Source organism: Nuphar pumila, chromosome 3 (genome assembly GCF_984573655.1).
Source record: "Nuphar pumila chromosome 3, dmNupPumi1.hap1.1, whole genome shotgun sequence".
Lineage (NCBI taxonomy): Eukaryota > Viridiplantae > Streptophyta > Magnoliopsida > Nymphaeales > Nymphaeaceae > Nuphar > Nuphar pumila.
The window spans coordinates 1,583,847-1,655,935 of NC_143251.1; the positions used below are offsets into that span (position 1 = coordinate 1,583,847).

The 72,089-nt window shown below is 38.5% G+C and overlaps 3 protein-coding genes across 4 annotated transcripts; 2 read left to right on the forward strand and 1 right to left on the reverse strand.

Annotated features, from left to right (window-relative positions):
• The first annotated feature begins 763 nt into the window (after nucleotides 1-763).
• On the forward strand, nucleotides 764-37,107 carry JAC1 (J-domain protein required for chloroplast accumulation response 1). 2 transcript variants are annotated; one of them, XM_089998574.1, is made up of 9 exons: nucleotides 764-1,535; nucleotides 2,681-3,477; nucleotides 3,596-3,996; nucleotides 4,162-4,273; nucleotides 11,491-11,564; nucleotides 28,294-28,359; nucleotides 28,443-28,520; nucleotides 35,521-35,697; nucleotides 36,897-37,107. In XM_089998574.1, the coding sequence occupies exons 1-9, from the start codon at nucleotides 1,069-1,071 to the stop codon at nucleotides 36,933-36,935; spliced, it is 2,211 nt and encodes a 736-aa protein (XP_089854700.1). In that variant the 5' UTR covers nucleotides 764-1,068; the 3' UTR covers nucleotides 36,936-37,107. The 2 variants fall into 2 exon arrangements, with proteins under 2 accessions (XP_089854700.1, XP_089854701.1); XM_089998575.1 differs by having other exon boundaries at nucleotides 1,248-1,491.
• LOC149841595 (uncharacterized) lies at nucleotides 6,516-7,646 on the forward strand. The gene is made up of 2 exons (XM_089998576.1): nucleotides 6,516-7,258; nucleotides 7,495-7,646. The coding sequence occupies exons 1-2, from the start codon at nucleotides 6,625-6,627 to the stop codon at nucleotides 7,521-7,523; spliced, it is 663 nt and encodes a 220-aa protein (XP_089854702.1). The 5' UTR covers nucleotides 6,516-6,624; the 3' UTR covers nucleotides 7,524-7,646.
• A 2,427-nt stretch (nucleotides 37,108-39,534) lies between the features above and the next one.
• LOC149841596 (serine/threonine/tyrosine-protein kinase HT1-like) lies at nucleotides 39,535-55,996 on the reverse strand. Its single transcript, XM_089998577.1, has 6 exons — nucleotides 55,644-55,996; nucleotides 55,410-55,542; nucleotides 51,490-51,685; nucleotides 40,612-40,736; nucleotides 40,369-40,527; nucleotides 39,535-40,244 (listed from the first exon to the last, which is right to left on the reverse strand). The coding sequence occupies exons 1-6, from the start codon at nucleotides 55,922-55,924 to the stop codon at nucleotides 39,930-39,932; spliced, it is 1,209 nt and encodes a 402-aa protein (XP_089854703.1). The 5' UTR covers nucleotides 55,925-55,996; the 3' UTR covers nucleotides 39,535-39,929.
• Between the last annotated feature and the right edge of the window lie 16,093 nt (nucleotides 55,997-72,089).

Consider the following 72,089-nt stretch of genomic DNA (forward strand, 5'->3'; position numbering starts at 1 on the left):
GTTTGACCTGATTAGTTAAGAGAGAGAGAGGCCATCCAACTACAATGAGACGACTCTCCTGTCTCTAATGCTTGAGCATCTCATCGATCAGATCTCATATATTTGTTCTTTAAAATTTGTTTAGTAAGAAATATGTTTTACAAAAGGACTTTACGGTATATAGGCATGTTTTTAGAAACTTAGAAAAATCGATAACTCATAATGCATTTAAAACTTTACAGTTCAAAAGTATTGGGGCTGCTGATTTTTAATGCTCTTAAAAACACAAACATTGAAAATCATAATTCAAAACATGTTGCCCATGCTAAAAATTCAATATGTAAAGTCAGATTCCTTGTAAACACATGCGAAACACACACACACGATTCTTTGTGCTATGACCAAGCAAACACAAGGCCATGTAAAGCCAGGGCATACCAGGCAACCCCACGTTATCTCCGTCCTCATGAGGTTGTTGTTGAAATCCGCTAAACTCCAAACCAGGCAGCCCCACGTTATCCCCTACTTCTCTTGTGAGTTGTGGCTGTTGAAACAGACCCATCGTAGGAGTAACCCACTTAATAATTGTTCAACCCTAAGAGTGCTCCTCCTTTTTAGGTCATAAGCATTATCACCCTTTACTGGTGACGAGACAACATCATCGTCCATCGACTTCAACAAAACTCAACACGGCATGTTTTTGAACGAGGTGGGACCGAGTAGTGGGAAAACTAAGGATTGACGGTTGATGATGGTGTTGATACCATATCACCCAGTGATTGGTGATAAGGCTTGTCCCTTGATTCACTCTTCCCCTTTTCTGTCTCCCATTTCTCCATTTCCATCTAAAAATTCCATGCCAATCATGAACCATAATCTCTTTCCCTTCTCTTCTGTGTCTCTTCGGTATGCTTTTCCGATGCCCTAAAAGCTCTCTCTCTCTCTCTCTCTCTCTCTCTCTCTCTCTCTCTCTCTCTTGTTCCCGCCATTTTGGAGTTTGAAAAACTTCCCTCGTCTAAACGGAGCAATTTTTGAGAAGCTCTGGTTCTGATCCTTTGTGTCGTTGAGGTCGGTGTTTCCAAGGAGGGGATGGAGAAGCTCTCGTATCCGGAGCACGTTCATCTGGGCTACAACTCCAAGAAGTTCTATGGGATCAAGAGCATCAGCGCGCTCTCCTCCCCCAAGATGCCGAGCCGGATCTTCGATCCCGGCGGGAACCCCCCGCTGGAGCCCGAATTCGACTTCGCCGATGTGTTCGGAGGCCCGCCGCGGACAGCGGCAGCGAAGGAGTCTCCGAGCCAGAAGCCGGATGAGGATTGCAGGAATCTGAGGGAGAAGCCGGTTTTCGGCGAAGAGAGCCATAGGCAGCGGCGTCTTAGCAAAGATTTCTTCGACGATATATATGGTGGTGACGTTTGGTCTGCTGCTCAAAAGAAGCCGGAGAAGAAGGTGGCTTTCTATTCGATGCCGGCATCTCGAATCCTCAGCCCTACTTGTGCTTCTCCGCCGAAAGTAGTGCCGTTCAGCCCTGTGCCTTCGCTTCCTTCGAGGATGATGTTCGATCTCTGTTTTTTTTCTTATAGAAATGCTTCTTATGCCATATAGTTCTATGTCAAAGAGCCTACACAGAATTGCAACAACATCGGTTGAGTTGGGCTTTGGCCTCTTTCTCTAGCAACCAATTTAGTGGAAACAATATTATGGGAGTCCAGGGACTCATGCTCAAGTTTTAGTCTTGAATACACGGAATTTGGTTCTTATACGACTGACACAGTGCGGTATGTGTTTTGTTTTAGGATTCAAACAAGTGATCGTGTTCCTTAGAGAACTGAAAACCGGAGTCCTAATTGCATCCAGTGATGCTGATCAGAGATTTTGAATATATGATTTTGCTTAGCACAGGCAAATCTTGTTTGGATGATAAACCGATCGTGCCATCTTAACTCAATTACATAAGGTTCTCCCTTTAGGCTCTGTTCGGGAGACGTTGTTGGGAGCGGTGATGAAATCGGCGGATTTCACAACAACGTCCTCATGAGGCTGTTGTTGAAACCCGCTAATTTATAACACCATGGCCCCTCACATCTCCGTCTCCCCTTCCAAAATGGCAACTCCATTCGACGGAGACCATTGGGATTCAATGAATCCCCTGTTGCTGCTCCCAACTACGGCTCCCAATCAGAGTTAGCTGTGCCAACATTTTCTATATTGATGTTTGAGCACGGTTTATGCCATTGTTCTTGACCATTTCTCATCATTCCTTTTTTTTTTCAATGAGGAACCTGCCTAGGAACTGGGTCCATTGGCTTCTCTCCCTAGATAGTAAACCCGGGGTAGCAGCCTACCCACAAAGACATACTCCAGGCAAATCAGGGGCATAATCGCTGCGTGACTATTTCTTTTCAGTCTATACATCAGATAATGGCGTATCAATTGAAGGTTGTTCATTTATCTTGACCAAGCACTAGTGTTAGTAGATCGTGATTATTACAGTCTTTGTTGTTGATGTTGTGAGCACTGAATGATGCATATATCTATTCACACTTGGAAATTTGATTGCCCTCAGACTTGCTCGGAGTAAATCATAAGCAGTTATCGACATCAGTTAACTTTCTGGTTATTCTTACTGCGAGTAAATTCACTTATTTCAGTCGATTCATTTGTTTCAGTTGAATTCATTTGTTTTGATTTCTACTCTCAGCCAATTTCCTGATCTAGGCAAGGGATCAGATTCCCCAACATGCATAACTCCTACGTGCCCCAGCCCCAACAAATACAGAGACAAACTCCCCAATGCAAATGGGATTCCACCTTCACCGGATCTTTCTGTCTCGAGCCCAAAAGGGCAGGCTCACGTGTGCATTAGCGACACCAAATTTTCACTTCAGTCAGTTCAAGGACAGCAAGACCCTATAAATGATGCCCGGTCATCGTACCGACAAAGTCGGTTATCCCATCAATATTCTCTCACCAGTCCCGAGTCATTGAAGCTCACAGAGGCCTCTCATAGAAAGTCAGAAGGTGACATTAGAACAGATCCAACATACCCAAGTCATGCATCTAAGAACCCACAAAGGAGTAACCAATTTCACTTCTCCATTCACAAGTGGGCAGGAAAAGGAGCAACACTTTTGATGCCCCTGAAACGACGAGATGGATCAAAAGAGCAGAATACCAAAGAAGTAAAAACTAATGGGCTACAGAAAAAAGTCTTCCAGGAACTTTGTACTCATGATGATGAAAAACCATCTGTGGCTTCTTGTTCTAATCAGGGAGTTTTTGGAATTGAGGTTACAACTCCTCATGATCTAGATCCAAATAGAAAAGAGAATCGACAACAACAAGAGAAGAAACTTTCTCATGGCGATCCTTGTAATGCATCTGAATTGAAATTACTTAAAAGTGTCGAAAATATTTATCATCCTCATCTCAAAGAAGCATCTGAATTTCAAGTGAAGCGCCTTCCCTGTTTGGTCGAAAATGATTCAGAAGAATCAGGTAATTGAGTTACATGTAGTGTAGCCTCCGTTTGAACCTAGAGTATCAGTTAGAAGACACCAACAGAAGTTAATATGCAATTTCTAAATGAAAGCCTTGTGCTGAAATGATATGGCAGGGAAGGACGAGACTATTGATCAGAAAAAGGGTATGGTGCAAAAGAATATTCAATCGATAAGTATCTATGATGGCCAGAACGGGAAGGAAGCCACGGTAGATTCTACGTTTGAAGACACACAAGCAGCAAGACCAACTGTGGATACCATTGAACCAAATTCGGAAGCGAGGTTGCTTGGAAATAGATTCAAGGGGAAAGTTAGAGAATTTATCAAAATATTTAATCAGGAGGCATCCCACAAGTTCACCCATAAAGTTGACGGTAGGAGTGAGAAGTTTGGTACCCAAGGTATGCGATCCACTAATGCTGAAACACAACCGAGTAACTCTTGTGCAGAGAGAAGGCCAGAGAAGATCACAAGAGATAGTGGTGATGTGGCATCAACAGATGCTCCACTCAAGGTATGTATTAAATAACATTTTGCAAGATTTTAGTAAGCTCACTACTATGCTTTTTGCTTCAGTTATATATGTCGAAAACTATGTCCAAACAAAAAAATCTAGCTTCAAGTCTTATACCTCTTGACTTTTTTTTCCTTTCTTTTTTCTTGTTCACTTTTCTCTCAGGTTCGTCATATTTTGGAACAAGAAGAGGACCCTAACTTCGATATGCAGTTCAATATGCATGTGATTCATTGTCAGAGCCCAAAAAGAAATGTCTTCTCAGGGATATTTGCTGGTAAAAATCCAGAAGTCTTCATAGCTAATGAGAAAAGAATTTTCTTAACAGAAGCCATCTTAATAATGAGTCTTTTTTCAAACTTGCGATGGTTTCCATATTCACTAATAAAATGCCCTTAAGGTTGCCTGAACATTTTTACAACCTTTTTTCTTTCTTTTTTCTGTCTTCAGAAACAGTACATACAAGGTTAGCTTCCTTTTTGTTAGCCCTCATGCCTCCTCCATCATTCTCTTTATCTAGTCTTGTAATATCGTGTAATCTAGATTTGTAGGTTTTGGATTTTCCTTCTTAGCTTGATGTACAAAACATATTCATCCTATCTTTCCGAATTATTCTTTATGTGTTCATCTCTTCTTTTTTTAACTTTTGAAAAAGTTTCAAAACTACAGCTACCCTTTCAGCTACTTCTAACAATCTAACAGTGCACCTAACATTTGCACGCTGATAAAAGGATGCTGATTTATGACTTGGTTAATTAAAAGCACCCCTCAGGCTAACTTCATCAATTCATTTCATTGCTAGATATTTAAGGAATGTCTAATTTACCCTTAAATCACATTTTTGCTTCAATAAAAATCAACCTTCTCACTTCTAATTTCAAATCTCTCTCTCTCTCTGTCTGAGATAGAAGTGAATCTTCTTTTGTTGAAACATTGAGAGGAGAGAGAATAAACGAAGCAACTCTCCTCAATGGTAACATAGTGGCAAGTTCTTAAGCATGATTGCCTTCCATTTCCTTCCCTACAATCTCTGCCACCATTCCATCATTCCCATCTAGATCCCTATGTCTAAGCCTGCTCCTTCTTTCTATTAGAATATGGGCTGGATATGGATCCATTTAATAAAGGATCCATATCCATTCCCAGGCTTTGTATTTTAATGTAATGAGTTACTAATACAAGGGCATTTTTGTCCACGTATGAATTATTGTAACCCTATTAAGCTAATGATGTATTAGCGCAGACTGGTGAAGGAAACAGGCTGCCGATTCTCAACAACAATATCAGAGCTCTCTCTCTCTCTCTCCCTCTCTCTCTCTCGTCTTTGATTTCTGCAGGTATTCTATTATGGTATCAGAGCAGTGGCAGTTCTGGGCATAAAGAATCTCTTCAGCGCAAGCTTTAATTGAACCAAAAAGGCACGATCCTTCAGCTTCTTCAGTCAGCCGAGTCTTTCCCATTCAACATCGGCCCTATCTCTCCTTCCAGTTAGCCGAGTCTTTCCCATTCAGAGGCTGAAATCATTCAGCCGAGTCTCCTTCATCTTCTTCAGCCACACCCAACAGTAGATCCTTCATCTTATCCAGCGTAACGTGAAAAGCATGATCCTTCAGCCGAGTCCTGACATTCATCTAATCCAGCGTAACGTGAAAAGCACGATTCTTCAGATCGAGTTCCCTTCACCACTTCAGCAGATCACCTTCTTCAGGTCGAGTTCCTTGTGCCGAGTCCCCTTCATCCTCTGCAGCAGATCACCTTCTTCAGGTCGAGTTCCCTGTGCCGAGTCCTATCTTTCTAGTTTCTAGTTTGACAGAAAAAGATTACCTATCTTTCTAGCTTCTGCTGTGAAAATCTATTGGTCGAAGTTTGTTTTTCAGTTTTCCATTTGTTTTACACCATTATCCTCTAATATTTCTTCTTTTTATTCTTTAGTTGTGAAAATTTATTCTTTAGTTTCATGTTGATTCATCATATTTAACATCTTGTATTCTGATTTCAGTAAAATCGAGTTCCCTGGTTTTCCAACCATGAATCTGTTTTCGATATCCTCATTCCTTTTCTGTCAAACTTTCCATACCCTAGAGCTCTCATTTCCCTTGTCGTGTCATTGTGCCGTTTTTTGTCAACTGTAATAAAACAGCTCAGTTTCAGTCACTAGTATTATTTCTCAAAAAAAAAAAAGGTTGTCAACAAGCCTACAAATGGATACTTCAGCCAATTCGGGTCTTTCTTCCAATTTCTTGGGGCAGCTAGTTTCGGAAAAGCTAACTATAAACAACTATCTGACTTGGAAAAGGCAAATTGCTCCTTTTATTCGAAGTCAAGACCTTTCAGGTCACTTGGATGGCTCCATTCCAATGCCCCCAGAATCCATCATAACTGAAGCCAAAGAGGATGGAGGATTACCGAATATTGTTCGCAATCCTGCCTTTGTTTCTTGGATGAAGCGCGATCAGGCACTTGTCGCATACATCACTTCCATGTTATCACAAGAAGTACTGATTTCCATTTTTGATGATTGCACATCCAAAGTTTTGTGGGAGGCTTTAGCTCAAACCTACTCTCAGATATCGGAGGCCAAAGTGTTGTTTCTCAAACGCGAATTTCAAATGCTAAAAAAAGGGGGCAATGAGCATCATTGAATTCTTAAATCAAGTCAAAAGCATCAGAGATCAGTTAGCCATGGTTGGATATCCAGTGTCAGATAAAGAAAAAGTGCAGCAGACACTGAATGCTCTGGGACCAGAATATCATGTTCTTGTAACGTCTTTATTGTGTCTACCTACGCTACTCAGTTTTGAAGAATTACGTGCTAAACTCTTTCAGTATGAGATGACTCTGAAAAGCATGTCTGATGCTTCAGCAGGACAATCATCTACGCATGAAGTTCTTGCCACAGGGATAATAGTTGATCGTTCACGAGGAGGACGTGGCAGAAGCAGGGGAACTCCAATCCAGGGTGGACGTGGGTTACTACCTACACCAAATCCTAATGTCAGTATTTCAAAGAATGTTCTCACATGCTACCAGTGTAACAAACGTGGTCACATCAAAGCCAACTGCTGGTTCAATCCACAAAATCAGAACAGAACACAAAATAATAGAAATGCTGCTACATCAGGAACTGCAGGTACATTTCGAGTCAGTGATGATGCCAAGGATCTTCTCTTATCTGCGATGGCCAACTTGAATCTAAAACAGAGTGATGATGGAATATGGTATGTTGACTCTGGGGCAGCCGCTCATGTCACTGGCAATGCAGGTAAGTTCTCTACCTTGACTCCTTATCTTGGTAAATCTAATATTGTAACTGGAGATGGGACTCACCACCCTATTTCAAACATTGGCAATGTCCTCATTCCTTTGTCTGAGTCATCTATTTCTTTATCTGATGTTGTTCATGCGCCTAATATAAAGAAAAATATTATCTCTGTTTCTAAGCTTGTTGACTCTACCAATTCATCTGTGGAATTTACTCCTACTTCTGTCTTTGTCAAGGATCTTCAAACGAAGGAGATGTTCGCTAAAGGAGAGCGACGTGGAAACATGTATGTCTTCAATGAAGATTCAACCTCCAGTGTCCTGAAACCCAAGTCTGATCATGTCTCCAAAAGCGTCTTAAGTATATCCAAATGTAATAAGCCGGATCTCTGGCATTCTCGTCTTGGTCATTGTAGTCAAGTCTTTATTGAAAAGTTAGTGTCCAATGGTTTTCTTTAAGAGTATGTTTCATCTTCATTGAAGGATAAAATGTGTCCCAGTTGTCAGGTCTGCAAAAGTCATGTACTTCCTTTTCATCAAATAAATAAAAGAGCTTCCATGCCCTTTGAAATAATATGTTCTGATGTTTGGGGCCCAGCCCCCAATCCTTCCTCTTCTGAAAGCAAATATTATGTATCTTTTATTGACAGTTTCTCTCGTTTTACCTGGATATTCTTTATGAAACACAAATCAAAGGTTTTTTCCATCTTCCGTCATTTTCATGCCTATGTTAAAACTCAATTCTCCCAAAACATTCAAATTCTCCAATGTGATGGAGGTGGTGAGTATTCCTCCAAAGAATTTTTAGATTTTCTCCAAGATAATGGGATACATCGTAGAGTTTCTTGCCCGTACACTCCACAACAAAATGGAATTGTTGAACGTAAACATAGACATATTGTGGAAAGTGCAATGAGTATGATGCATGATTGTAACTTGCCCATTAGTCTTTGGACAGAAGCTTTTCACACTGCCACTCATGTGATAAATCGTCTTCCTATGTCTATCCTTGAAAATCAGTCTCCCTATTACGTTCTCTTTGGTGCACATCCTGATTATGATGAGTTACGAGTTTTTGGATGCACATGTTATGTACACATTGATAAATCCATGAGAACTAAATTTCAGAACAAAGCCTTCATATGTCAATTTGTTGGTTATGCAGATGAACATAAGGGCTACAGGTGTTATGACCCTGCCAATAAGAAGGTTAGGATTTCCAGAAATGTTGTTTTTGATGAAAATAGTTTTCTGAAAAGTAAAGCAAATCACAATCGAGAACACGGTGACGCAACTGGTAATTGGTATGATCCATGGCTTAGTGCTGAACTTATTTCACATACTGCCGAAGATACTATTTTGATCCCTGAAGACATACATGGTGAGACAGTTTCAGATGATGCATCACAAACAGCATGTCTGAGATACAAAGGTAATGTGTATACCAGGAGACCCAAAGAGCAAACAAATGTACCTGCTGAAGAACACGTTGCTTTGCCTGATAACAAAGAAGCACCAAGAAGATCAGGTAGGATAAGACATCCTATTGAAAAATGGGTTAGTTATGACAACTTTTCTATGGACTTTCAAATTTTTCTATCCAAGATTGAGAAACATGATGAACCACTTGGTTTTCATCAAGTTGTCCAATCCAACAAATGGATTGAAGCGATGAATGAGGAGATCGAGGCACTTCATGAGTATCAAACATGGGAGATAGTTGGGCGTCCTCCAGATAAGAATGTTGTTGGTTCCAAATGGGTATATAAAATTAAATATAAACCGGATGGTAGCATTGAACGGTACAAGGCACGTCTCGTAGTCAAGGGTTTCACTCAAGAATATTGTCAGGATTACGATGAGACATTCAGCCCAGTGGTGAAAATGGGAACTATTCGCATCATACTTGGCTTGGCCATTAAACATGGCTGGATCCTTAGTCAACTTGATTCTTCATGGAAATTTAAAGGAAGAGGTCTACATGGAGCAACCTCAAGGTTATACAGAGGGAGACCCAAAAGAGTATGTATGCAAGTTAACCAGAGCCTTGTATGGTTTGAAGCAAGCTTCCAGATCATGGTTCGAAAGCTTCTCCTTAGAAATTCAGAAACATGGTTTCTTTCGTTCCCAACTAGATCATTCTCTGTTCATATACAGGAATGATACCACCATGGTTTTCTTACTCATATATGTTGATGACATTGTGATCACTGGTAATGCTCCAGACCACATTCAACGAATTAAAGTTTTATTGAGTATGCAGTTCAAAATGAAAGACCTTGGGGAACTGAGATACTTTCTTGGTGTAGAGGTGGATAGACAAGATAACAAAATGTCATTAACTCAACACAAATACACTCTTGATCTTCTGGCTAAAGCAGGAATGACAGATTGTAAATCTCTACCTACACCCAGTGTTGTCAACCAAAAGCTCAGTATTTGTGATGGTGAGTTATATCCTGATGCAGTCAAGTATCGCAGTTTAGTGGGTATGTTGCAATATCTTACCTTTACTAGACCAGACATTGTATATTTTGTTAATCAAGTATCTCAGTTCATGCATGAACCAAAGACTGGTCACATGGATGTTGTCAAACGCATCATTCGCTATCTAAAAGGAACAATAGGCGATGGACTTACGTATATTCAATCTTCATGGAAGTCCCCAAAACATAACATATTGTCCTATACAGATGCAGACTGGGCAGGGGATCCAGATGAGAGGAGGTCTGTTTCAGGATACTGTGTTTTCATTGGAAGAAATCTTGTCTCATGGAGTAGCAGAAAACAGAAAGTTGTGGCAAGGTCTAGCACAGAGGCAGAGTATAGATCTATGGCAGCCACCACTGCAGAAGTGACCTGGATTAGGCATCTACTTACAGAAATGGGGGAGGATATTTCAAATTTGACACTTATGTGTGATAATAAAAGTGCTATACAAATTGCATTCAATCCCATTCATCACAGTCAAACTAAGCATATTGAGATTGATCAATATTTCATCAGGCAAAAGATAGCAGACAAAGAGATTGAAGCAGTTTATGTGCCTTCAGAAGACCAAATTGCTGATATGTTTACCAAAGGTCTTACAAGTCAACATTTCTGGTATCTGAAGAACAAGTTGCACATGGTTCACTCCCATGCACAACTTGAGGGAGGGTATTAGAATATGGGCTGGATATGGATCCATTTAATAAAGGATCCATATCCATTCCCAGGCTTTGTATTTTAATGTAATGAGTTACTAATACAAGGGCATTTTTTGTCCACGTGTGAATTATTGTAACCCTAGTGAAGGAAACAGGCTGCTGATTCTCAACAACAATATCAGAGCTCTCTCTCTCTCTCTCCCTCTCTCTCTCTCGTCTTTGATTTCTGCAGGTATTCTATTACTTTCAAGATGCCCATATTTTCTTACGTCCTTAATGCATCAAAATGTAATAGAAAATACACAAGTCCAAAGAGAGAGAGAGAGAGAGAGAGAGCTCTTTTAATAGTTTGTTAATTAAGGATAGAATATTTTGAAGTCCAGAAACAAGTAATCGATCATTATGGAAGAAATCACTCCAAAACTTCAGCATTAGTAATTCGTCATTATAGATTAATGATGTATGAGTGAACTTCAGTATATAGGCATTCTACTTGCATTTTTATTCCCTGAATGACTTTAATTAGCTATTACTTGCTACAGGTGTTTTATATTTAAACCATAAAACTTCCAGCAACTCTAGTCTTAGACTGGAGCCTCACTGATATGCTCAATTTATTGAATTGCGTCATTCATAATCGTAATACATAATTCTGAACTATCAATCAAATCTATGCAATATCCAAATTATAGGTAAGTGGAAGTACATGGTCATCTTGGTGTTTAACCACTTGCTGTTTGTTTAGGCAATGACTAATTATCTTCTACAAAGATTAGATCAACATGCATTTGTAGACCTACTCTTGTAGAATGCTACAAATTACCAATTCACCATTTTAATTATGATTTTTAAGCAAATACTGGTGTTTTCATGTGCATCATGTTGAATGATTTAGAAAGCTTGACCTTTGTGATTATGGTAGCGTCAGCATGAGTTTCATAGCAATCACGGGAAGTACAAAGCCTGTTATTTTTGTGATGGAGGGAATAGGATTTGGGAACAAAATCTTTGTGCTAATGCTGTCCGAATATATAGCTATTTGTGTATTTGTTGAAAATTGATATGCTTCTTTTCTTGGAATCAGCTCAAGAACGTTCTGAAGTGGTGCATGACCTTAAAGACCGGTCACCTGGTGATACTCTTCAAGGAAATTGTTCAGTATGTGCATAGTCTCTTACACCTATATCTGTTATTAAATCACGTCATTCATTCATACATCCATTTTTCCTTTTTTTTTTTCAGTCCATGTGTGTTTGTGTGTGTGTGTGTATATATATATATATATATATATATATATATATATATATATAGGGTAAATATTGGCTACTAATAAAGGTATGGAACTAATGAATAGAAATCACTATTTTCTTAAAAAAAAATCAAGTTTTTGTAAATCAAATGTCACAGATGTTATCTACATGGTTTTTTTAGTAAGAAACTTGTTTTGAATCATGTGATTATGATAAGTAATTAGGTTTTTAAAGGGGTCCAAAAATCAATGGCCCACAATGTGCTAAATTTTCATAACTCAAAATATCACATTTTTACATTAAAAAAACATGATCCAAGACTTGATCCTTAGCAAACAAATCATGTTGAACACGTCTATATGGTTAGATTGAGTTATGTACCTTCATTAGTAGACAATATTTACCCATATATATAAATATATATATATATAAGAGATATTTGTGTCACAAAATGGTATGGATTCCAATGCACTCTATTCATAATGAACATTAAAAATACAAAAGATAAATTACATTGGTGAATGAATAACTCTATTCATGGATGCTAAAAATACAAAAAGAAAAATTACATTTAAACCTCACTACAAATACACTCAACACGCAAGCCTAATACTATTCATCACTCTCTTTGTCATGGGCATAGAATTTTTTACAAACCCGTGACGCCCCAGACGGCCCAGTCTGGCCAACCTAACAGTTAAAGGTCGCACATCAACACTTTCTCATGTGTTAAATCATTTCATTGGCCCTGTGGACTATCTTGTGCGTAGCTGCCTAGCAGAAGCTGATCAAGTGCATCTTCAAATGTGTATTCTATGTAGTTCAATTTTGTCCATGTCACTTAGTGCATAGCCATCCCATATCAGCTATCACTTCTGAAAATGGTACAAACTTGCCTTAGCTTTGCGTGCCATAGAGCGTATTGCGACTCCATGCTCACAATACAATGAAACATTACCATTGAAGGAACAAGGCCTTGTGCCCCCCAGTCCGAAGACCAATTGATGATTGAACACCATAGCGAAGAGCACCACCAAGACTCATTCACCGGCGCCTAGACATTCACTTGCCTAGCCCTAAGTCACCATACTCAGTTGGAATCACCTAAGGTGATCCTTGGGAGGGGGGGTCGTGCGTCCAAACACTATGCGTGGGAAACTCCTTCTAGTCGAGAGGTCCTTAATTAAATCTCCAAAGGCAACATCTTTTGATCTGCTGGCACTGCTTAACCAAACAACGCTTCGCGTCTGTGTCGTCATAAAGTGATGCACTAACGATGATATTGTTGCCTATCGTGTGTTGTGCTATCACTATACATCACCGATCAAGCCAATGCATACCACGCGTTCCTATACTCAATGTATTTTTCACTCAGTAGAGCTCCGCACTGCACCTGCCTCATTTCAAAGGCTCGGTCTGGGACATTTTCCCCCACCCAAACCATTGTTGTCCTCGACAATGTTGGTGCAGATAAGAACATGGTCTTAACTGATGTGCCAATTTCCCTTTACACTTGTCTTTGGTCTACTTCTTTTCTTCACCCTACTTAACTTGTTTCGGTTTTCATCCTCCATCGCCACAACCTTTAACACGCCAAGTCCCAATCTTTAACACGCCTCCGATCACTTAGACATCGGTCTTCCGCTCTATCAACATCGAGCATCCTTTGCTCGTGGGACCCCAGTGTAGTCTCGTACACAAGCGGGTCATCCTCGCCCACACGACAAACTTGTCGTCTTCATACTCATGGTTGGGGTGCCTTCTGACCCCAGCAAGAGCAATTTCAAGCCCTTCGTGGTCATCACAGAGAAAGACGACCACCAACGTGTGTCGCAAGGATATCAACTCTCTTAAGGCACCAACTTTCGGTTTTCCAACGGTCCAAACTAGTCCTCAAGTGGGGAACGCCTACTTGCGTCTTCTCGGGCACTTGTCCACACAAGGGGCAACACAACCCAACGCTGCAACTCTCATCCGAAACTAGCACGTTGCAACTCTCATCCGAAGCTAGCACGTTGCAACTCTCATCCGAAGCCAGCAATACATTTTCGTAAGAACCAAACCGACGAGCCACGAACAACAACTTTTTTCGTACACACAATCCACAGAGGAACTGTTAACTCAAGGGACCAAAACAATGAGTATTTTGCTCAAGATGGTTACTCCGCTAACCCACAATCTTGGGAGAGAATATAGAAGTTTAGTTGAGTCTCACATACCCAAAGGTGCAAATCCATCCAACCGAATTCAACGTGCATTTTCTGCATGCACAAGGCAAACATCATGCTTCACCTGTGAGCCTAACGCACAACTGGTAGGAATCTTTAGTTTATCCATATTTTCTTAGTCAACTGAATAACCTTACACTTCTGTTTACCATCGACAAGATGACCCATACCACCCTGCCAACATCTTGCTTATGTTCTTGGTCAACAACATTTCAGCTGCCAAATTTGTGTAACCAGGATAAACCATCATAGTCCCCTTCAGTGTCGCACTCAATGAACAACAAGGTCTCCGTGAATCTTTCTGTTTTGATGACAATTTGTCATGGGCATAGAATTTTTTGTAAAGTCGCGACGCGCCAGACAACCTAGTCTGGCCAGCCTAATGGCCAAAGGCCACCCACCAACACTTTCTCATGTGTTGAATCATTTCATTGGCCCTGCGCATCACCTCGTGCACAGCTGCCTAGCAGAAGTTGATCAGAAGCATCTTCAAATGCGTATTCTATCTAGTCCATGTCATTCAGTGCATAGTTGTCCCATACCATCTATCACTTCTAAAAAAGGCACAAAATTGCCTTAACCTTGCATGCTATGGAGCGTATTGTGACTTCATGCACATGGTACATCAAAACCTCACCACTGAAGAAACAAGACTTTACGGCCCCTAGTCTGAAGACCAGTTGATGATTGAACACCATAGCAAAGAGAACCACCCAAACTCATTCACCGGCGCCTAGTCCTTCACTCGCCTAGCCTCGAGTCACCATACTCGGTTGGAATCACCTAAGGTGATCCCTGAGAGAATTAGCCATAACTCACACGCACTTCAATGCATCCAAACGGTACACATGAAAAACTCTTGCAAGCCGAGAGGTCCTTAACCAAATCTCCAAAGGCAACATCCTCTGATCCGCTGGCACTACTTAACCAAACAACGCTTCATGCCTTTGCTGCTCCCAACGGCTAGAATTCTAGCCTAGCTAGTTTGACTTGACCCCGACATATATATTATTACAATATATATAATATATTATTATAATATATATTATTATATATATTAAACAATACATATATATATGTATACATATACATATATATATATACTTATATAACAAACTAATACATTAATATTAACACCCCCCCTCAAACTTACAATGACTCGTTGTAAGTTTGCAAATACAAGCTAAGAACCTATTACATTTGATTTCAACAAGTACTTCTATTCTTAAAGGGTGTTCTTGATCTTCAAACATATGCTCTAAGCCAGTTTCTAGGATTTCCAATGTCATCAAAGCTTGTGAATCTGAAAATAGAGCTTACCAAATATCCCAACTATACACATGTATGTATCATAAAAAGATTTCAAAAAAATTATTAATTATATATTATGGGGAGATGATGGCCAAACATACAAAAAGTGCAATATATAGAAAACATTTACTGAGACAATTTACCATTTTTCAAAAATTATTTGAAAACTCATTAATTTTAAGAAATTATAGTTCTTAATAAGATAACACAAGCGCATAATATCAAAATGAGAGATGCATGCATAAAATATCTAAAGGATAGGTTTATAAATCATTAATCACTTTAAACATTCATGGAAACATGCATTATTTAAAGTCAATACTCATATATTTATCACATTAATGAATAAAAGATATGATCATTAAAGAAATAACTCACAAAATAGTTTAAATCATAAAACATTTTTACACAGCGGAAGTCAAGAAATAATAAAGATTTGAGAAATGCCAAATACATAGTTTAATTTCATTTTAGAAGTAATATACCTAAAATGGATCACTTATGAAGCACACAAACAATTTGTAAGGTAAAATAATATATCCTTTATATGCTTAGAAAGCAATATAAGCGGAAATACAAAAGTGATTGTAACGAGGATAACATAAATCCATAAGGAGAATCCAAGCATCAATAATGCTATATTGAGTGCTAAAAAGTATTAATTCACCAAAAGGTAATACAAAGTGTCAACAATCTCAAGAGTAGGGATGGTAGTGGACTGGGGGCAAACGGGGGCCCCCACCCCATCTCACCCTGTTTAGACCGGGGATAGAGGACATGAAATGGGGAGTGGACCAGGATGAAGGTTAAAATCAAAACCCATATGGGATGGAGGCGGGGATGGACTTACTCTTCCTCTGCCTCGCCCTACCGCGTCCTTGATCTCTGTTAAAGAAATTACTATTATACCCTTATACATATTATAAAATGATATGCATATATATATATATATATTCCTAACCCTAACATAAAACCCTTTCTCGAATCTTTCCTCTCTACTTCCTCTCCTTCCCCTAACGAGCCGCGTGAGCTCCCATTTTTCTCCTCTCCTTCCTTTAATGGCAGAAGGCGGCAGCAACAGAAGGACTGGGGAAACGGGACCCCGCCTCGCCTCACCCTGTTTAGATCGAGGATGGAGTACATAAAACGAGGATGAAGGTTAAAATCAAAACCTGAGTAGGGATGGAGGGCAAAATTTTGAGACGGTGCAGGGGTGAAGACCTTTTCCCCCACCACTATCATCTCTGCTAAGAGCATAACAAATGCACATAATAACCACTATGGGCAAACCCAACACTATTATTGAATAGGAACAATAAAGTGCCTCTTACGGGCTTACAAGAATACAATATTCAAAAAACACAGTCCATTTATGAATTAATCACATACACTCATACACATAGGCAACTTAGGGCTCAAGAACATGATAAAAAATATAGGATTTTTTTAATCAAAGATACTTGAGAAAGCAATAATTAAACTTATGGAGAATATGCAAGATAGAATAAATCATGTAAGTAAAGCATATACAATGCAAAAATGCATGAAAATATGATCATTTCTCATCCAATAGCAAATAAATTTAGAAAAATACAAAGAGATTTAAAAATCTCATACATCATAATGAATGGATTTTGCAAATTTTAACACTAATTTGATCATCACAAGCAATCACCTTACTAAATCTCTAATCCTTAAAAATTAAGTGTATCAACATGACACTTAGATGAGAGGCATAAAAAGAAGAAGGCACTCGAGGTAAGAAAGCTTATAATAAAAATACACTAATGTCAAAAAAAATATCAATTTTTACAATCTTTGGAAACACCATGGTTTCAAACAATAGATTGTCATCACAGATAAGCAGGGTTATAAGCATTCATAATAATAACAATGGCCAAACAACAAATGAGTGATACCAGTGTTGTGAAAAGCATTGAGGCGTAGCGAGGCGCTCCACCAAAAACCGAGGCGAGGCGTAAAGCTTAAGCCTCAAATATTTTTTTTGAAAACTTTAAAAAAATTATAAAAAATATCTTAAAATATAAAGAAATAAAGAAATGCTTTATTGATGAAATAACAACCAATAACTATGTATGTATTTTTAAGGTTACTTAGCATTTAAGTAAGAAATATGCTATATAACTTTGAAAATGTGTACATCTATGACACAAATTAAATTTTGATTAATGTGAATATTAGAAGTATATATGTTTATTATAGGCTTAGAGAGGTTGTAGGGGGTGTAGGAGGTTTGTATTTGAAGTCTATTTGTTGCAAGCTTGGAGAGGATGTAAGGGGCCTTGTATTCAAAACGTATTTGAAGTGTATATTTATTGCAAATTTTTGTTGAATGTAAAAAAAAAATTGAAAAGTATTTTTTTATTGTTGTCACGTTGTTATTGGTATGCCCAGTTCTAGTGAGATTCTTCGTTGTTGTTGGTTCACCCTTTAATGACAAGCTATAAATGTCACCATTATTACTCAATAAAGGCCAATTTGTTTGGTGACTTATTAGTGAGAATTCTCATCATTATAGATCTATAGCAGCGAGATATATTGCCGTTATTGACATGCATCTTTGTAGTGAATATAAGCCAATCTAAACTAAATCAATAACCTGCAGACACGAATAAGGGTGTGTTTTGCTTTCGTGTCTCATATAACTATATTGAATCTATCATGAGTCCACACCAAGAAAAGATATAAACAAATATTGACTCTCATATCCTTGCGAAACATAGATTCGCGCATCCGGGGTTGATTTGGAATTATTATAGAAAAGCGTGAAATTTTAAGCCACCATTTTAAATGGCAAAAGATCACCCCAAAGGGGTTTTGCGTAGTGGGATGGGGTCTACGCCGCTAGGCAGGCAGTCTAAGTTCAAATCCCATGACCGTCATTCCTTACACAAGCAGAAGTGTGGCGACTCCCTAGGGCCAAGGGATAAGCCCACAAAGTTTTACGCTGCCGGTACAGTGATCGTAAGACAGAGCCAGTGTGGCTAGGTCTATGATCCTAAGGGCGGTTTCTTCGTGTAATATGAAAAAAATGGCAAAATATCATGATATTTTCATTAAAAAATTGGATATCATAGTTTTTTATTCTCATTTACATTTTTGTCGCTTATTTTTGTGGAAAAATGGATGAATGTATTTTTATTTTTATTTTTATTTTTATTTTTATTCTTAATTTATTTGTTTGAAGATTTTTTATTGATAAAATTGCAAAACATATGAACTCGTAATTGGATATAAGCAATGTACCCCTAATTAATCTCAAATAAGTACTAAAAAAATATGAGATTAACATATAAAAGTAACTAAAAATTGATTACATAACTGGAAAAATTATGAGATTAACCAAAAAAAGTTAAAATATACCAAGAAACTGATTACATAACTGAAATAACTGGAAAATATATGAGATTAACCTACAAAAGTTAAAATATATGAGATCATTCTAAAAAATATGAGATTAACATATAAAAGTAACTAAAAAAATGATTACATAACTGGAAAATATATGAGATTAACCAATAAAAGATAAAATATACTAAGAAACCAATTACATAACTAGAAAATATATGAGATTATTCTAAAAAATATGAGATTAACATATAAAAGTAACTAAAAAACTGATTACATAACTGGAATATTTATGAGATTAACCAACAAAAGTTAAAATATACTAGGAAACTGATTACATAACTTAAATAACTGGAAAATATATGAGATTAACCTACAAAAGTTAAAATATATGAGATTATTCTAAAAAATATGAGATTAACATATAAAAGTAACTAAAAAATGATTACATAACTGGAAAATATATGAGATTAACCAACAAAAGATAAAATATACTAAGAAATTGATTACATAACTTGAAAATATATGAGATTAACCAACAAAAGTTAAAATATATAAGATTATTCTAAAAACTATGAGATTCACATATAAAATTAACTAAAAAACTGATTACATAACTGGAAAATATATGAGATTAACCAACAAAAGTTAAAATATACTAAGAAACTGATTACATAACTAAAATAACTAGAAAATATATGCGATTAACCTACAAAAGTTAAAATATATGAGATTATTCTAAAAAATATGAGATTAACATATAAAAGTAACTAAAAACTGATTACATAACTGGAAAATATATGAGATTAATCAACAAAAGTTAAAATACGCTAAGAAACTGATTACATAACTGAAATAACTGGAAAGTATATGAGATTAACCTACAGAAGTTAAAATATATGAGATTATTCTAAAAAATATGAGATTAACATATAAAAGTAACTAAAAAACTGATTACATAACTGGAAAATATGAGATTAACCAACAAAAGTTAAAATATACTAAGAAACTAATTACATAACTGAAATGACTGAAAAATATACGAGATTAACCAACAAAAATTAAAATATAGTAATATACTTAGAAACTGATAAAATAACTGAAATAACTAGAAAATATATGAGATTAACCTACAAAAGGTAAAATATATGAGATTATTCTAAAAAATATGATATTAACATATAAAAGTAACTAAAAACTGATTACATAACTGGAAAATATATGAGATTAATCAACAAAAGTTAAAATATACTGAGAAACTGATTACATAACTGAAATAACTGGAAAATATATGAGATTAACCTACAGAAGTTAAAATATATGAGATTATTCTAAAAAATATGAGATTAACATATAAAGTAACTAAAAAACTGATTACGTAACTGGAAAATATATGAGATTAACCAACAAAAGTTAAAATATATTAAGAAACTAATTACATAACTGAAATAACTGAAAAATATACGAGATTAACCAACAAAAGTTAAAATATAGTAATATACTAAGAAACTGATTACATAACTGAAATAACTGGAAAATATATGAGATTAACCTGCAAAAATCTTGTTGATCATGTCTCAGAAATCTTTTTGTAAAAAAAAAAAAATATTGCGCTTCAGGCTTGCGCCTTGAGGCACAGAGGGTCGCGCCTCAAGGCAAGGCGTGCCTTTTGCGCCTCAAGGTGCATTTTTTTATAACACTAAGTGATACAATACACTCACAAATTCAGAGATCAAACAACCATCAGTTAGAGTCAAACCACAAGTTGACAATCTAAACTGACATAAAATGAGGTGCACTATACTCACTCTAACAAACATCTCTAATTCAAAATAACGAGGCCAAGAGAAATGATGCATCATATAAAATTTTGTGATGGATAATCCAAATGCCATAAAAAGGCAATACATACTCTCATAATTCAATTTCTAAATAGGGGAGTTCATATCAAATATCTGATTTGAAAAAACAAGTTTTAAATCAAATCCAATAAAGTTAGGCAAAAAACTTAGCATAAAAAATTAGTGTAATCATATTCCCAACAATATGTCAATTAATGCAATTATATGCAATACATGATATCTTATGACAATTTTTACAAACTTGAATAAGCAAATAACGAGTTATGCCCAATATAAGCACTCTACAGGTGATGGGATTATGAGGTTTGAGAATCCTTCAAAGGATCATAAATCCACCAACGAGAAACAAGTGCACTAAACACATGACATACAAAAGGTCAATAAGTCTTATTAAAAAGACATAACACCTATGTCACATGGGTGCGGGTGCGGGTGCGGGTGCGACACAGGTGCGGCGCAATTCCGAAAAAATTTGGACACGGGGACTCGGCTATATATATATATTAAAAAATATATATTATAAATATATATATTTTAAATATTATAATTATATATATAACAATAAATTAACACATAAAGATTGTAAATTTTAAAGCAAAAAAAAAAGAGGGGCTCGGCCGAGCCCCTCCCCTGCGAGCAGAGGGTGCAGGGAGGGGGGCCGAGCCCCTCCCCTGCGAGCCGAGGGTGCAGGGAGGGGGGCCGAGCCCCTCTTCTGCGTGCAGAGGGTGCAGGGAGGGGGGCCGAGCCCCTCCCCTGCGAGCCGAGGGTGCAGGGAGGGGCCGAGCCCCTCCCCTGCGAGCCGAGGGTGCAGGGAGGGGGGCCGAGCCCCTCTTCTGCGTGCAAAGGGTGCAGGGAGGGGGGTCGAGCCCCTCCTCTGCGAGCAGAGGGTGCAGGGAGGGGGCCGAGCCCCTCCTCTGCGAGCAGAGGGTGCAGGGAGGGGGGCCGAGTGTAATAAAATGGTGGTCTTCAACAAATGCACAAATAACTCACAAACAAGTGTCTATTGGAGACACTACAAGCATGACCTTTGAAAGGGTATAAAGGGAAGAACACTTGAAAAATAAATAATACTTTATTCATGAACAAAATGCTTAAGAAGCATGGTTATTTACATTGAAGGGGTTCACCCCTATATATACAAAAAAATGGGAGAGAGGAGAGCTCATTTTGAGCTCTCCAAAAAGCGACGTTGGATTCCAACGTCTCTTAATATAGCTGTTGGACTACAGTCCAACAACATTTATTATTATAGCTGTTGTCCAACAGCATTTATTATAGTTGTTGGACTACAGTCCAACAGCTACTTGCACAGTCAAGTTCCAACAGGAACTTGACTGGATCAAAATATCTAGTTTCTATTGAACTAGATGCTAAAAAAAGAAAATAAAAAAATAGAAAAAGAAAATAATAAAAGAAAATATAATAATATTAAATAATATATATGTATATATATATATATATATTGCAGTTTACATTTTAACACTCCCCTTCAAACTTACGGTACAATGAGCGAAAGTTTGTCTAAGAGGAAGTGAAATCTGGGAGCAACGAGAGGCTTGGTGAAGAAGTCTGCTAATTGATATTCTGATGTAACATATGGCAGATCAATGGTTCCATGTAAGTATTCCTCTCTGACATAGTGACAGTCCATCTCAATGTGTTTAGTGCGCTCATGGAATGTCCGGTTGCTTGCAATGTAGATCGCACTTTTGTTGTCACAACACATCTTTGAAGCTTGCGTTGCTTTAGCTCCCATATCCGCTAGCAATCGTCTGAGCCAAACAACCTCCATAGTGGTGGTTGCCATGACTCTGTATTCAGCTTCGGTGGAGGAAAGAGAGACTTTCTGTTGCTTCTTGCACCTCCACGAAATTAAGGTTTCACCTAGGAACACACAAAAACCAGTAGTTGAGTGTCTATTATTGGGATCACCTCCCCAGTTAGCATCAGTATATGCAATTAAATTTAATGAAGATGAAGCAGACAAGAAGAGTCCTCGTGAAAGAGAGGATTTTAAGTATCTAATAATACGCAAAATCGCTCCCATGTGCACGGAGGTGGGAGCATGCTGAAACTGACTAACTGTATGAACCGCATGAGTTATATCTGGCCTAGTAATAGAAAGATAAGAAAGAGCTCCAACAAGTTGTCTATAAGGAGTAGGATCATCAAGAAGTTCTTCATCATCAATTTTCATTTTAACATTGACAACTTCTGGAGTGTCTACTTTCTTATCATCTGTAATTCCAGACCTGGAAACGATATCAAGAGCAAATTTAGATTGAGATATCAAATACCCCCGAGGGGAATAAGCAACTTCAATGCCTAAAAAATATCTTAATAAACCTAAGTCAGTCATTTCAAAGTGAGTTTTAAGAAGAGATTTGATATTTGCAACTCCCTGTTTGTCGCCTCCGGTGATGATCATATCGTCCACATAGAGAAGAAGAATAATGATGCCTGCATCAGATTTCTTAACAAACAAAGCAGTGTCAGTTAAACAAGGTTGAAAACCAATATCAAGCATAACATGACTAAATCGGTCATACCAGGCTTTTGGAGCCTGTTTAAGACCATAAAGAGCTTTTTCTAGACGAAGAGCTTTACCCTTAGGGATACTAATACCAGGTGGGGCTTCCATGTATACTTCTTCAACGAGATTCCCATTCAGGAAAGCATTTTTGACATCTAATTGAAAGATAGGTCATGTTCTAATGGAGGCCAAGGCTATTAAAGTTCTAACAGTGGTCATACGGGCCACAGGAGCAAATGTTTCTTCATAATCGATGCCATACTCTTGGGCATATCCTTTTGCTACTAAACGGGCCTTATATCTTTCCAGGGTCCCATCACTTTTGGTTTTGACTTTGTATACCCACCTACAACCTATAGGTTTCTTACCCGGAGGAATATCTTGTATCGTCCAAGTATTGGCCTTTTCTAGTGCATCCAATTTTATTTTCATGGCTTCTATCCATTCTATATGATTTTTTGCTTGAGAATAGGATGATGGTTCAACATATGATTGTATTAATGTAATGGCGGCCCTATACGTGGGTGAAAAAGATTCATAAGACACAAATTTTTCTGGAGGTTTAGAGATTCTAGACATTCTTCTAGGTGAGACTTCAGAGTATTTTTGTAATGCACATGGAAGATTTTGCTCTCTACGTCTTGAATATTGTAGACTAACATCCCTATGGATTTGCTCTTCATTATCATTATTTTCAACAACAATAGGACTTTGATCATTGTCAAGGTCACATCCAACATCACATTCATTGGATTTTGAAGTTGGATCAATTAAAAACGAGTATTCAGTGACATCCTTGGATTTTTCAAATTCAAAGAAGCTTTCTTTTTCCAAAAAAGATACATTTCTTGACACATATAATTTGTCATTTTGAAAATCGAAACACCTGTAGCCTTTTTGATTATCAGCATATCCTAAAAAGGCACATGGGATTGCACAAGGAGAGAGTTTATCATTTCTGTTGGTGAAAACAAAACATTTGCATCCAAAGACTCTTAATCTAGAATAATCTGGAGTTAAATTAACAAGCTTTTCTATTGGAGTTGTATTCTTTAATGAGGAAGATGGCATCCTATTAATGAGGTAGGTGGCAGTTAGGACCGCTTCAGCCCAAAAACTTTTTGGAACTTGATTTGCAATTAACAATGTCCTAGTAGTTTTCATAATGTGCCGATGTTTGCGTTCGGCTAGGCCATTCTGTTGTGGAGTGTGTGGACATGATCTTTGATGTGTAATACCATATAAATTGAGATAGTCTTTGAATTCGTTGGACATAAATTCTCCCCCTGAATCAGTGCGAAAAATAGAAATATCATTTTGAAACTTATTTTTAACCATTTTATGAAATATTTGGAAGTTAGCAAAGACATCAGATTTATGTTTAAGAAAATAAATCCAAGTATGTCTAGAAAAGTCATCAACAAAAATGACATAATATGTATAACCACCTTTGGAAATAACTGGTGCGGGGCCCCAAACATCCGAATGTATTAACTCAAGTGGTCGTGAGGAAACAAAAGTTCTACTAAGAAATGGTAACCTTTTCATTTTGCCAAGAATGCAGTCTTTACAAGAAAAATTTTCAGAATTACAAAATTTTTCCAAACTTGGAAAATATTGAATTTTAGACATATGAGGATGGCCAAGCCTTTTGTGCCATGAATCCAATTCTAATTTCTGAATATTATAACAAAATGCATTCTTGGGTAATTCCAAAAAGTCCATGTAATAAAGTCCTCCTTCTCTATGGCCTTCCCCAATCAGCTTCCTTGACTGGCGATCCTGTACCCAACAACCATGAGAAGAGAAGGAGATATTACATCCATAATCAGATATTTGCGAGACAGATCAGAGATTCAAATTAAGTTTAGGGATATATCTAACTTCTGGGATAAAAAATCTTTTGGATTTTTGAAGATTTTCAAAACATTCTATTCCTTTTACTTCGAGAGATGTGCCATCGGCTGTAAAAACCTTTGACACACTTGAGTTATTTTTAAGACATTCGGATAGACTATTGACATTTGGGGTCATATGAAAAGAAGCACCAGAATCTAAAAGCCAAGGAAAGTTACCTGGACCGGAGAAAGATGCAACTGCCGCTCCAGTTGAGGCTTCGGTTGAGGAGGATACCCCTTTGAGAAGAGGTTGAAGGATTTCCATCAGTTGAGCCATAGACACAGGTGCATCTTGATCTTTTGACTCAGATTCAACAGATGCAACTCTTTTTTCTTCTCTTCTTTTTAACTTTGGACATTGAGGCCTATAGTGCCCCGGTTCATGACAATGATGACAAATAACTTTTCTTTTATCAAAGTCGCCGTTTTGCCTTCCAAAATGAGGCGGCTTGTAAGTACGAGTATGATTCCCCGGTCTAGATACAGTTAAAACGGAGTCATCATCAACTTTTGGAGTATTTTTTCTAAGTATTTTCCTCCATAGTGAGCTCTTCTATAGTATCAACAATAGAAGGAATTTTTCCACGATGTAAAAGGGCCGATTTGGTGGATTCAAACTCCGGCCTTAGACCATTCACAAATTGATAGAAATGTTCCATATCGAGTTGCTTTTGGCGAAGCTCGATGTCTTCGGCACAATGCCATTTGGGTTCAAGAAGAGCCAACTCTTCCCAAAGTTCGGACAACTCATTATAATATTCTCGAATAGTTTTATCTTTTTGAGTCATTGTCCGAACTTTATCTTGTAAATTGCATACATGTGCAATATCTTTAAGGGAATACATGTTTTTGAGGTATTCCCAAGCCTTATCGGCATGCTCAAACTTAGCTAGACTAGAGCATTTTTTAATGTCTATGCTATTGATGAGCCATGACATAATTTTTGCATGCCCTATCCTCCATTCTTTCCATTTCTTTTCATAAGTGGCTAACGCCTTACTCTTCTCTTCTTCCGTTAGAGGAACCTCTTTATCACCCTCTTTCTTGGTAAGAGATAGTTTAGGTTCCAAATCGGAACCATCCACTATACCCCATAAACCTTTTCCCCAAATGTGGTGCTTCATAATCGAAGCCCACATTACATAGTTAGTATCATTTAGCTTCATAGGAATGATGGTGATCTTATCATTGTCATCCATCTTTTACAAGGGTAAGAGAGGAATAAATAGGAGGAGAGAGAGAGAAAAATAAAAAGAAAAGAAAAAGAGTAGACAAAGGAATAAGAGAGGATACAAAACCATTTTTTTTTGTAGCACAAGTTCGCCTTTCTTCAGACAAATCTTCTTGAGCCAAGAACAAGGTGATGAAACACCTTTTGTAAATGTGGCACGGAAATCGAGGCGGAAGCACTTCAAGATCTAAGGATTTCGTAGCTCTGATGCCATGTAATAAAATGGTGGTCTTCAACAAATGCACAAATAACTCACAAACAAGTGTCTATTGGAGACACTACAAGCATGACCCTTGAAAGGGTATAAAGGGAAGAACACTTGAAAAATAAATAATACTTTATTCATGAACAAAATGCTTAAGAAGCATGGTTATTTACATTGAAGGGGTTCACCCCTATATATACAAAAAAATGGGAGAGAGGAGAGCTCATTTTGAGCTCTCCAAAAAGAGACGTTGGATTCCAACGTCTCTTAATATAGCTGTTGGACTACAGTCCAACAACATTTATTATTATAGCTGTTGGACTATAGTCCAACAGCATTTATTATAGCTGTTAGACTACAGTCCAACAACTACTTGCACAGTCAAGTTCCAACAGGAACTTGACTGGATCAAAATATCTAGTTTTTATTGAACTAGATGCTAAAAAAAGAAAATAAAAAAATAGAAAAAGAAAATAATAAAAGAAAATATAATAATATCAAATAATATATATGTATATATATATTGCAGTTTACATTTTAACACCGAGCCCCTCCCCTGCGAGCAGAGGGTGCAGGGAGGGGGGCCGAGCCCCTCTTCTGCGTGCAAAGGGTGCAAGGAGGGAGGCTACGAGCATAGGGTGCAGGAGGGTCGACATACCTGACGGAGGGGGAGACGGTGGCTGCCTGTCGCCGGAGTTCGGATCGTCGGCGTGGGTGCAGGAGAAAGCTGCAGGGGCTGAGGGGGAGAGGCAAAATCGAGAGGGTAAGCCCCTCTCCCTGTCGATAAACCCCTTTTAGGGTTCGGCTGCCAAAAAAAAAATTGGATCTGGGTCGGGTTTGGACCCGACCCGGATCCAAAACATAATTTGAAACTTGAAATGGACAATTTTGGACTCGGTCAATGTTGACCGAGTCCAAAATGTGGACGGACTCGGCCCGGACTCATTGACCGAGTCCGACTCGGCGTTGACCGAGTCCGACTCGGCGTTGACCGAGTCCGACTCGGCGTTGACCGAGTCCGGGCCGAGTCCTAAGCCGCACCCGAGTCCGTGCGTGTCGACGCGGGTGCGGCAACCCTTTAGCCGAGTCCGTGTGACATAGCATAACACATATGATAAGAGGTTAGAGCTAAATCATAAGTCTACTATGAGGCAATTGAAGATAATCACATGAAGATTCCCAAAGAGTTATAAAAAAATTTAAGTGCACTAGTGCACAACCACACAAATACAAAACTACTAATGGACAAGATACCAAGATCCAACTAAGGGCTACATACAATCTTCACAAAAGACATAAAAATAATATAGATGTTTCTGATAAAATACTCTCAAAGAGCCATAAAGATTCACACATATATGATCACATCAAACAAGAGATTTTTCTCATAATGTAACATTCTTCAATAAGCATGATGTAGAGTATCAATACTCAACAAATTCCTTCTCCTTTTGCTTTTTCCAGGTTTTTCAATTGGGAGCGTTGATAAATTTGAAAATTTATAAACGAAACATATGCTTGTGATTTGTTGATTTGCGCAATTTTCTGTTGCCCTTATTTTTCCATAATATTTCCTCGGTGTGATTGTTATAGTGGCTAATTTGGATCATTAATTATGTATTCTGTCCCTATAAACTTATTGTCATCATATTATTCTGAATGCGACACATTGTGCTGCTAAACACCAAATTGCAAAAGCTCTGGTTATATTTGACATAGTACTGATGAATATTTTGCAAAATAATAGCAAATGAATCTGCTTGAAGCAGCAGCAGTGACCCAATCTCTGGTATGGGTCCTTGAAATTGCAGTTCATGCTCTTTTCTCATAAAGTAGAGAGCCTTAACTTAAACAGTGCTAACAATAATTCCCAGCAATAGAGCTATCTAAGCTTGGTGATTTTCTCGAGTTAATTGTTGCTCAAAATTGTGTACTGTTCCAGGCAATCCTTCAGATTGCTCCATTGAAAATCCTTTTTTTTTTGCTGAAATTATGCACAGGTAGAGCCATTTTCTAATGACCAGAAGCATCAACCCTTTACTGCTGAACCTCAAGAGGAGCTCCAGGTAAATTCTGCATATAAGTTTCTCTCATAGTTTTCCCGTTTTCCTTCTATATTTCTCTTATCATCCATATGAATATGTGCCAGAGTTTGGATGCTAAAATTAAAAAGTGGGCAGACGGAAAAGAGGGAAATATCAGGTCATTGTTGTCAACATTACAATATGTAAGTTGCATATTTATCTTGCCCTATTGTTTCTCTCTTTACTTCTCAAATTTTCCTTCATCGTTATTAACAATAATATTGTATTGTCATCTTCATCATCATGCTTTTTTGCCTCACGGGATCAGCCTTGCACGTCCTAGTTCTCCAATTAAATAAGAATAGATGTGTAGGGATTTTCATTTGCTGACGTGGACAGGATTTTCTGGACTAATACCAGTTTAACCCAATTAGCAAAGCCTACAAGCCATCCTACATTTCATTCTAGAAGCAATTCCTGGGACACTTTCGGGGTCGTCTTTTGTATAAAAGTTTTCAAACTATTGAATGTGTTGGTGCTTTGATTCTATTTCTTGTACACTCAATTTATAGCAATCTCTCACATAGGTACAAAATGCAGGTGTGGGATACCACATGGGTACAAAGTGTGCAACATGAAAATTTGTAAAAAGATGGGTATGTGGGTATATACACACGGGCACGAACACATGCAAAAATGCACAGTTATGCTACAAATGTTGTATTTACTAACTATGAAGTTATATATTATCAATTATGAGCAAAAAAGTCTAAAGCATGACAAACAATGATCATAAAGATATATTTAACTGTAGTTACCTTTGATGTCAAGCATAGGCTACCATTGATTGGAACATAATGGGTTAAGTTTGAAACCCAGTTGACCCACACCCAGGAGTACCTAATACAACATGGGTACAAGGGCTTGGTAGAAGTGCCCATGTTTCATACACAGCAGCACTTGTATTTCTATGTCACAAGCACGGCTAAAAGGATACCGGACACACTTCCTTTGTGTACTTTTCTGTTAAGAATTGTACTTTTCTATTTAGAATAGTATATAAGAGGACACAACATGGGATGATGGGAATGAATCGCAGTATCCTTGTGACATAGGTCTTCTGTTACCATTTGGCTTCCTTCAAAATTCTGATTAGTCATTCAAAGAATCAATAACTGTTCAAAGCAATGTTGTATCGTACCGTATCGTACGATATGTATCGTTACTATGGAAAATAATGATACGATACACACGTATCACGATACGAGTGTGTATCGTATTTATATCGTATGATACACCTTTGGCACACTTTAAAAAGGTTGAATCATAAGTTTTTCTTTTTGACCTTTTGAGGGCCAACTCACTCATTTGTGTAGAGGTCATTTGATGCCGACACCTAAGGGGGACACGGGTCACGGAAACGTGCTCCCAACCATCAACATACGCATCTAGCGTACACACCTTAAAACTATGCCTAAAACTAAATGAATGCAACCTGTCCTAAACAATTGTATTCTAATGCATGCAATGATAAATCAACACAACAACGAGGTTATGCAAATAACACTTAAGAATAAAAAATTAACTATAGGCTGAATTTTTGAAACGTCGATTCAGGCATCAAATGATTCAAAATTAACCACCAAACACGTGCAAATATAATATTAAAGTAATCTAAGAATGCACGAGAAAATTCATATTCATATAACACATTTAAGTTCATTGAGGCATTTCACCGAACACTTGATGAGCGCCAGACAAAGCACATGAAAACAGAATTTTTAACATAAAATCTACACGAAAATTTATGATATCACAAGTTTCTGTCCTAGCAATACCTTCTAACAGAAAACACGACTTGTATTTAAGAAATAATCACACGCAATCAAACTGAAATCATGTATGACTTGTTTTCCAAAGTAAAGTATTTGAACAAATTACATAAACATCAAAACCCTGTCCTACACACTTACCTTCTAGAAATTGAATTATATTTCAATCGCAAGAAACGAAAAAACATATTTAATACTCCATCAAACAAACCACATTAGGAATTTGTTTCAGCGGACACAACGACTAAACAAGCTTCAATCAACTATAAAAACAACAACAAACACCACAAGGAATAAATACGAATGGGGGTCGGCCAAGGCAGGGGCGTCTTTTTAGCTCTGGCGGCGAGGTGCTGGCCAAGTGGGTGGCTCCTTAGCTCCGACACAACTTTCAGCCGGACCTTTGGTCGCGCGGATGTCCGTCTTCCCACGTAGCAGCTCCACACCAGGGCAGCTCATTCATGAGGTCACCAATGAGAGAGAGAGGGTCACCTCCACCAGTGTCTTCTTCTCACAGGCTGGTTCACAAAGGGGTTTCCAGATTCAGCAAAAACGTCTTTCTTAAACCCTCCTGCGATAGGGGTTTTGATCAACAAGGAAAGGAAGAGACTGTATGTATATGTATATGTATATGTATATATGTATATATATGTATATATATATATATATATAAACCGAAATACCCATTAGGGGCTGACCACCTTTTATTTTTGTCTTTTTTATTTTCTTTATTTTTTTTTCTTTTTTTGGTTTTTCAGATTTTATGGGACAGCTCCAACTAGCTGTCGGAGCTGCCCCTTTCTGTCCCCTTGTATCATAAATAGGCCTTCAAGGCCTTTGTATATTCCACTCTTCTAAGAGCTCTCCTATGCAATAACAAAGATATTTTTGACCCTTATGAGAGTGGTGCGGTTTATTCAATCAAGTGTTTTACTTGATTGAAGTGTGTTCTTGCATGTCCATTAGCGACATATTTTGGATTTACTCTATTTCATTACATGGTATAAGAGCTTTGGTGCTCTTGAAGTATTATTCCAATAGTATCAAGAAAAGGATCATGATAGCATCAAGACGAGGATCATCAGTTTGGTGAAACAACGAATCGTGGATCGTTGCATCGGGAAGCGCACCATCTCTCAAATAAATCTTGTATTGTCTTTCTCTCTCTTTCTCCTTATTGTAAAGAAATGGAGAATGAAATGAAAGTAATTGTCTCCATTCCCGTACGACTTAATGATATAAACTATTTGATGTGGACATCCATAGTGAAACACAAAATATGAGAAAAGGGTCTATGGGGTTTGGTTGATGGTACCGAAAAGGCGCATAAACTCATTCTTACCAAAATTGAGAATGGGAAGGAAGTTGCTCTTCAAGGAGAAAAAATGTCTAAAGTCGTTTTCGATTATGAAAAGAAATAGAAAGAATGGAGGATGAGACATTCCAAGATAATTGTATGGCTCATCAATAGTGTGGACATTCACAAGTGCTCTAGCTTAGCGAAATTTGATTTCGCTAGTGATGCATGAAAATATCTTAAAGACATGTATAGTCTTAAAGATATTACTCACATATGCAATGTTCAAAACAAAGTAAGAACTATGACTTAAGGAGAGATGAGCATTAGAGAATATTACAGTACACTCTCTCTCCTTTGGGATGAATTGGCTCTTCTTGAGCCAAAATGGCATTGCCCCCAAGATGTAGAACTCCGTAAAAACTAAATTAAAATAGAGTATTTCTACCAATTCATTAACGGGCTTAGACCCGAACTTGAAGGAACCAAGTCGGATCTCCTTCATAGAGGAGGTGTACCAGCCATAGTCAAAACTCTTGAGGAGTTAACTATGGAAGAAAATAGATTGAAGAAACCATCTGCCTCAAAAGATGAAGAATTCGTGCTTGTTATATCAAAGTCGTGGGTGGCAAAATCATATGTTATCATTGTTATAAACCGGGACACATCAAGCCTTTTTGTCCCAAAAGAAAGAAAGAAGATCATAGAGATGATAAAATGGTTGCTTCGGTTGAAAGGAATGATGTAGACGACTCCAAATATATCGGCTCGCTATCTTTGGCTCAACTAATGGAGGCACTACAACCAATGTTCAAAAGTCAAACTTTTTCCTTCTCAGGAGGAGCCGAATCTACAAGTGGTGACCCCGGTAAGACTTTTTAGATTCTTGATTTCGGTGCATCTTTTCATATGACTCCAAATGAGTCCATATTATCCGAATGCCATACTAACCCAAATAATTTTCATGTTTCAACCGCCGATGAAACATCTTTAAAAATCAGAAGTTTTGGGTTTTTAAAAAACAACCTATCTTTCACATACCAAATATTAGAGTAGTACCAAAATTAAATTTAAATCTTTTATCTGTTTCTCAAATTACGGGTCATGGATGCAAAGTACTGTTTTCATCTAATGATTGTTTAATACAGGATCTCTAGTTCGGAAAGCCGATTGGGCGAGGCCATAGAAACGGAGATCTCTATGTAATGGACAATCTTGAGTTATCAAAACATACTTTTTGTAATTTTGTGAAAAAGAAAGATCCCAAATTAAGGCTAACCTTTATAGTGTCTCCCAAGGCATTTTCTACCTGAACCACTATATGAGTCAGGATTGGGTCAAGGTTGCCAGACTAGAAAGCCGAAATAGAAAATGATATGGCAAGCAGAAGCAAGAAGCGATGTATTTTAAAATGTATAGGAAGTGGAAAGCGAGAAATAAAAAAAAGCAATATAAGAATTGAATCGCAATCGAAATGGAATGCAAATAAAAACTAAAATAAAAGTGTCTATTCTTAAATGTCATGATTTTTTAGTGTAAGAATTAATTTTTTTAAAAAAATCTAAAAATGTTGGCTGCCAATTTATAAAAAGCACATGAAAGTGAGTGAGAAGTGAGAGGAAACACATAAAAAACATGAAAAGTAGTGTGAGAGAACATATAAGAATAATAGATGAAGTGTGTGGAAAGCATAGGAGAAGCGTAGGGAAATCGAGATTCGCATCAAGTTTCGAAAGCGAAGAGTATCGCGCTTCCAAATCGAGTTTTCTGGAAGTGGACTTCTCACTTATCTAAGAAGCTTCTGGTAACTCTGGTCTGGGCAAAGTAAATATCACATTCATCTCACTGTCAAGTTTCTATATGATCTTGCCGAAAATTGTGTTTAAGTTTGGCAGTAGATTCAGGAAAGGGCAACCCAGAAGCCCCTTGCAAAACATTGTTGGGGCCACATTATAAAACTATGGCCATCAGCCAAAATCTGCCTATGTTATTAGTTGTTACTGAACATGGAGAGACAACCTTGAGAGACAGTCAGGTATGATGATTTTGGATTAAAAAAACATAATTTCCAGGTGAGATCTTTGTTCCTTTTTCAATATGCATAAATATAACAGGCTTAGTTGTCAAAGGCAGCACCTATGTGATCTAGGCACAGCCCCACCGCTTGGGCGACCAGGTCTGGGCAGTGGGGCCCTATATTGCTGCCTAGGCTGTCACTGCCTAGGCTTTTTTTTTAAAGCTTAGTCTTTTTTTTTAAGACATCATTTGTTTTCTTCTTCGAGGAGGAGAAAAAGAAAGAGAAGACAATATATATGTTTCTTATTATGTTTTTTATGTTTTCTTTTGTTTTTTTTATTTTGGGTACCGCCTAGGCCCCACCTTGACCTAGGCCTTTTTAGGGGTTCACCGTCTAGCCTCCGCCTAGTGCCTATGACAACTAAGATAACAGGTTGTGGGACATTGGTAGAAAGTTCAAAGAAAAATTAATTAAAACAAGCTGGGACATTGCCTTCCACCTGATTATTTGGAGGGTGTGGAAGGAATGGAATGAGAGGCTTTTTGATGGAGGCATGTTAAGGGAATCAGTTAGGGAGCATGTTAAGGGAATCATGTCTAACTCAGATTATAGGATAGCAAATCGGTGGCGGCATATGCGTGATTGGGATCCTCCTCAGGGGTCCACACCAAGCTGAGTATATACAGTGTGTTCCAAAATGGAATGGCATATCGGTAACATGTTGCGAGTGAGCGGTGGAAACATCCTTCAAGCAGGTAGCTTTACAAAAACAGGGAATGTAGATAACTGGGAATGAACCTTATGGATGGATGTCCTTCAAAGAACAGAGGTTTCAGGTAAGATTATTATGGAAACAGGTAGGGTGGATGTGGCTCAAATGATCAGACAGGTTTTGGAAGGCAGAAAGCAAAATCATATCGTTCCCACATCACTCATAGACAAATTGCATAGTTTTGGCAGAATACGGGTGGAATACTGTCTTTGTAAATCTCATTTTTTGGGTAAAGTTCTTGCCAGATTAGCTTAGGGGGGTCTTAACCAATGTTGGAAAGACCGCCCCCCAGATTGGAACTCCTTATTATGAGGGTGATTTTGTATACAGATGTAATTTCCTTAAATTAATACACAGGTGGGGGTCTGATTAACCCCATCTTAACTATATATATTTATTTAACAGGTTCTGGGTGTGGAGTTTTCCAGTCTTAATGTTCTCCCTTACATTCTATTATGGATTATATGTTGCTCTATATGGGTTAATTTGTTTGTGATTTGACATCCTTCATGAGCAAAGCCTGTATCTTACGCAATTTTCTTTGAAGAAAGTAACTTGAGAGAGCTAAAAGCCACATGAAGGGTGCCTATTAAGAGTGGTTATGCATTTTAGGGGAGCGAGGAGGATTTCTAATAAAAGAGACAATATGATTCCATGCACATTCGTTTTGCTTCTTTTGTTAATCTTATCACTTGTTGACCTGGTGTCATTTTTAAAATGAGACTTTGAAATATCATACACTGGAGATACCATTCTAATCAGAGTCATCCTGATTCTATATGTTCAGAGACCTTTAAAAGCATCCAAGATTGCAATGATATTTCTGGTGAGTATACAGATATCTTGTTACTAAAATCCAAACAAATTTTTTTGGCTTCTTATAGATCTCTGGTAGTAATGCTTGTTATTCCTTTTGTTTTTTGTTTTCCCTAGCTAATGTCCATTCTCTTTTATTCACACTCTAGAAGATATCGTTTTGGTCCTTGTTCCATTATGCATTTGTAACATGATTTTTGTTTTGGGGGGGACATGCTTCCAGTAATTTTATTCTCAGAATTGCTTGTAGAACTTATCTTTTCTTTTTCATGAGGAATAGGGAACCAACCCTGGGATCAAAGAATTAGTCGCACTGGCTATGCCTGCCATACTTACGGTCTCTCTCCCGACACCCCCACCCCACCCACCCCCAAGGAGTCACCTTGCTTCAGCACGAGCAAGGGGCATAATGATGCCCTTGCCCTTTTAGAACTTATCTTTGATTTTTTGTTGTTGTAATGCTCTGCAGATTTTGTGGCCAGGGAGTGGTTGGAAACCAGTGCCCCTTGTTGACATAATTGAAGGGACTGCTGTGAAGCGAACTTATCAAAAAGCTCTATTGTGTCTGCACCCAGACAAGCTGCAGCAGAAAGGTGTAACAATGCATCAAAAGTACATAGCAGAGAAAATCTTTGATATCTTACAGGTAAAGAAATTTTTAAAAGTAGTGTGCATGTGTTGAGTCTGGATTTGCACTAAGTGAATTATAAACAATGAGAAAATAATGATATCAGATTTAATATCGTGAAGTTAAATATTTACTGAATTTATCATGTTGCTTGATTCGTACTAATATCAATATCAATAAGTTTTTCCCACTTCCTTGTAGCCATAGTATACTGTTTTTAAAATCTTTGAAATGTCACTGCAGTTGGTTAGGTTGAAAAAAAACTGTTCCTGGGGAAAGGTTTTAGTCAATATGCATAGAGAAGAACATCTAGCCTTGTTATGTAATCAAATCTAAAAACAGTTGCCGATCGTCAAAAAAAAAATGGGACAAACTATAAATGGGTGATGTCATTTTTACTCATTCCCTACAAAAAGATGATAAATGCCAAATAAGGGTTCCTTGGGACCATGCGAAACTTAGAAACATATCTTAAGATTTCTCATGAAGCTGGTATTATCAATTTAGCGATCCCAGAAAACCGAAGCACCGCAGAACAGGCTTTTGAGGTGCACAATGTCACAAACCCATTGATTGTCATAAACATTCAAAGGGGAGGCGGGGATCTGTCCTGGGAAAGGTCTACAGCAAGAAATATGAGGTCTAATAAAATTATTTTGCTGGTAAGAAAGCATCATAGCACACGCATACAAAAAATGCATATATTCATATATAGACATACACATATGTGCACAAGCTTACAGACTTGCACAGCCTTACCTTTTGACTATTCTAGTGAATCCCAAGGAACCCTTCTAATGTCTCAAAATCCACAGTTCCTATCTAATTTTGAGCATGCTGAACATTCAGGAACTAAGAAGAATGATGAGGTTCCCCGTTTATGGTCACGGGTATGGGTCATCAGTTGCCAAGTGCTTAGAATGGGTTTTGAGTACCAGGCATCCCCTGTTTATAACTGTTTCTGGTCTCGTCTTGACACCTAGAATTTTAGGAAATTGAGTTAGAAAAACAAACAATGTTCCAGCCATATTAACTGAATGATCTTTGGGAAACTTATAGTTTATTCTTTCACTAGAATATGAATACGTTGTTGATCTCAAGGAGTCTGTCCTTTGATGTAATGCCATCCAGTGGATATTTCTTTTAATTCATATACTGATGAGATGATGCTTTCTAGGCTAATTTTGGGTGTTGCGTCTATTCTTTTTTCTGCGCAGGAGGCATGGACAAATTTTAACAATGTTGGTTCATTTTAAAGCAGAATCAGTTCCTTATGGTCTCGCCCGTATCTGTATCATTTCTTTGGTATGTAAGAGAAGTATTGTTGTTCCTTGCAGATGTATGGCCCCAGATTAGTCGATTTCAATGGCTGAGCGCTTACCCTCAAGTAAGCAGCCAGTGTAGAATTGTTAATTTTTCCATGGAAAATCTCTCTCTCTCTCTCTCTCTCTCTCTCTCTCTCTCTCTCTCTCTCTCTCTCTCTCTCTCACACACACACACACACACACACACACACACATATATATATATATGTGTGTTTGTGTGTGTGTGTGTGTGTGTGTGTGACGCTTGTATTTTATGCACCTCCCGAGTCCCTTAGCCTTTTCTTTTGGTTATTTTTTTCCCTTTTCACTTCTCTTTCCTTGGTTTGGCGTTGAATGTTGGGGTTAGTCTGCTGTACCCAAGCTCTGTGGGTTTGAACTCGAAAACTTGTTTGGTAGAAGCTGTTAGTGCACGTCACGTTGTGTTGTGTTGTGTTGTGACAGTTGCAAGTTCAAAACCCAATGGTACTTTGTATAACTGGTGGGGGGTCTGCCTAACCCCAGCTTGCCTATCAAAAAACAATCAAATTCAAAACTTTATTTTTGTTGTTTTCCAGTGCAGTTGACTATTATATTGACTCAGGTTGATATGCTAAAAAATCATGGCGAGTTACAAAGTGCCAGTAGTCTTCATAAGCCACTTGTAGACAACAGGGCTTCCTCTCAAGACTGCTGATTATGCTTCCCATCCCAACAAAGCACTGTTTATCTTCGAAAAATTTCTAGGAAATTAACTTTAGGTGTAAGCAACCATCCCATGATCAGCAACCGATAACAGAAAGATGATTGGATAAGTATGTATCAGAGTCTTGTGAAATGTTATCGGTTTGCTATTCCTACTACGCCTATCTATGCTCTTGTTGGATGCTACCTCATCGGTTCACCTCTATAACATTATAACGAGGGAGGACTCATATTTGTTGTAGTTTCTTCATTTATAGGCTTATAGTTTATGATCGGTGATATAAAGATAGTTCCATCTCCTTGTATTGTTTGATTATTTCAGAGCAATTAGTGGTTTAGATTGGGAAAAAATGTGAGAATTTTGTATTTAATGTCCAAAATAGAAATTTCTCATGCTTTTCCAATCAAAAGAAATTTTTATATAAAAAATATTCATATTTTTATACCATTTCACCAGCTGTGTATTGTGAAAATTTTTATACATTTCATGCTTTTCATGATACAGATTCAGTTTTTCATAAGTAAATTTTACCACTTCCAAACGTGGCCTTAGTGTTCTCTGTCGAAAAAAAGTGGCCTTAGTGTTGTACAGCCGAACCAGATTTACAACTTTGTAGACTCGACATTTATTCCCACAAACATGGAACGCACGCCTTTTCTTTGACGATGCAAACATTGCTAAATTTTCTCCCAAAACCAGCGGTTTTCAAGGTTACATAAATCGCACTTCAAGCGGTGCCTCGGTCTTTTTTTCTTGTTTTTTCTCAAGATTATGAAGCCGACGGGTGAGGGATAAGCGCCCCACCACCACCACCAAAAGGCGTTTTTATCGTTTGTCTACCGTGTTCATGCAACGGCTACATTTAGAGAAGGAGAAGTTGCACGCAGGGACCCATCTTTGGGCTAAAATTTTCGAAGCAGACACGGTTCCTGAAAACATGTTTCGGTGTTTCATCATTTTAAATAACGTGCCAAACGTCGTTAACTCGAGCTAACGGGGAGCTACCTACAGCAAATCATTACACTACCTCCATCGTGCGCCAACAAAAGCTCTACGCATTCGTTCAAAGCAAGGCTAAAAGAAGATTTGTTATACATCTTAACCAAGAAATTAACATCAGGTATTTAACTGATTTTTTTTTCCAAAAGATGGTAACGTGACTATCGAGCAATAGATGGGTCTTTGAATGACAATTTTTTACTTGGCAGCACGTCTATGGTTGAGGTCGTCACACTGCATCACAAGCAGAATCAGAGCCACAAGAACGATTTTGCAGACTTGATTTGGGCCAATTATCACAAGGTGGCCACTAAAGCGTATGGACATCCGAGTGGCATTGCTTCCATTCTTGACCCGACAATTACAGCTCTGGATAAAAAAACCCAAGGAGCCCGGGTCACACAACAAAGCCGTACTTGTCTCCATGGGACTGCAGCGATCAGAAATTTGCAGATCCAGGGTCTACATTTGCTACCCTCTAACTGATGAAAAATCTGAAAATTACAAGATCCTCTAAAGTGCCGAGTCATTCTACAAAGCCGCTGCAATTCCACCTTGAGAGAGAAAATAGGGAACATGCACTCCAAGAATACAAGACAGCCCAAAGGAGCAAGGGACACTTCAAAATCGTGTCAGAGTAATGTTAGATGACACAGGCGAAGTACTGTTTTTGTCATTGTCGACTAAGCCCCATGCCCTGATGTTAACAAAGCTCGAGAAGATCAAAACCATTGTCAATCACACAACCGACCAAGCCACCGAAACTTATGCAGCCAAACCTCCGCCAGACATTGCTGCCATGAAGATGGGTCACCTTGGGAGATTTTCAAGCATAAACAACCAATTCTATGGTGAATGTGCCTTCTTATTTTCCCTTCTTTATAGGTGACAAAGTCTAGTCATTACATCTGTGAAAAAGCAAACTCATGGAGGCTTACCAGGTAAAGCTTCAACCAAAATGGTGACTGGACTTTGTATCCGTCGATCAACCTTTTCAACATAAAAAGAATTATCTCGAGTCCCATTTTCTATTTTTCCTCCGTACAACTGTTGTATGGTTCAGACATATTCACCAGGGACGGCAACCAACTGCTTTATTTGGATCTTGTTCAGTACCAACCACCGCCACTAACTGCCTCACTTTTGAGACCACGTTTTTGGCAGTTAACCAAAGCAAAATTGGCTGTAAGAAAAGATTTGCAGGTAGTAGCACCCAAACACGGGCCTTGAAATTCCCCTTCTCACTATGAAGAAAAGCACTCGTTGAAGCACCCAAAAAATCGGGAAGACCTGTCAGGCTTGATCTGAACGCTGTCGTTCTCTTGTGATTTGTCCATCAGATGGCGTGTACCAGGAGAATCGGTTGGCATATAACTGCTCTGTCCAAGTTGCATCATGGGTGGAGGCGTAATTTCCATAGGAGAAAGAGACAAGCGGAAGTTACGTAGCATCAGAATGATCTGGTGGAACTCTGGGCGACTGTTTGTATCCTCTGCCCAGCAGCACTCCAAGATGGCAACAAGTTCTTTGGGGAGGTTTTCCACATCAGGCCTCATTTTCTACAGAAACGCACACATTCCAATTTACAAGGAGACCAAGAGTTGAAAATCAATAATCATGCTACAAAGATGAACAAAATAACAGCTCTGAGTATATCCAGAGAAAAACTGGGAAGAACAGTACCTTGAATGCTGCAGCATAAGCAGCCTGGAGGTTGGACATACCCTCAAATGGTGAACGGCTGGTTAACAATTCCCACAGAACTATAGAGAAACTGTATACATCAACTTTATGGTTATAATGCTTCTTATCCCCTCGACGGAGTGTGACAGTGCTGTAAAGCTGACAAGTAGTAGCATGAAGAAAATAAGTGAACTTTGTTGTGTATGATGAAAGAAAAAATTGCTTTAACAAATCAAGTGGTACCTCAGGAGCCATCCATCTGTATGTGCCAGTTTCAGCTGTCATCATTTCAGTCAGTGTCTCTTCCCTTGCCAATCCAAAGTCAGCCAGTTTGACCTTTTTCTGGTCCTGGGTTAGAAGTAGATTATCTGAAGCAAACAAGAATCACCTGTGAGATGGGACACAGATGAGAGAGAGAGAGAGAGAGAGCACAGCCCAGAATTGCTCCTTAAGCAGCTAAATAAAATAGGCTTTCATACAGTTTCTAACATCACATGATGTCTAAGCAACACAAAGTGTCCAAGAACCAGCGTTTGAAGAATACACCATAGTGTTTTTAGCTTTTTGTACACCAACAAACAATTAGAAAAGAATATGTGAACTCTAAGTTGCAGAATTACCATTTTATAAGTATCTGACTAGATGTCCACATATTTCAAGTCTCATTCTCCATTTTAAAGTAGAAATTATTGCTACTTAGCACTTCCACAAACACTAACTACAACCTAGCAAGGTTGTAAGTAGCATATTGTTACCCGTATCGGTAGGGCCCAAAGTTAGATACGTATTGTAGTGTATCGTAGCGTATCATAAAATTTTAATATTTTTTTAAATTCCAAAAAAATAAAAACAAAATTAGCAAAAATTCTTAAAACTTCATAAGACATGAAACAATGATGAATTGCACAAAATACAACCATAAAATCACATATGAAACATTTATGTCTCTAAGAGCTGCATAAGACATCATCAAACATCTATTAATATAAATAATATTGCATGCACATATCACAAGAACAATGCAAAATATTTTACAATTAAAAACATGTCATAAGACTCATACTTTCATACAGTGTTATAAAAAATGCGCCATGAGATGCAAAAGGCACGCCTCGCCGTGAGGCGTGGCCCTATGTGCCCCAAGGCGCAAGCCTGAGGAGTGAGGCACAAAAAAAAAATTGTACAACAAGATTTTTGTAGGTTAATCTCATATATTTTCCAATTATTTCAGTTATGCAATCAGTTTCTTAGTATATTTTAACTTTTGTTGGTTAATCTCATATATTTTTCACTTATGTAATCAGTTTCTTAGTATATTTTAACTTTTGTTGGTTAATCTCATATATTTTTCGGTTATGTAATCAGTTTTTTAGTTACTTTTATATGTTAATCTCATATTTTTCAGAATAATTTCATATATTTTAACTTTTGTAGGTTAATCTCATATATTTTCCAGTTATTTCAGTTATGTAATCGGTTTCTTAGTATATTTGAACTTTTATTGGTTAATCTTATATATTTTCCAGTTATGTAATAAGTTTTTTAGTTACTTTTATATGTTAATCTCATATTTTTTAGAATAATCTCATATATTTTTACTTCTGTAGGTTACTCTCATATATTTTCCAGTTATTTCAGTTATGTAATCAGTTTCTTAGTATATTTTAACTTTTGTTGGTTAATCTCATATATTTTCCAGTTATGTAATCAATTTTTTAGTTACTTTTATATGTTAATCTCATATTTTTTAGAATAATCTCATATATTTTAACTTTTGTAGGTTAATCTCAAATATTTTCCAGTTATTTCAATTATGTAATCAGTTTCTTAGTATATTTTAACTTGTGTTGGTTAATCTCATACATTTTCCAGTTATGTAATTAGTTTTTAGTTACTTTTATATGTTAATCTCATATTTTTTAGTACTTGTTTGAGATTTTCTATTTCTTATTGGTTGTTATTTCATCAATAAAGCATTTTTTTATTTATTTATATTTTTAAATACTTTTTTTGAAATTTTTTAAAGTTTTCAAAAAAAAATTTTGAGGCTTACGCTTTACGCCTCGAGCCTTATGCGTCGCCTCAGTTTTTGGTGGAGTGCCGCACTATGCCTCAACGCTTTTCACAACACTGCTTTCATATTACAAAAACAAAAATAAAATAACCAAGATTATGAACACTTAAGTGTTAAATAAACAAGCTTTTTTAAAATATAACCTTAATCATCATTATCTTCTTCTTCTCCTGATGTTATGCTAGGGGTTGTAGGATTAGAAGTAGGGAGTTCATCTTCATCATACACATCCTCCCAAGGTTGTGCATACCTTATTTCTGCATCACTCGATTTTTTTATCGTTTTTCTCTTAAACGAGTGAATAATTGTTGACATTGTCATTTCACGACACTCGGCAAATCCCTTGACATGCAAGGGGAAACATTATGATGTGTCCTAGTAAAATAATGCTTCAACTGAGAGATACCACACGAAACAAAATGATGACAATAATTGCACTCGATTTTCAATCGATTTTTACTCACTACTTAAATGCCCCATTGCCATGTCAGATCATTTAATGTTATCTTGCCCCAAAAAAATTCAATGGGAACCAAAGAATATGGATTTGTTACCTTAGCCTACTCCCTTAAATGAAAAATGATGAAAATGCACTTTTTATGTGAGAAACTCATAAAAGCCCTTTCCCGTGTGCACGAATCATCGTCCAAATCTCTCTCATGCCTCTTAAGATGTATGGGATTGTTAAAATATATGTAACTATATATATATATATATATATATATATATATAAATACCTGATAGGGGTATTATCGAATTTTCACATAGTTGTTTTAGTAAACTTTTTTTTCTTTTACTTTTTATTTTCTTTTTATTTTTTGTCTCAAAACCCCACCCAAAAGGGGCCCCACATAGAGTCATTGGGGCTCCCAACAGTCACATTTGTAACCGTTGGGTGCTCCCAACGACTCTATGGGAGCCCCCTTTTGGCTCTCCTTTTGAGACATGTTTTGGGTGGATAAATAGGGGTGAACCCCTTTGTATTCTTCAAGCTTGAGAGCTCTCTTTCAATAAAGAGTTTTTATATTTTTAGTGTGAGCCTTTCCGAAGGCTTGTTTATGTTGTCCCATAGTAGACTTGGTTATTATATCTCTTGTGTATTGGTCCATGGACATTGTGAATGCTTTTAACATTCTTTATTTTTTTGCATACTTCATTACATGGTATTAGAGTCATTCGGTTCTTAAGGAAGATGCGTGTAATTCATCTTCACATTCATCGTATCTCTTCTTCGTACACTTTGGTAGGCATCATGGAGACCAAAATCGACCTATCCTTCAAGCTCAATGGAAAGAACTATATGATGTGGGCATCGACAATGGAGAACAACCTCAAAGGTAAGAAACTTTGGGGTTATGTATGTTAAAATACATGTAATTCATATATATATATATATATATAAATTTATATGTATATATATACATATAATACCCGATAGGGGTATTTTTGTCATTTCACAAGTACCCGATAGGGGTACTTGTTTTTTTTATTTTATTTTTCTCTTTATTTTTTGTAAATCATATTTTTTATTTATTGTTTTTTTGCTCACACAAAAGGGGCCCCACCATGTAGTCGATGGGGCCCCCAACGGTCACATTTGTGACCGTTGGGGGCTCCCAACGACTACATGGGGAGCCCCCTATGTGGCTCTCCTTTTAAGGCCTCTTGGCCCTTCCCCTCTCCTTCTATTGTGTATAAATAGGGGTGAACCCCTCTTGTATTTCTCACTCTTGAGAGCTCTCTCTCTTTCAATAAGAGACATTTATATTTTTATGTTGTGTTGTCTCTTGTGGGTTTGGGTATTAGATGTTGTAAGTGCCTAGTGCACTCTTTGCTTTTCCGCATATTTCATTACAATGTAATGGGTTCTATTCCGAAACCTCAATTGGAGCTCACCAAGATCGAAGGAGACCAAGAAAAGCTCTTGAGGAAGATGCTCGCCTCAAAGTCATCGAAAACCACCAAAGGAAAGTAGAAGATTGGGAGAGCAACCACACCAAAATCCTTGCTTGGTTCATGAATAATATCGAACTCAAGGTATGTGCTAATATAGCTAAATTTCGCCGAGCCAATGAGGCTTGGTTCTTTATGAAGGGTATGTATACCCAAAAAGACCTTGCAAGAGCAGATTTTTTGCAAGAAAAAATTAGAACCACCAAACAAGGTGATTCAAGTATACAAGATTATTATAGCGCATTAAACCCACTATGGGATGAATTGGCTCTTTTAGATCCAAAATGGGTAGCTATGAAGGATGTTGAACTAAGGCAAAATCAAATGGAACAAGAACGATTGTTCCATTTTTTTTGGGGCTACGTCCCAAATTTGAGCAAGTGAGGTCATCACTCCTCCATAGATCTATTTTTCAAACAATAGAAGACGTCATTGCCGAAATCACACAAGAGGAAACTAGGCTTGGCATGAGTAAAAACATTGATGAGGTGCTCGCCGTATCCAAACCCGGCAACAATGTCAAAACCTATAAACCACCCTATTTTAGAAAACAAGGAAACTATAACAGAGGAAGAAAGGTGATTGTATGTCATCATTGTTATGAGTCGGGTCACATTAAACCTACTTGCCCAAAGCTAAATGGAACATTCAAGCCTAAGGTGGCTTCTCTTGAAGAATCTACCACCAACAAAGAAGATGAAGGCAAAAGTGAAGACCTCAAAGAAACACTTGGTCAAATATATATGGCTCTACAATAAATTCTCAAAACCACTTCCTCCATATCGGGTGCGGCCATTGTGTCTACATCATCACTCGGTACGTATTCTTGGATCCTAGACTCCGGAGCATCCTTTCATATAACCCCTCATGAAAATGCTTTAACTGAAGTTTGCACCAACTCAAAAGGTTCATGTGTTTCTACAGCCGATGAGACTTTTTTAAAAATCACAAGTATTAGAACACTTAACTCTCAAAATTCTCAAAATCACTTTGTTCCTAAAGTGAGAGTTGTTCTAAAGCTTAATTTGAATCTTTTTTCAGTTTCCCAAATTGCCGACCATAGATGTGAAATATCTTTCTCATCTAATGGTTGTTTTGTGCAGGGTCTCCAGTCCGGAAAGCGGATTGAGCAAGTCCATAGGAAGGAGGGTTTCTACTATATGGATCATCTAAATCTTCCTACAAACTCTTTTTGTACTTATGTCCAAGATAAAAGCATTGAAACTTGACATAAAAGACTTGAACATTCAGGTTATTCTAAAATGTATCTTTTTCCATTTGAAAACAAATTTTGTAAGGAAAAAGGCATTACTTGCAAAGATTGCATTTTTGAAAAAATGAAGTCTATTCTATTTCCAACTAGAACTTTTTTTCCACAAGGCCTTTTGAATTGGTGCACTCGGATGTTTGGGGTCCATTTCCGGTCATGTCTAAAGGTGGTTACTCATACTATGTCACTTTTATTGATGACTTTACTCGTTATGTTTGGATTTATTTCCTCAAACATAAATCGAAACTATTTTCCTTCTTTAAAGAATTTCATATGAAAATACAAAATCAATTTCAAAGTAATATATCCATCCTTAGATCTGATTCCAGTGGAGAATACTTATCCAACGAATTTCAAAACTATTTAAAACAAAATGAAATTTGTCATAAAAAATCATGCCCTAGAACTCCACAACAAAATGGACTAGCGGAAAGAAAACAGACATATCATAGAAACAGCTAGAACATTGCTTATTTCTAAAAATATTCCAAATTTTTTTTGGGCCGAAGCCGTCTTAACTTCAACATACTTAATCATTTGAATGCCTTCTTCTAAATTAAAGAATGTTTCTCTTTATGAAAATCTTTTCAAATTTTCCCCCGACTTCAATTGCCTTCGCATCTTTGGTTGTAAATGCTTTGTTCTCTCACATAAGAGAGATAAGTTGTCTCTAAAGGCAATTAAATGTGTTTTTCTAGGTTACGGGGAAAATAAAAAGGATATAGATGTTTTGATTTCAAAAATAACAAACTATATGTATCAAAAGACGTGACTTTTTTGGAAGATGAAAATAGATTTGAAAAAGTAGATAAACAAAATGAAATTGACTACATGTTTTTACATGATCTAATAGATGATATATGTGATGATTCTATGAATCATCTTGAAAGTATAAATAATACTCGTGATGTATCCAATATTGAAATATCACCCCATAATGGTGATACTAATAATGAAAATATTCATGTTTATACTCGAAGGGAACAAGAAAGGCCTATTAGTGCCTTGGAGAAATTTTCTTAACTTACTGAATCCTTAGAAGAAACCCCCGTTAGGCGATCTTCTAGATAATCAATTCCTCTCAATAGGTTTGTATCATATGAGTCTCTTGCACCAAATTATCGAGCATGCCTAATAACCTTACACTCATATTATGAACTCACTCATTATAATCAAGCAAAAACTCTACCTCATTGGATTGAAGCAATGAAGATAGAATTAGATGCTCTAAAAAAGGTCAATACTTGAAAAATAATCAAGCTCCCTTGTCATAAAAAAACCTATTGGATGTCAATGGGTCTTTAATTTTAAAAAAGCTAGATTAGTGGCTAAAGGATATTCGCAAAAATATAGAATTGACTACGATGAAACATTTGCCCCTGTAGCTAGAATGACAAGCGTTAGAACCTTAATAGTTGTATTAATTAAAAAATGTCCTATATATCAACTCGATGTGAAAAATGCATTCCTAAATGAAAATCTAAATGAATAAGTATATATGGATCCACTGCTCGGAGTTAATAATGGACAAGGTCAAACTCTTGAAGTTTTAAAAAGCTTTATATTGTCTTAAACAAACTCCCAAGGCTTGGTATGATTGATTTAGTGATATCATGACTAAATTGAGATTTCGTTCATGTTATACCGACACTGCTCTATTTGTTAAAAGTACAGGTACTAGTATTGTTATCTTATTACTTTATGTTGATGACATGATTATCACAGGAAATGATCAAATTAGTATTATTAATGTTAAAAATATGTTAAAAGATAGTTTTGACATGTCTGATTTAGGTTTCCTTAGATATTTTCTCGGCATTGAAGTTGCATATTCTCTCAAAGGACATATACTGTCATAGATGAAGCTTGTTGCATATATATGTACTAAATCTGAAATTTCAGATGATAAAAAGGTGAAGACTCCAAAAGTAATTAATGCAAATTTAAGATTGGAGGATGGGGTTCTTTTAGAAGATCTCACACGCTACAGACAACTCATTGGATCTCTCACATATCTGACTATCACCAGACCAGACATCGCTCATGTTGTTCACTCTGCTAACCAATTTCAGCATGCTCCTACAACTGTGCACATGAGTGTCGTGCTCCGGGTCGTTCGATACATCAAAAACACCATAACTAAAGGGCTTTGAACTTACTTGCTTATACTGATGCAGATTGGATAGGTAACCCTAATGATAGAATCTCAACTACTGGCTTCTGTGTCTTTTTAGGAGATTCCTTAATTGCTTGAAGATGCAAGAAGCAACAGAAAATATCATTATCCTCTACTAAAGCTGAATAGCGGGCTATGACAACTACTACAATGAAACTTGTTTAGCTTCGAAGCTTTTTCAAATATATGAGGGTTGACATTACAGGTGCTTCAAAGCTATGTTGCGACAACAAAAGTATCATCTACATTGCCAATAATCACACATTTCATGAGCGCAACAAATATATAGAGATGGACTATCACTATGTTCGTGATGAATACCTACGTGAAACAGTTACTCTGCCATATGTCACATCAGAATATCAGCTAGCGGATTTTTTCACTAAAGCTTTTCATGCTCCCCACTTCATGTTTTTTCTTGACAAACTTTCAGTCATCTCCACATAATGTTTGAGGGGGGGTGTTAAAATATATATATATATATATATATATATATATATATATATATATATATAATACTCGATAGGGGTCATAGTTGTTTTAGTAAACAACTATTTCTTTTCCTTTTACTTTTTTTTCATTTTCTTTTTATTTTTTGTCTCAAAATACCACCCAAAAGGGGCCCCACATAGAGTCGTTGGGGGTTCCCAACGACTCTATGGGAGCTCCCTTTTGGCTCTCCTTTTGAGACACCTTTTGGGTGTATAAATATGGATGAACCCCTTTATATTCTTCAAGCTTGAGAGCTCTCTTTCAATAAAGAGTCTATATTTTTAGTGTGTGCCTTTCTCAAGGCTTGTTATACAGTCCCATGGTGGACTTGGCTATTATCTCTCTTGTTTATTGGTCCATTGTTGGACATTGTGAATGCTTTTAGCATTCTTTATTTTTCCGCATACTTCGTTCCAGGGATTTTCTCTAAAGAGCCCTAAACAAATGAAAGAATCATCCCTAGGGAGGTCTTTAAAACCAAAAATTAAAAAAAAGTCGAGTTTCAGCCCTTTCAAAGTGCATCAGACATGTATCAAATGATACACCCTGTATCATACAATATTGTATGATACAGGGTTGTAAAGTACGATGCAGCCGATACAGATACCATACACACTCATATCACAATACAAGTGTGTATCGTAGTTACGATATAGTATGATACAACATTACAACTTAGTACAGCTGCATAACAAAGTTCTAACTATTTTTCCTAAAAAATTAACAGGGGAATATTAAGCAATATGCATATATAAATATCTCTTGAGCTCAATATACATGCCAAGTTGCTAAAGATGAGGGACCGATGATAGTGACAAAAATCTGCTATTACAGAATCCCCAAAAGATAAACCATTTGATCATATACTACTCCCTTTGAGATACCCTAACCTCTGGGCTGACATTCAGGAACCAATTTCATCCTCTCCAATTCCACCATTCCTGCTTCCACAATCCCACTGGGAAAACCCAGCTTCTCCTCCAGTCAAACTCACCCATGTTACCACTCCGTATATTGTTGCATAAGGACCAAGGACAAGAAAAACTTACAAGTTGAGACTTAGGGCATTACCATCTTACAAAACCATAACAAGCTCACAAGTTCTTCAAGAAATGGCTCCTGTTTGTTTTTAAAATTGCATTGAGCATCCCAATAAAACATGAGTGAACTATGAACAAACAAGAGTTTGAGCTTTCCTAAGGAGATTTATATGTTAGAGTAGCACTGACATGATGACTTCTTTGTCTCAAGCAAAGTTGTGAAAAAGCGTCCACCAAAAACTGAAGGCTTAAGTCTCGAGGCATAAAATGTAATCCTCAAAAAAAAAACTTTTAAAAAATTTACAAAAATATCTAAAAACATAAAAAAACAAAAAAATACTTTATTCATAAAGCAACCACCAATATAAAATAGGAAATATCAAATAAATATTGAAAAATATGATAATACCATGTAAAACAATAAAAGTAATATTAACTCCACAACTTGATCTATTTAAGTATCTAACAAATAAAATATGAGTGAATGAAAATTTAAGAAAATCACTAACAATCAAAATCCTCAACATCATATAATGCACACAAATTCATCTAAAGATCTAAACAAACATTAAGTTAATTTTTCATGAATGCTTGTTTGAAAAATTAGCTCTATCAAACTATTAAAATCACATATAATAATTCATATATACACTTAGTCTCACAAACAAAAAAACAAACATTTTCTTTTAAAAAAATTATTTTTAATTTCCATGATCTAAGAGTCAATTACACGCACATACACAATCATATGCATATTTGCAAATAATTGCATAAACTGAAAGTAACAATTTCACATGTACGATTTTTATATAAACAAACTAACAAAATTGACATATACAATTTTTACATACAGTTAATTAATTGCAAAAAAAAATCCAGCCATTTTGAAGAAGAAGAAGAGGGTAAGAAGAAAAAAAAGAAGGAAGAAAAAGAAGGATGGAAGAAGAATAAGAACCTATGTCACGCAGACTCTTCTAACAAGGCACCGCACCCGCAGCCAGGCGGGTGCGACACTTGGACACAACTTCCTTTATGTTAGGTGAAGTCAACCACATTGAGGTCCATTTCTATCCAAAAGTAGATTCAATTAACCCTACTCAAGTCCATTTTTATCTATATTATATATGTAAATACATAAATGCACAAAAATACACATAGTGTTAACTTAAAACTGTTAAAAATTATATATATATACCGCACCCCCGCACCCAAGTTTTTTTAAAGTGCCGCACCGTCGCATCCTCACCCATACCCGCACCCGCACCTATGTGACATAGATAAGAACAGGGGAAGAAGAAAAAAAGAAGGATTGAAGAAGAAGAAAAAAGAAGCAAAAGAAGAAGACAGAAGACTGGAAGTAACATGAGAAGAAGAAGAAGAAGAGGGGAAGAAGAAAAAAGAGGGAAGAAAAAGAAGGATGGAAGAAGAATAACAAGGGAAGAAGAAAAAAAGAAGAATGGAAGAAGACAAATGACTGGAAGTAAAGGAGAAGAAGAAGAAGAAGAAAAGGAAGGAGTGAAGAAGAAAAAGAAGGGAATATGAAAAGAAGAAGAAAGAAGAGAGGAAGAAGAAGAAGGGAAGAAGAAAAGAAAGAAGAGAAGGAGAAAAATGGAAGAAGAAGAAGAGACAAGAGAGAGGGGGGGAGGGGTACGTACCTCCTCTTCTTCTTCTTCATTCGGCAGGGGAGAAACAGGGGGGTAAAAGAGGGGAGTGCCCTAACCATCGGGCCTTCCCCTTTTATTTTTTTTACAAACCATATTTGGGTCAAACAGGGGCTTTGACCCCATTTGACCCAATACATTTGAGGGGCGCACCTCACTTAGAGGCATACACCTCAAGGCTATGAGGTGCATGCCTCAGGCCTTTTACGCTACACACATGCGCCTTGAGGCAAGGCATGCTTTTTGTGCCTTGAGGTATGTTTTTAACAACACTGGTCTCAAGTGAAACAGCTATGGACAGTTTAAAGGAACTGTCCCGTACAAAGCAAGCACATGTGTGCATGCACACACGATAATGCGCTCAAATATTTCATATGGATGATCACAATAAAAATCCATAAGGATATTGGAAGAGTAACATAGAGAGACAAGCGAATACACTTAATGTACAGTACCAGGTTTCAGGTCACGGTGGATAATCCCATTAGCATGCAAGCATTCCATTGCACATGCAATATCCAATGCAAAGCTGATTGAAAGATGTAAATCCAGGCACCCAGGCCGTAATGATCTCAAATATTTCCGAAGTGAACCCCCAAGTAAAAGCTCTGTTACGATAACCATGTTTGCCTCATTGCAAGCACCAATGAACTGTTTCAAACACAGTGAACCACTCATCAGTCAAAATTCAACATCTGATCCAATTAGTTAGGAAACTTAGTCAACCAAATCCAACTGGTTGCAACACACAAGAGTAGTAGCAAACAACTGAATCAATGTTTTCGAGAACACCAAAAAATTCTATGTTCAAGCAATCAAGCTATATTTCTCAAGATAAGTGAATTTCATTTTACAAGAGATTAACCACAAACAACTAACATCAAAATTCAATTGGTCAAAACATTTTTTTCACAAGGATAAAAAAACATGGATACACTTCATCAGTTCATTGACAAACATGAAATGCGCCAAAATGCACAGAATATGTAAGGGCTGTAAGATCACAGGTGTAGTGAATGAACGCCAACGATGTATTCTCACTAAATCGATTAGTTCCCTGTTAAATAAGAAAAAGAAAAGAACATATGCTATGTTGTGGGGATAATCCAACATTATCTTTATTGCTAAAGCCTGCTTATGTCTATACTTTGTGTGATGGGAATAGATCATAGGTACCAAAATGCTAACAGCAACATAGTGGCAAGGCAAGTAACAAATTCAAATTTTTTTTCCCAGTTTTTGACACATTAAAAACTGTAAATAACTTGTTGAAACAAAAAGTTCAGGAAATATATCATTTTAGCATGGTCTACTCTGTCTCTTGCCAGGGGACACCATGGTTTGTCAGCTGTTGTGGGATGACCATGGCTCGAAACCCTCTGGGGGTGCCCCATGCTGCAAGGTCAAAGCTGGGTGTACTCCCCAGTGGATAAGGGGAACCTCGAGACTTTTAACAGCCAGAGACCTCCCAATCTGCAGTGGAGTTTTTTCCTTGCCTAGCCTAAAAAAAAGAAGGTTTGTTTATTTTTGTGTAAAAGGTGTGTGTGTGCTCTCTCTCTCTCTCTCCAATGCCCTTTCTCACAGCATGAAATGCAAGTTTAGGAGAAAACTTTCCAGCAGCCTAAAACTGCTTTCTTAACCAATACCCAAGAGGATCATCTTCATCTCCCACCCATTTAAGATTAATGCTTGCCGATATAAAAACAGACCTGTCAAATAGGGTTTTCAGAATGACAAAATCAGTTCAGGGGCAACAGAGCTCATTGGCAGAGCTTAAAATGAAAGTGGTAAATCTCAGGAAAAATCAAGAAGCGTCTATCATCAGACTAACTGGGAGAAAACGTCGGTCATGCATAGGAACTTAGGTCTTCACAAAAAAAAACATACATTCAATATTTCAACATCTGAACTCCGATCTGCAACCGTGCAAGATCATCCATTATCAGTTCTCTGAGGCTATCCCCATGTACCTGGAGTTCTATGTCACAGGGACTCGGCAAAACAGGTGTCGCACCCGCGTCGATGCAACGCGACACGGGGGGGCACCCGGTGCGGTCAACGCACCCAGGGTCATTTGTGTCTTTTTTTAAACTTTAAAAAAAAATGCTCGATAAATGTGCTGCTGAGGGGAGGATTAGGGCAAATTTTTGCCCTAATCCTCCCTTCCTCTCCTCCTGAAGCCTCCGCCGGACCCCGACGCCGCCGCCACCGCTCCTCTTCAGGTACGCTCTCTCCTCTCCGACTCCCTCTGCTCTCCTCCTCTCCTCTCTGACTCCCTCTGCTCTCCTCTCCTCTCCGACTCCCTCTGCTCTCCTCTTTGACCCCTCCCCTGCACAAAGAGGGCGCAGGGAGGGGGCTCGGTCCCTCCCCCTTGCCGCTATGTGGGCTTTCAGATGTTCGGTATGTGTTGGCTCAGGTGGGGAGTCGAAACAACTCTCCTTCCTACACTGATATTTTCAATGTCGAAATCGACGGATGACGCTTCGCAGTTGCGCGGCCTTCGGGCCAGTGCTGCGACGTTTACGAGGGATGCTACCTAGTTGATCCTGCCAGTACTCATATGCTTGTCTTAAAGATTAAGTCATGCATGTGTAAGTATGAACTAATTCAGACTGTAAAACTGCGAATGGCTCATTAAATCAGTTATAGTTCGTTTGATGGTACCTGCTACTCGGATAACCGTAGTAAAGCTAGAGCTAATAGTCTTGTAGAATAGAATTGTAGATTGTTAATTTGATTTATTGCATGCATGATGGATTGATTTGATGATATTGTGATAATTGTTTTTTATTTCATTAGTGTTAATGTTGTTAACTGATAAAACTTAAAAATTATAATATATATATATATATATATATATATAAAAATATATAAATAAATTTTTTCTGTCGCACCCCCGCACCCAAGGTTTTTTAAAGTGCCGCACCCCCGCCCCTGCACCCATGTGACATAGCTAGAGTTTAATAACCCAGGATTGTGATCAGCCAGCAATCCTTGGTAAGGGATTGGTGTATGTGTGTGTGTGTGTGTGTGTGTGTGTGTGTGTGAGAGAGAGAGAGAGAGAGCATGAATGCAATATTGCAATGGATATGTCCAAGATTCTCAGCATCTCAGTTAACATATTAACGTGTGCTGTCTAATAGCCCTTGCAGAGAGTAAATATCCTTTCCCTGCCATTTCTTTTGTTGTTCAGATTGTCAACTTCTCACGAAAAACACATGTTGGAAGCTTCTTGCAAAATTCTATTCGAGTCACTTTCAAAGAATCAAGAGTCAAACAAGAGTATGAGATTGAATAACGGTGTTAGTAAAGGCATTTTAATCATCCTTCAATCACATGTACTACTGGGCTATATTGAATAAATTTATCTGCCTTCACACAGATCCAGAACTTGTACGACATACCTTAGGCGCCTTTTTGGCTCCATCACTGCCAATAAAAGAATTGTTACTTCTCTCCCAACTTTTCCCCTCATGAAATACAACTTAACACAGTAAAAGTGTAAAACCAACTCTTCCACTGTTCCCAACTAAACTCTCCCTAGCAAAAAGGAGATGCATGAATCATGAAAGCCAATATTTGGATTCCCATATCCTGATAGTGACCTCAACTGTGTGGGAACACAGTGACAGTTTTTCCTTCATGGGCTGGAGAACAGTCGGCGGTTTGAAAATTAGAAGAGAACATCCGAAAGATTGAAAAATGCTATTATAGGTATAAAAATAATAATTAACAATAAAATTGCAAACACAACCGCAGCAATATTTTCATATAAGGTAGATGACACGGTCAAATCGCAAAGAATCTAGATGCACCATGTAAACCGAAAAAAAAAGTAAAAAGGATCCACCTATTTCTTAACAGAATCAGGTAACCGTTTTCTCCCTCCCAATGAACACAACTAACCCCGTATTTTACATAATTCAGCAAGACCACCGACAAACTACAGTTAACCTCAAACAGCAAAAAATTTCAAACACATGACATAAACGAAGGGCAATAAATCACGTCGGTTGCACATACATATGAATATTGCAGCAATACAAACTTCAATTAACAGAAGCAAACGTCGAACCTCAGAACTTATGCAATCTTTAAGTAAAATTATACAGAAATAAAGTTTCATCCTATAACTAGAGGAAAGAATCCGCTTGGTTTCATTCATACAAAGCAAGGCGCAGTAGAAAACTCTAACCAAGAAACAAAAACAACACCGCCACATACTCTTTCCAAAGGCATTTGCAATCCATGATGTAAAACCCATACAGGATTAAAACTTGAGGTTCAATAACTAAAAACCAGAAGCCAACCATGATTCCGGCCGGGAAACAGACCCGTCCTCCCACAAATTGGGCAATTCGTAAATGAGCTTTACCGTGACTAGGTTGTCATGCTGAACCCGTGAAAGCATCTCAACCTCCCGCAGAAACCTCTCCCTCCGCCTCGTCGATTCCGCCGCTGTCCCTCCGGGCCGTACGATCTTCACCGCAACGCTGGCCGACTTGTATCTATAAAAAAAAAAACAGAGAGAGAGAGAGAGAGATGAGAATCCATAAAAGCAAAACCCCAAAGAAGGAGAAGAAAATATTGTGGGGAAGAGGGAACTCACATGCCCTCGTAGACCTTGGCGTGGCCGCCCTCGCCGATCTTGGGGCCGAGGAAGAGGAGGTTCGGATCGATGAGCCACCGCTGGTCAATCTTGAAATCGTCACGGCCGAGCTGCGGCCTGCCGAGCCCCAAGTCGAGGCCGTACTCCGACGCGTCGTCGACGACACCATGCCTCTCGCCGCTGCTCTGGGGGTTAACCCTGGAGAGGTTGATCAGCTCCTTTCCTGAGGAGACCCTTCGGGCGTCATCGTCTCTGTGCATCCCTCTCCGCTGGATCGTCATCCACAGAGCGGGCAGACTCTTCTGCACTGCATCTTCTCCTCCTCCTTTCTTCTTCCTTTTAGAGAGAGAGAGGGTGCGCCTAAGCAAGGAACAATGATGCCATAAGTCTACGGTATTTAAAAGCGGGAGGCGGAGTTGGTTGACTCCAAGGAGCAAAGAGTACCCACGAAGTCTTTGTCTTAAACCCTCATAACGTTGCCACTCTGCACTCTCTCTTTTCATGCTCTTAAACCTAGGGCTTGGTGCTTTGTGGTTAGCTGGTCAGGAGCTAAGTTGCGGTGCTGCTATTTGTGGTTGGTCAAGAGACTCGGAAGCAAACTTGATAACTTGAATCGCCCAAAGTCTGAGACTGAAGTGGGAGGTTATCCGTTCCACACAGTTGCATATCGATCAACTGGGAAGCACGGGGTGGTTTGACTCTATGGACCAAAGCAGAGGATTTAGGAACGCTGCAGTTCAACTCAAGAGTCGAGCCACTCGACCGATATCGATGCTAAAACCAGTGCATGGGTCATGTCCACGACTTTGACCGCCTTGAGCCCTTATAGAGTGAAATGACAGGGTGGGTAATTCTGGTGATGCCGTGCACCAACGGAACATAAAATTGTGGCCTAAGGTTTTTGGTGTTATATTCCAAGTGGGAAGCGCTTCTAGAAAAGCATTTTAGTGAGGGCGATCCTTGCGTATGGATCGGCAGTGTTCCTTTTTCTTTCCCCCCCCCCCCCCCCCTTTTTTTTTTTAGGTCGGTGATTTTGCCACGTGAAGAAAGGGCCAAAAAATAAAATAAAATAAAATAAAAGAGATAAAGGGAAGAGAGAGACAGAGACTCTCTCACATGTGAAATGAACGACACAACTTCAACTTCACAGTCCGTTGCTCAATCTATTATTATGTCCACTCTTAGCTACCGAGCAGTGTCTCTGACTGCTACCAAATCCCACATCGTTGATGACTTGCTGCATAAAGCAATCACCAATCCTTTTGACAAAATTGCTGATGCGGTTTCTCATATTTCAAATCCAGTGTGAACGCCGCCGCTCAATGTGGTTTTAGAGAAGGATTAGGAGCGACTCCAACTTTACCAGGCCCACCTCGATCCCAAGCTTGGATGTTATGCGGGATAGTTGGTTACATTAGAATTAAAACTTGTAAATTCCCATGATATATATGTGAGTAATGGGTAGGTGCTAAATGAAATATGCTAAAATGATGTGTTAAATAGGTTTTTCTGCTCCTCCCCGTGTTTTTTTGCAGTTCTAACCCCATAAATGTCTTGGGCATGATCGATTTACGAGGAACCCACATCTGGATCATGAGTTTTTGATGAAAAAATGATATTTAGAGCCTCACAAATTTGCAAATATTTTGGACCATTGATTTTTCAAACCTTAGAAAAATTCACCCATGTGTCCGAATCCAGTACTTCAAGAACTGGTCTCTATAAGATCAAGTACATAGATCCCATCCAGAATTTAAAAATAAAACGATAAAAACCTGAAAACCTCATTTAGTATGTATCGTTTAGCACTTACCCATCTCTCTCTCTCTCTCTCTCTCTCTCTCTCTCTCTATATATATATATATATATATATATATATATATATATATATATATGAGAAACCTACCCAATAAGAAACATTTATTAGATTTTTGACATTTTTTAAAATTATGTCATCTATGTGCATGTTTTTATAGGAAACAGATATGGGAGAATTTGATTCCGATGCATAGATATGTTTTTATAGGGTTTTGAAAATCAATGACCTACAATTTATAAATTTTTTAGGCTCCAAATACCATTTTTTCATCCAAAAAGCATGATCTAAGTGTTGATTTCTAGTAAATCAATCATGGGTAAGAATTTTGAAAAAAATACTGAAAGTCCATTAAATGTTTCCTATTAGTTTGGTTTAGAAGATTTTTTATTGGGTAGATTTTCATTTTTCTATATATATATAGAGAGAGAGAGAGAAAATGGGTTGGTGCGAAATTGATACATGCTAAATGATATATGTTAAATGGGTTTTTCTATATTTTTTAGCATTTTTGACCCCATAAATGGGTTGGGCATGGTCATTTTATGAGGAATTCACACCTGAATCATGTGTTTTTGATGAAAAAAATGATATTTAGAGCTTCAAAAATTTACAAAGATTTTGGACCATTATTTTTTGAACCTTATAAAAATCCACCCGTGTCAGAATTCAATACTTCAATAGCTAATTCTTATAGAATCAAGTACATAGATCACATCTGTATGGTCAGAATTTAAAAATAAAATAAAATAAATCCTGAAAAAATCATTTAGCACCTACCCATTAACTCTCTCTCTCTCTCTCTCTCTCTCTCTCTCTCTCTCTCTCTCTCTATATATATATATATATATATATATATATATATATATATATATATATATATAGAGAGAGAGAGAGAGAGAGAGAGAGAGAGGTGAATGTCTGTAACTCTCCTCCAAGGCCACTATTTGAATATGGGGGGTGGCGGGGGTTTAGAGACTCCTAACTATTGGATCATTGGGATTGAAACGTTGATTCCATATTTCGCAAAAATAAAATTAAAAAAAAAATGCTGTGGACAAAGTATAGTTTTGGGGATGGAATTCCCCCCAAAAAAAAATATGTGAATGGTGTTGAAATAACGTGCAGAGGCTGCCAACTCCATCTCGTGTTTTGGCAACACTACTGCTCCCCAAAGTCCAAACAATATGAACGATGGAGAAAGCACAAGGCATTGCTCCCACACAACACAAGAAAAAAAAATACGAGGAGATGCAATGCACCTCCAATTCAAGGCTTCCAAACAGAGAACACGTACCATTTCTTGGTGCAATTTCTACCCGTTTGAAATCCAAGACGTCGGTTGCTTTTGTTCTATGTGAACTAAGGATTCACAAACAAAAGAGATCAAATGCTGGAGACTACATCGCCTCTAATCAGCCGATCCGTGCAGAGTTTCAACCGTGGACCCCAACACTCTCCACTGTGGTTGGTTGGTTAGGTTGTTAGGAATGTTTGAGGGAGTGGGGGGGGCTCCAATTTTCCTTTCTCCCTTTCAAATTTATCTAACCACGACTCATTTCTTTTATGGATTTCCAAGTTTTGATTGTTGAGTTTGTTCACTTGTTGGTTGACTCTTCAAATATTGTCGGTTACACTTGTCACAAATGCCATTGAAACTCTGGTTTTAATCATGTTTGGATCCACCCTGATCCAGCAAAGATGATGTTTAACCGTATTTAGATCTGGATAGTCCATATAGTAGGCTGTGATAATATGGGGTGATCCTTTGCCTTGAAAAAAAGAAGAGAGAACTAAAGCTTGGTAATGAAAAGATGAGTATGACCTGGGCTGGACCCGGGCTTTTGGATATTCTTTCCTATATTCGGTTTAGATTCTTTCCTATATTCAGTTTAGATTCCATTCGTAGAACCTAAGGCAACGCCGTTTTCTCATTGAACCTGGCATCTTTCATATGTGGGGTTCAGGTTTGGGTAGTATAACCGATCAAGCCGAACCAATTATTCAAAATTTGATTTAAAAAAAACTTAATATGATCAAGAAATTGGGTGGGATTCAGTTTTTTTTGCAATGAAATCTAATCAGATTCGGATTGAAAATTCAGTTTCTTAGGGCATGTTTGAAAGTGAGAAAGATGTAGGAAAAGTGATACAAAGTGAAAAATCCATACTATTTTTTTGACCTTTACAAACAAGGGACTTTTTAGCTGAGAATTTTTTTCACCCTTTGATATGAAACATTCATGCATGAGAGGGTGGAGGAATGTTTTCTATCAACTCCACCACTCATCTCACTACATCTCACCACCACCACCACCCACCTCAAAAAAAACCACCCCCTTCAGGATTTTTCACCATCCATCACCACAATCCATCTCACCACCACCATCACCCACCTCTCAAAAAGCCACATCCATCTCACCACCACCACCACCACCACCATCACCCACCTCTCGAAAAACCGCCCTGCCCACCATCTATCACCACTCACCATCACCCACCTATCGGAAAAAAATGCCGAAGAAGCACCACCACCATCCATCTAATAGCATCACCCACCTCCCAAAAAAATGCAAGGGAGAAACTCCACCACCACGCCTCTCCTTCTCTCATTTCTTTTAGATTTTTTATTTTATTTTTTTCATACTACTCAGACAAGTGAAAATTTTTATTTTAGAAAAATGATCATATCAAAACTTCTCATAGGTAAAATTTTCTTTTAGGATGAGAGTTTTTCTTGCTTCCAAATGAGACCTTAATATGATTTAGAAAGAAAAACGAAAAAGACGTCCATGAGATGCAAACTCGAAACCTCAAAACACACTATACATCTTTTGTTAGTTGACAACCAATCACCAGGGTACTTAGACGCTTCTATTAAATTGTGGAAATATATTTTTCATAAACTCTAACGATAGATTGAATCCAAATTGCATATATATTTAAGTGGAATTGGAGTTGGATTTGGTTATTTCATTTGACTATAAGACCATGTAGCCCAAGTAAAAAAGTGGGAATACACATCAGCATTAAACATAAGCCTCAAGGGTTTGGTGTAGTGGAAGGGGTCAGGGTTCCATTGCCATGAGCATCGACCCCTTGCATTAACGAGAGCAAGGGATAAGCCCTTGTTCAGCCAATGACTCCGGCCTTGAGGGCAAGAGATGTGACACGGATTTATGCTGTAGGTACAACAATTGTAATTTCGACGGGCTTAGCCAGAGCTACTACAAACAATCCTCCCTCTCTCGTCGTGTTTTCAATCTAGAGGCAACTCCACCCAACTAGTTTCCTTGCTTTGCCCTACATATAAAACGTGAAGCCTCTGTCAGAAAGATCAAATCTTCCGAGCTTGCATTTATGTACGAAGTCTCAACAGCTTGTGGTTATTAGAGCCAAATCCCGTGTCCTGGTGTGCACACACGTCATCATGTTTCTACTCTTTAAAGGCAAATTGGTTTCACTCCTCCATGTCTTCGTTCCCTTGGGATTCCGGTCATGAAAGTTATTTTCAACAAATTAGAGTATGTGTTATAGGCTAAATTTTAGATGCCCATGCGGCGTTAGAAAACTTTAACCTAACAAACCTTTTTGGCAAGTTCTAAAAGCGAACGCAACACATCTTTCGAAGCAACAAGTGCTTAGGTAATATTGTGTACAAATGTACAATTACAAGAACACGACAATCACATAGAGCATGAAAAAAGTAGAGAGAAGAAGATAATAGAGAGAGAGGAACGTTCAATAACAATCAATTCATTGAACGTGGGTAAATACAATAGTGTCGTGCACCACAATCTCATTAAGAAAAATACAAAATTACAAGTATGTAAAGTTGCACAAACATTGCAAGGCCTAAAGGCCCATGTAAGTCATGCAGGGCTTTTGGTAGGCTTAGTAAAAGGCAAAAACTACACAAAAAGTTTGGGAGTAACATTCTCTTCCATCTATGTTGTCGACGTCCTCGACGACAGGGCCCATGCTTCATACTTGTCCACTGCTAAGGAAAACTGGTGGACGTTCTTCGCTTTCTCCCAATTGGCTTCTTCTTCTAGCAATCCTTTCCACTTGACAAGATACTCTTTGATATGTTTTTGATGATTGCACAGATGCTCCATGATGTACTCTACTTCTTTGATGTCAGTTGTGCGGAGAAGTGCTATCACTCGCATCGACTGGTTACGGCTATTGTTTTCTTCATCGACATGGAATGACTTTAGATTACTGACGTGAAAAATTGAATGTGTTTGAAAGTGCAGAGGAACTTCGAGCTTATAGGCAAAGTTGCCTACACGCAGGATGATAAGGAAGTGACCTTCGAATTTGCAGACGAAGCCCTAATGTAGTCCTCGAAAGATCTTGATTCTCTCGGGATGCAATTTGACTAATACTAGGTCTCCGACTTTGAACTCCGTAGGCCAGTGCTTTTAATCCACCCACTTTTTCATCCTCTTGGCAGCTTTGTGTAGGAACATCTTGGCCAACTCTGTTTGATCCTGCCAGTCTTGAGCAAAATGATGGGCAAGTGACACCCTGCCCTTATAATTCACCACGATAGTATACAACGTCTGGGGCTGCCTCCCCGTTGACAACTAAAAGGGACTATGGCCAGTTGATTCACGCTTCTGCAGGTTGTGGGAGAACTGAGCAACGTCTAGAAGGTCTACCCAGACTTTCTGATTTGCACCTATAAAGTGTTGCAGATATTCTTTAAGGAGAGCATTGGTTCTTTCCGTTTGGTCATCTGTCTGAGGGTGGAAGGACGTTGAAATGTGAAACTCCGTTCCTAACAATCAAAACACTTTCTGCCAAAACTTTCCTGTAAAGCGCAGGTTGCGATCGCTGACAATGTTTTTTGGAATCCCCCAGTTGGTCACAACATGCCTCACGAACAAATCTGTGGCTCGCTCGGCTGTATCGATGGGTGACATCGACATGAAGATAGCATACTTTGAAAATCGATCCACCACCACAAAGATCAAACTGCAATCGTTCACCTTCCATAGTCATAAAATGAAGTCCATGGAGATGTTCTCCCACAGACGACTTGGAATAGGAAGAGACTTGAGTAGTCCTGCGGGCTTCTGATTACTCGGCTTATCCTGCTGGCAGATCAGGCAAGTGCGAGTGTAACCCTCAATATCATCTTACTTAAAAGGCCAGTAGTAGGCCTGCTCTACTAAAGCGAGCGTCCGAATATGCTCTGAGTGCCTTGAGTATCGGGTATTATGACACTCCTTGATTACCAATCTTCACAATGATCTTCATCGTGGTACAAAAATGTGACTGCCCTTAGTGACCAGGAGGTCGTCTTGCATCCTGAATCTCCTGGTTTTTCCTTGTTGAACTAAGGTCACTAGGTGCTGAGCTAATGGATCAGACTGGATGCCTTCTCGAATGCAGTCGAGGAAGTCGCTTTGAGGTTGAGCAGACAAAGTTTTCTCCTCTCGCAAGGTCGTCAACTCGTCATTTCTGCTTAGTGTATAAGCTATGACATTGGTCTTTCTGAGCTTATATTCCAAGACCATGTTAAACTCTGCTAGGAACTGTTGTCATCTAGTCTGCTTAGGGCTAAGCTTCTTTTATGTCTGGAAGTAGCTAGTGGCTATGTTGTCCATCTTAACAATGAATTGAGATCCCAAGAGATAGTGACGCCAAATTTGCAAGCAGTGCACGACTGCAGTCATTTCTTTCTCGTGCATGCAATATTGTTGTTTGACATCCTTCAATTTACGACTCTCAAAAGCGATGAGGTGCCCTTCCTGCATGAGCACTCCACCGATAGCAAAGTCTGAAGCAACTGTATGGACCACAAACATCTTCGTGTGGTCGGGTAGCCTCAACACTGGATCACTGGTAACAACCTTCTTCAGCTCTTTAAAGGTTGCTTGGCATGCATCCGACCAATCCCAACTTTGATCCTTCTGAAGCAAATCTGTAAGAGGATCACGGGCCAGAGAATACCCCTCAAGGAACTGATGGTAGTAATTCGTGAGTCCCAGAAATGACTGCAGCTCCGACATAGAGGAGAGAGGCTTCCACTCCACGATGGCTTGAACTTTCTGCTGGTCCATCCCAACATGCCACGTCCAACAACATGGCCAAGAAACTTCACTTTCGCTTGCCCGAATAGGCACTTCTCTCATTTCACATATAGACCATTGTTCTTCAACAACTGAAACACAATATGCAGGTGATGTGCATGCTACTCCAAATTCTTGCTATAGACAACGATGTTGTCCTAGTAGATCACTATAAACTGGTCCAGGTACAGGTAGAATATTTTGTTTATAAGTGTTGAGAAGGTTGCAGGGGCGCTCGTCAAATCGAATGGCATAACTAAGAATTCGTATGTGTAATATCTCATCATGCACGCAGTCTTGGGGTTGTCCGCTTTTACGATCATGACCTGCCAATAACCTAATGGCAGGTCTAGCTTCGAACACACTCATGCATTGGTCAGCTGATCGAATAGGTCGGCGATCAATGGCAGATGATACTTGTTCTTAATTGTCACCTTGTTCAACTCCCCATAGTCTACACACAATAGTTGAGACTCGTCATGTTTCTTTTGAAAAAGCACGGGTGGGCCAAAGGGTGCTTTTAAGGGATGAATAATGCCAGAAGCCAGCATATCATCTAGCTGCCTTCATAGCTCCTTCAACTCTGGTGGAGCCATGCTATATAGAGTCATAGTAGGGGGCTTCATACCCGGCAGAAGTTCAATCTCATGATCTACCTCCCTTCGAGGCGACAATCTCTTTGGGAGCTCGGGAGGCATCACCTCCTTAAACTCTTTTAATATGGAGACCATACTAGACAGAGTGTCTGCTTGCTTCACAAGCTCGGCTTCACGGAGGGCCACCAAGAATGTCTCATTACCCTGCTTGATGCCCTTTTTCAACTAAATCGCAGAGATCGTCCATATCTACGAAGTGTCGACAAGATGAGCATCAAACATGCACGAGCATCACTCATTCATAATAGACACCACATTCAAGTGGGGCATGACAGAAGCTTTGTTCGTCGAGGGGGGCTATCGAGAAACTAGTTGTGCCCAACCAATCTCCTATCTTAACAGTCACATTTTTTGCCTCGCCAAAGATTGGCTTCGCTTCCGAGTTCACCGCTTTCATGCGGCTCGCCTTCTTCATAGACTTTAAGCCCACTCACATTGCCTCTTTCTTAGAGATGAAGTTATGGGTGGCAACTGAATCGACCATGGCCTGAGTGGCCAGTCCGTTCACAATGACATCCACGTACATGAGTGTCTTGCTGAATGAAGGCATGCCAACACTTGCTTCTTTAAGCGCTGATACTCTTTGTAGTGCACCCATTCTTGATTGGTCCTCTGGTGGGTCTTCCGTCTGAGCTGCATTCACAGCTCTATCATCATTTATGTGATTCTTATGGTAGTTCGTGTTTTCACCATACTGTCCCCGATAATTTTGGTTTTGGTTGTCTTGGCAATTTTGCCCTTGGACATGTTGTCTGTCTTCCCGATTATCATTCTACTTTTTATTCTCAGAAGTTATCTTTTTCAGTTGTCTTCCCTTAAACTCAGGTTTTCGCTGAAATTTTGATAGTACTTATGCTGTTGTTAAGGCGCTAGCAAGATCTTGAAATTTCTACTTACGTAACTCTTGCTCCGCCCAAGGCTGTAATCCCATCATGAAATGGAGGAGGCGGTCTGTCTCCCCCATATTTGTAATCTCCAACATGAGGGTTGAATAGGTCTTGACGTAGTCATGGATCGACCCAGTCTGCTTTAGGCTCGTCATCTTCTTGTACGTCAAGTAATTGACGTCCATTATAAAAAAGTGACTTTGTAACTCTCTTTTAAAGTCATCCCATGTATCAATTGCGCAGAGACCCTTCTCCATGTCACCGTGTCTTCTTCGCCACCAAACAATGACAGCATCAGCCAACCGCGTTGTGGTGGCTCGAACCTTAACCGCTTCATCCTCGACAAAGCTTGATTCGAGAATTTCCTCCATTTGCCACAAGAAATTCTACACTTCCTTGGCATCATGAGCACCAATGAACTTCTTGGACTCGGGAACTTTTAGACGAGTAGTCGACGTCTCAACTACACCATAACCGTCGATCGTTGGCCGACATTCCAGAGCTAGGATTCTACATTCCAAAGCTTGGTTCTTCTGTTTCATTCTTAACCCTTGATCCTCACGATGTCCAACTCAACAATGATCGAGTCTACTCTATCTTTGAGTAACACGATACTTCCATGGAGTTCTTCATTCACAGTCTTGAGCTCATCATCGAGCTTTCGATAGCTGAGAGCGGTTTCACACACTGTAGCCTTCATCTCCTGCATTTCTCACAGGAGTTTTTCCACCATCTTTTCCAACTTGGTGGGGTCTGCCAAAGGAGTTTCCCAAGCTTCTTCGGCGGTAGACATCTCTATCCCCTTTCCTTTCTTGCTCTTTGGCTTCGACGGTATCACCACGCTAGAATCTTCAGAAGCCATGATCAATGATTGTCGCTTGGTCGAGCGAAACTCGACAAACTTCAGCTTGCCTAGGGTGAAGTCAACTCTGGTACCACTTGTCACGACCTAAATTTTAGATGCCCATGCAGCATTGGGGAACCTTGACCCAACAAGCCTTTTAGCGAGTTGCAAATGCGAACACAACAGATCTTTTGAAGCAATAAGTGTGCAGGCAGTATTGCATGAAAATGCACAATTACAAGGTGACAACATTCACACTGAGCAGAGAGAGAGGGTAGAGAGTGAAGGAGAGAATAAAGTGAGAGAGAGGAATGTTTAATATCAATCAATTCATTGAACACGGGTGAATACAATAATGTCATGCACTATAATATCATTAAAGAAAACATAAATTACAGGTATGTAAAGTTGTACAAACATTACAAAGCCAAAAGGCCCGTGTGAGCCACACAAGGCTTTCGATAGGCTTAGTACAAGGCAAAAACTGTGCAAAAAGTTTAAGCGTAAAACTATGAATGTGACTTGCATCATTTCTTTAATGAAGATCGATGTTTAAATCACCCAAATTTGACTTGTGTGCATGATTTATTAGCGATTCAAAAATCAATGGTTGATAAAATACAAAATTTTGTAATTTAAAAAGTTTTGATTTTTTGTTGAAAAAAATGCCATCCAAAGTTCAATTCAATTCTTATTAAAATGGCCATGCTAAATTCATCTATAAGGTCAGATTTAATCAAAACAGCTTGCATCATAAGATTTAAAAAATGTATAAATATGAGGTATGACATGGGGATGAGTAGAACGGAACTAGTTTAAGGCTATGTTTGGGAGTCTTGAATCAGAGGTTGTGTTGCGGTGCGATTTTCAGCCATGCTCTCATACTCTCTTGTTATTTGGGAGCAGTGATGTTGCTGAAACAATGAGTTGAGACTGGTGTTGGCAGACCCAACACCAATTTCAACACCTTTTAAGATATTATCTCCATCTTTCAACATTACACATTGGCAAAGCTATATATCTTGGCAACACACTAAAGCCGTGTTTCCATCTCATTGCAAGGCTAAAAACATAACCAGTGACCATTGAGTTTGAATGTCCTCTCAAAGAAAAACTATTAGTTTAAATGGTTTTGTGTGGTCTTTAAAATGGCCCATGCATTCTGTCTCCGGGTGCCCCCACAAATCCACATGGTAGCTCTTCATAATTCAGGGTTGACTTCTTTATGAAAATGATGAAACCTTTTGTAGATCGACTTAACCCCATGCAAGTTTTATGCGACTTTTTTTTTTTTTGAAAGGCAAGCTTGGTTTAGTCAGGGTTTTGAGCCTGCAACGTTCCTACGCAAGGTGATGTGCATTAGCTACTACTCCCAGACAAGGTAGGAGACCCGTTGGTAAGTTTTAAGCGACTTGTTTGGGCATGTGTTGGACTTTTGGGGGTGCTAAATTGGGCCGTTATCTATGTGTGAGAGGTAATGGGCCAGAGAAGTGCAATTTTCCCACTGACCCACTTTTTCCAGAAGCTACAACAATTTCGTTCCCCAAGATGACATGAGGTAACCACATAATCCTTACGGTTTAAGTTCTTCAGATTTGCCTATTATTCTAAAAAAAAAAAAAAAAACATGGCCTCTCACTTCCACCACCTCCCATATGATGTAAATCGAGAGGCCTAATTTACTAGAAATTTTTAAAAACAAGTAATAAATCTGAAAATAGCAAAAAAAAAAAATTTTATAAAAAACTTGAAATTAACTAGAAACAAAAAATAATTAAAATAAAATGAAAATAACAAATTCTTGAATCCAACTCAACTCTCCCTAATCTTAGATTTTCTCGTTACTTATAGAGAAATAATATTAATCTTAATAGACTTAAACTATCATTTTTAATAAACATTAATTAAAAAGAAAATTTTAATTCTACTAAAATGGGATGTGAATAAATTAGTGATATGTAATATCCTACAATGACCCAAAACAAGAAAATATCCAAAACTAAAATAATATGGATCTCAAATCATCCAATGAACCATGTTGACTCGGATATGCATCACTTTGTTCCTGTATCATTCTCCCCAAGTTAGAGAGAACTTTCCCTCACGTCTGGATCTTACTTGCGTTTCTTCCAATTTTACCTGACTTTTAAGAACCACAAAAGTGATGCAATCTTCAACATGTGTGGATATATAAAGCATTGATTTAGAGAAGTTGATGGTAGTGTTGGGAACCATGGGAGAGTTAACCCCACCCGGTTGCAACCCCACATCATCAACGGCTATCCCGACTTGTTGAGGAGGGAGAGACCGACCAAACCCAGCAGGCGAATGACTGATGACCTAGTTCCCATTGACGACTTCTCCTCCATCAGTCGGATTGAACCTGACTCGCTAAAAGGAGTCAGTAGGTCGGGTTACCCCCTACTGGTCTGCTATGTGGCTCTGACTACCAATAGTCGGTGAGATCCCGATCACTGGTGCTCTCCCACTTTGCCGGATTGGGTTGAGGTAGAGAGGGGTGACTGAGTGGTGGTGTGACAAGGGCAGCCCTAGCCAGCAGGGAAGGAGGAGGATCAGGTGACGAGGGCGAGGGTCGTCGGTCAAGATTTGTTGATGGTGGTCCCTGGCTGGAGGAACCCCCTTTTTTGGCCAGGTAGTTGGTAGAGGAAGGGAGTCAGTAGGTGCAGGACATGCCGATGTTGGCAATGACATGACAAACTGAAGGGTGGAGATGGGAGAAGGTTCGGGCGATGGTGGAGAAGGGGTCATCGATGGTGGTGGTAGTGGGTTCACTGGCAGCGGTGACAGAGGACATGTCGATGAATGGAGGTGATGGTGTTAAGAAGAGGAGGCGTGAGGGGTAGTGAGCATCATGCCCTTCATATTTTTTATTGGATGTGCTGGTTCTTGATCTGATTTGCCAGTTTGTTGGTTTGCAAGCAGCTCTGATTTGTTAAGTATCATCATCAACAACAACACTAAGTTCTGTTGTATTGAGTCCAATCTTTGCTCAAACTCATCATATATTCGATCCATCTTTGAATGAGCATGAGATTCTATACTGCTCATGCACGTTTCTATATGACTTCTACCCACTCATTTCATTTTTTAAATCGTGAGACATTATAAACATGTGATCGAGGTGTGATTCTAATACCAATCGATGTAAACCAAAAGACCTGATTTACAAAAAAATTCTAACCAACTACGAATTATATAGAGATATAGAAATTAAATATAAAAATAGCAAAAAATAAAGAAAAATTATAAGAAAAACTAGAAATTAAATAAAAATAAAAATAATAAAAATAAAATAAAACTAAAATAAAAATAACAATTTCTTGAATCCAACCCAGCTCTCCTTAATCATAGATCTTTCAGATACTTAACCTTAAATGCAAAAACAAATAGGATTGATCACCATTCAAACCATGTTTATTGTCAATCAATATATTCTCAATTGAGTAAGATTCCTAGCACTACAAGAAAAATGACCATTAGCGACGGAAGTTTGCGACGAATTTTTTCCGTCGCAACTTTTCGGCAGATTAACGAGAGAAACAAATCCATTGCTAAAATCCGTAATATTTACAAAAATAGCGACGAAAAAACTTTCGTCGCCAATTAGCGACGGCTTAGCGACGTTAGGTTTTTGTCGCAATACTCGCGACATTTAGCGACGGATTTGGCGATGAAGGTTTTTCCATCGCTACGTAGCGACGACGTCAGCGACAAAAATATTTTGTCGCTAACTAGTCATGTAAATTTGCGACAAAGTTGCGACGGAAGTAGACAGTCTCCAAATCCGTCGCTAAGTTTCCCATAAATCCCTAATCAGAACCCTTCTTTCTCTTTCTTGTTTCGTCTCTCCCGCCCGACGGACTCTCCTGGCCGTTTCCCTCTCCCGCCCAATGCACTACCCGGCCAGCCGCCAACCGCCCTCTCCTGCCCGACGCACTACCCGGCCAGCCAGCCGCCGCCCGTCCCTCCCCCGGCCCATCGCCGCCCGGCGTCTCCCAGGTAAGTGGGTCTTTTTTTTTTCCGGCAGGAGGTCGCCCCCCTTACCTCGTTCTTTTTTCCGGCAGGGAGGCGCCTGCCTCATGTTTTTTTTTTCGTATGGGGTTGCCCCCCTGCCTCATTTTTTTTCCTGGCAAGAGGGGTCGCCCCCCTGCTTTTCCAACAAGGGGTCGCCCTCCTGCCGCTTTTTTTTCGGCAGGGGGGGCAACCCCCTGCCTCATTTTTTTTCTGGCAGGGGGTCGCCCCCTGCCTCTTTTTTTTTTCCGGCAGGGGCGGGGGGGACACCCTGCCTCTTTTTTTTTGGCAGGGGGTCGCCCCCCTTGCCTCATTTTTTTATTTGGGCAGGGGTCGCCCCCCTTGCCTCATTTTTTTATTTGGGCAGGGGGTCGCCCCCCTGCCTCATTTTTTTTTCGGGCAGGGGGGCGACCCCCTGCCTCATTTTTTTTTTCGGCAAGAGGTCGCCCCTCCTGCCTCATTTTTTTTTTCGGCAGGAGGGGCGATGGGCCAGGGGGCGCCCGACGATCGTCGGGTTCCTGAACCATGGCATCACCCCGTACCTGCCACTCTGGGGGACAATCACTGCCTCTGAAGACCTCGTGTCGTTATCGTACATCGCTAGCCTACTGACTCGCTGGCCGAACTCGAAAACATGTTGGGCCAAACGGAGAGGTGGTCAATGCCTGGGAAGCGTTCCGCCTCACCGAAATCCCATCCGACTTTGTTATTTATTCTAAATTTTTTCCTTTCGGCACAGGGTGACTTCATTTTAGCACAATGTCTCTTGGAGATTTCTCAATGGATCTCACTTGTGCCCCGCCACCCGTGGTAAGTAAGTGACAAAAACAATGCAAATCAGGTAAATACTTGTGGTGAGTAAGTGATGCAAGCGCATCATATGTTATTTGAATGTATTCCAATGTTTTGAATGTATTGCAATACTTGATGTGAATGATTTGAATGTATAGAAATGTGTGACAATGATTTGAATGTATTGCAATACTTAATGTGAATGATTTGAATTATTTGAATGTATTGCAATACTTGATGTGAATGATTTGAATGTATTGCAATACTTGATGTAAATGATTTGAATGTATTGCAATGATTTGAATGATTTGAATATATTGTAATACTTGATTTGAATTATTTGAATGTATTGCAATGATTTGAATGATTTGAATGATTTGTAGGTATTCAAATGATTTGAATGTATTGCAATACTTGATTTGAATTATTTGAATGTATTGAAATACTTGATGTGAATGATTTGAAACAATTTGAATGTATTACATGACATTTTTTATTTGTTAGAATATGGTTCGTGGAGCTTACAGTGATTGTTCATCCAGTAGTAGCCAGTCTCAACCTTCATCTTCACGGGCTCCTTTGATAGGTATATCATTTAACTGATTGAATGCTTGATTAGTTGAAATGCGCATTCTGAGAATTTATAATGTATTTTTTTACATATGATGTTTCGTCTGTACATGACCCACCTACACCAGTTGATCATACAAGTCAGGAGCCAACACAAGATGCAGGGTCTTCTTAGTCTGGCACAAAAAGACTCATTCGAATAATGTATATCGATAATCGACCGTAAGTATTTCATTTTCACTTATTGCATATCTTATAAATATTGTATATTGATATTTACTGTGTACCAATTCATGTACAACACGAGGTTTAAGGCACATGAAGTAGTACGCGATATTAGGAATTCACTACTTCAACATCTACCAGAACTGATTGCTCAATGAAAAGAGTATCCAAAAGAGGTGATAGACATATTGTGGTCCTCATTCACGGTATGCAGTTGTTTGTCATAGTTAATGTGTTTTATATTTAATTATTTGTTATAGTCATGTCTACTAACTTTCTAAAAATATTTGTAGGCTTTGAATCGCTTCGCGACTACGATAAAGGAACATGATGCAAGGAAGGTGTGGCAGAAGGTGGCTATCAATCAATTTGCAGACATGCTACACAATATGAAGACTGCAGCAAGAAAAGCATCTGGCAGGACAGATGATCCACTGTAATGGAAGGGCCATGGACCCCCTACTATCAGGTCAGATGTTTGGGATGCAATGTATGACAAGTGGGTTGTGGATGCATTTCGAAACCACTCAGCGAAGGCTGCA

Bases quoted from the DNA above. Each gene is read 5' to 3' on its own strand.
- JAC1 (XM_089998574.1), top strand. From the start codon at position 1,069: ATGGAGAAGCTCTCGTATCCGGAGCACGTTCATCTGGGCTACAACTCC. The intron at 1,536-2,680 runs GTTCGATCTCTG...TTCTACTCTCAG, and splicing joins TCGCTTCCTTCGAGGATGAT to CCAATTTCCTGATCTAGGCA. The intron at 11,565-28,293 runs GTATGTGCATAG...AATTATGCACAG, and splicing joins CTCTTCAAGGAAATTGTTCA to GTAGAGCCATTTTCTAATGA.
- LOC149841595 (XM_089998576.1), top strand. From the start codon at position 6,625: ATGAGCATCATTGAATTCTTAAATCAAGTCAAAAGCATCAGAGATCAG. The intron at 7,259-7,494 runs GTAAGTTCTCTA...GTCTTTGTCAAG, and splicing joins TCATGTCACTGGCAATGCAG to GATCTTCAAACGAAGGAGAT.
- LOC149841596 (XM_089998577.1), bottom strand. From the start codon at position 55,924: ATGACGATCCAGCGGAGAGGGATGCACAGAGACGATGACGCCCGAAGG. The intron at 55,543-55,643 runs GTGAGTTCCCTC...TTTTTTTTATAG, and splicing joins GCCAAGGTCTACGAGGGCAT to ATACAAGTCGGCCAGCGTTG. The intron at 40,528-40,611 runs GTACCACTTGAT...ACTACTTGTCAG, and splicing joins ACAGATGGATGGCTCCTGAG to CTTTACAGCACTGTCACACT.